Source organism: Harpia harpyja, chromosome 7 (genome assembly GCF_026419915.1).
Source record: "Harpia harpyja isolate bHarHar1 chromosome 7, bHarHar1 primary haplotype, whole genome shotgun sequence".
NCBI classification, from domain to species: Eukaryota; Metazoa; Chordata; class Aves; order Accipitriformes; family Accipitridae; genus Harpia; species Harpia harpyja.
Genome location: NC_068946.1, coordinates 36004027 through 36073437, shown reverse-complemented (window position 1 = coordinate 36073437; position 69411 = coordinate 36004027). Strand labels below are relative to the sequence as shown.

Here is a 69411-nt window from a genome sequence, read left to right as displayed (position 1 = left end):
CCACAATCCTCAGGTAGCTACACATCCCAGCCTGTGAATGACTTAGATGGGTAACAAGATGCCTTAAGCTAAAAGGAAAGACATACTTACAGAATTATTAGTCTTTCCTTATTAGTATTTTCCCTATTAGTCCCCTTGTTGGAAAAGCATTCTGAACTTAAACTTTGTTAGAGAAAACAATGAAACAATTTGTAAGTATTCTGTAATAGGTTTGTGTGAATCCCAACAATATTTTATTTTTCATAGTAATAGCTATGTAGCAATAAATATATAAAATAGGCACTGTGGTAGGGACAAGGTTTAGGAGACACACTCAAAGTACAGCCGCCCCAGAATGATACTGTTATATAACGCTGCTCTGTATGGCTTGGGAAGACAAGGAAGGGCCAGAAGAGAAGCTCTGAGATAAATTAATCAGATGCACACTAAAAATCCCAATCCTGATATTAAACAATTCTTGGATGATTTTTAAGATTTCTTTTGAATACCAAAAGTAATGCCAATGTCTGAAATTATGTCCCTATGCACCCTAAACAACAGTCCTTGAATTTTAAAAGAATTCTGAATCCTGGCAGGACCACTGGCTCCACTGTGGTTATTAACACACTGCAGAAAACTTATCACTTTCTTGTATAATATTTTTCCTCTATGAAAGCAAATGCAGAGCAGGACTTGAAAGCAAAAATCCCGTGGACTGGCAGTAAAAATGCCAATAAGCAGATTGTGAACCTCTGCACAAGGCAATGAGTTCAGTCATCCAAGCAATTTAAACTCAAGCCTATATAGTCACTGCACTGAGTCATGCATCAGACAATTTTTCTGTTCAGAAGTGGATACAAAGTATCAAAGAGTAATGTAGGCTCTTTTCTTCTCTCCCCCCCCCCCCCCAAAAAAAAAAGGGAAACCAGCATATTGGAGAGATTTCAAAAAGGGACATGAAAAATCATTGAAGACTTGGAAAGGAACTAATTTGTGAGAAAAATGTAAAATACCTAGCAGCTTGTAGTCTTGCTAAAGGATGAATGAGAAGATATATAACTGACAGTCGACATGTACTAAACAGATTTAAGCAACAATGATAATATATTTAGAAGCTGTATTACAAGAAGTAAGAAAATACAGCTGAAAAAAATTAAGATTTAAATTGGATACATAACTGTGAGGTGGGAGGTCTTATGGAAAATCAATAAGACTGTGGATAGGCATTGGAACAGGCTGGCCAGGGAAGTGGTGGTGTCACCATCCCTGGAAGTATTCAAAAAACGTGTAGACAAGGCACTTCAGGACATGGCTTAGTGGGCATGGTGGTGTTGGGTTGACGGTTGGACTCGATGATCTTAAAGGTCTTTTCCAACCTAAAGGATTCTATGATTCTATGATATTATTTCATGACCAGGTTAAACAAGCATAAAACCAAAGTGCTGCTGAAAGGATAGGGCCACTATTGCCTCTACCCCCAGTCCCCCCAAAAATATTCATTCTGTGTAAGCAGACCAGAGAGCACCCTTATGTATTCTAATGCAGGCCCTAGCCATACGTCATGCCCTAGATCTACCATTTCCTGTTACCACTGTCCTTTTCTTGCAGAGGCTGGGGACGCTGCTCTGTAAGGGCTCACACAGCACACGCTCTTTCTCTCTTCCCAGCACCTTACTTATCTTGTGGTTATACAGAATGAATATTTCTCTGGTGAGCTAACAAAAGTCAATTGGCCATCATTTTTATTAGTAATCACAAAAGAATGTGTCTTCTTAAGTCAAGAGGTAGGAAGTCTTTGTCCTGCTGTAAGACGGAATACAAAATTTATGATTGCCTTTCTTGACAATAAGAAAACACCAGGCTTAACTGAGAAAGGAGTGTAAGCAGCTACTTAACTTATAAATTAAACTCATTCAGAAACAATATGCTACATCACTGCATATACTGGAAAACAGGTCCTCCATTACAGCAACGGCAGTATAACAAATATACTGTGACTTATGATGAAACTATTCAATGATGAAGAAGGTGAAAGGAGGGAAAATGCTTCACTGAGGCAGGGAAGTGAAACTGCAGTGGCATTTCAATCTTTAAATCTCTTCCCACAGCAAGTTTAATGGAAAGACCTAGAAGAGAGTGAACAAATAATAATCTCACCACCACCATCTAGAAGGTGCACACCACAAACCTTGTCTCTTCCAGTCAGGCAGCCTCAGTAATGAAGCAAATTAAACTAGATGCCTTTGTGCCCAAGGAAACATTCCTCTTAAGGGGTATGATGGCGGGGTTGTTCTGGTTCTAGAGAAAAGCCAGTTACCATTAAACCTTGTTGGAAGCAGCACTATGGTATCACATGGATATGGTAAATTTTGTAATTTCATTTGGCATAAAAAGTCAGGGATAGAGACAAAGTGAAGACAGGTTAGTAGCCCACACATTTAGCTACAAGGATGTGGGTGAGTTCAAGGCTCACAAGAGTAGTCTCCAGGCAAAACAAAAACAAACAAAAATCCCAACCTTTGTTAAAATTTCTTAGTCATGTTGGTATTTCAAGTTGCACACAAAAAGTCAACCTGCTTTTAAATGACATTTTCAGTAAGAAGCATTGTCCTTCTATATGAAAGATCATCTTAACAAGCATTCATACTGAATCAACCTGAGATTTTAGATGTGCATTCCTAAGTTGCAGTTGCAGCGTGAGCAATGTGACTACCTGATGTCTAAATAAAATGAAGGAACAGTTTTCTTCAGATAGACATAAAAGAAAGGGTTTCATTGATTTTACAGTTCTGATTGTCACATTTAACAATCAGAGCAAGCCAATAAAAAGGACAATCTCTTCAATCACTCTACCCTTATTATAAGGTCTAATCCCCCTCTCTGCTGGGACAAGAAATGAAAACAATGCAGTAGAAGGGCTCTACAAACAGTTCAAAGAAAGCTGAGAATACTTAACTTCCTCTTTTTATTGTTGGATTTGTAAGCTTATGTTTCTGGGCACAACATAGATTAAGAAAGAGGTATAAATAAAAATGCAAGTTATATTTTATTTCCCAGTGCTACTCTTTACCACTTACCTATATCTCATCCATAAAAGTGGAAATATTATGGGAAGAGAGAGAGAAAGCTAAATAAAACCCATCAGCAGCAACAACAGAACAAATTAATTATTTGTGTTTTACTCAGCATTGCTTGATGTATGCTTTTCATTGACTCTAAATGTTAGGATTTTAACTCTGTTTCCAGCAGCTCATCACTGTAGGACTATAAAGTCCTACTGAACAAGGATTCTTCAGAGCTGATTTAGCTATGGCTTTTTCTGTTCAGTTATGTGATGTCATGTTCAGTCCTTAGCAGAACTCCTCCAGGTTAAAAATTACTCATATTTTTGTTATCTTCATTGATAATGGTATTTGAAATGTCTTCCTTCCTTCAATTTTTCCTTCTAAAAGCCCTGTTACATGTGCTTGTTACTCTGACCCATAGAACTTGTCATAATTACTCCCTGAAAACTTTTTGCCAAGTTTCTTTCACAAGAGTCAGTAATTTCCTACAACCTACTGACTCTGTGCGCATAACTGAAAACTGAACAGTACAATATGGATGCATCTGAATGCAAATATAACAAGCTGAAAAAGAATATTGTATTTCACTCTGCCTTAACTCTGACTTCAGGTGCTTCATAAAAACAATCTGGAAAGATGATGTCTCCTTTTTTTTTTCCTGCTTACTCAGCAGTACATCTGAGAAAGTATCAAGAAATGCTTCGTTCTGTCTTCAGAGTTTTAGACAGTATTAGCACTATCTCTTTCCTGGAGAAAACCAATTTATTTCTACTACTATTAGTAATGAAATCTCTTCCACTGCCAGGGTGAGAAGTGTAGCCCAAAGACAAGAAGATGACAGAAACAAGCAGTCAAGCTCAGTTCCTGATGCAGAGGAAAAGAGATTTATTTATATGAGATACTAAACGCTGTCATCTCCTTCTGATAGTGCTCTTGCAAATCCAATGGAGATGAAGGACAAAGACAGAGGTTCCTTGCAGAACACCGTGGCAGCAGGTAAAGGCAGCCCACAGTGCTGTTTCAAGTAAACCATAGAAACTGCATTTGTAAGACTGAAAAAGAAGTAAAGCAGTAGACCAAAGCTGTTCCAGGCTACTTTAAAACCTAAAAGCTGTCAGCAAGCCTGAATACTTAAATCTTTTAAATAACAGCTGTTTTTCCAAGTCAGCGTTTGCCAGTCCTGAGGCTACAAACCTGTCCCTTGACTGAAGTATCCTAATTCTTGCCTCTAGTCTCCATGGTAAGGCTTATCTTTGTTAAGCTTATTACTTTGGAAAAGGACTGCAGTTTTCTGACACATCTAGTAGAAGAGCAGATGAGAGTTATCTGAACTTTCTCAGAAGCTTCTCTTTCAGAATGCCCTTTAATATCATACTCTTTAAAGTAAATTTTATTCAGAAAAACCATTGCTAGTACAAAACAACTGGGCTTGCTCTGCAGTTATATGTTGAAAATAATAATTATTTCAAAGGTTTAGAAAACAAGAACACATAATTTACTCAATCTGAAAACTGTGTAAGTTGATGTGCATTTGAATGGAGTAAAAAAGGAAAAGAAAAACATCACAACAGTTCATATAGTCTCCTCAATTCTCTGCACACCCAAAAGAATCACTGCACTTCAGAGAATATATGGATGTGTAAGGAGTGTTTGGAGTTCAGGAGGTTTTAGAGCATGCAACTGTCTGTTTTAACCTCAGAGCATGCTTTCATTTGATCTTGTTCTTAAGTTTTAAAGATTTAAAAAAAAAAATTATCCAAACCTGAAACCTAACAACTCTACAACTGTTCCCAAAGGTCCCACTCCCACAGCTATTTTTCTTCTCTAAAAGAAAGAAGAGAGATTTTCCTTAAGTCTCTTTGTGTGGAGGGTGGGTGTGAGGGGTTTTTGCCTTACTGTTCTTCACAGTAGCAAAATTACATCTTTCTGTAGTATCATTTATAGTTGAGTGTACTAATATCAGACTGTGTTCACATATCAGATATAGGATTTTTATTCATTCTATTTAGTGTAGTATCAGTATTTTCAAAACCATAACAACTTATTTATTATGCTTTCTTATTAAGATGCCTGCTCCCTAATTAATCATCTAGCACCTGTAAATCAGGGTTCAACCATTCTGAATTATGAAGATGTACTGATCACAATGCATAGAAGGTGCAAGAATCTTATATGAACCCTCAAAAATAGATGTTGAAGATGTCTGGAAAATTACGGTGCAACCAGGAGAATGCCAACTTTGACAGAAGTGTTTTTCAGTATAAATGTCATCTCAGGTCCACTCTTATATACTTCCATAATTTGTTAGATCCTCCAGTGTATGAACTAGTGAATCTTTGAGGTACATAAGCAAGAATGTGTCAGAGAAGAGTATTTCTCTCTTAGCTCGCTTCTGTTTGTCTTTCTCCTTTTGCAATCACTTCTAAACAGAGGCGCACAGACATTTACAGCAATATCCTATTCTATGAGGTCCCATAGTAAGTATATCTAACAGCACAGGTTCAGGCGTATATGTCTCACATTTTATTTACTTCCCTATTTTAGTGGTTTTGTAAGGCCTGTTGCTTACACACTGAAATAATAATGTCACAGAAGCTATTTGTGCCTCTTGAGCATAAGACTTCACTGAAAATAAGATACATCTTACTCCAGTGCTCCTGCTGTTTTGTGAAGGAAAAAAAGAGAAAAAAAAAAAAAAGTCTCCCCCTCTCATAGTATTCCCAGTGGGAAATTCCTGTACTTAGGAGAGAGCAAAGGAAGACCCCAATCACTGCTATGGACACTCTCAAGCCTCGTCATTCTCACCTTAAATCCCTACTGGAGAGATGAAAAGATTAATTAGGTGTAAAAGAGAGGAAAAATTAAAAACCTTGTGTGTCTTATTTCAGAAGATACCATTCTGAAGTGATCCATACCAAGATTTTACATTCTTATCATAAGTCAGAAGATATTTCCCTATGTTTAACCGTAGCGGCAGCAAAAGTGGATCAGCTTATGTACCTTTTACATCAGTCAAAACTAAGATATAAATATCTGACTCGAATATAAGCATGGTCAACAATGGATATGCCTTCTTCGTATCATTAATTTTTTGCTTAACATGAGTTTCAGGTACCTTTTGCCATGTGTACTCACTACACTAGTCAGGTTATATACCTTTTTTCTGTGCACTGAGTATCTCAAAGTACTGCTTCAGCCTTTCAGCACTTGCCTTCTTCCTTGACTTTGTCTTTAAGGTCTGTCGTGATACTAATACTTCATTCAGTTCATTTTTCTATTGCTCGGATGTTGCCCTGTGCACCTTGGACTAGCCTGTCTTAGTCTTTGTACACAGCTTTTGTGAGTTGCTTAGGTCAGCTCAGGGCCTGTCCATGCACTTGGTATGATCTCTGCTTCCCTCAGCAAAGTGGGACCTTTCTCACCTCCATTTCATAATAGTATCAAATTTGAAATCACCCAATCATTTTAAAATTGTTTAATACTGTCAAAATGGACATCCAAGGCTATGTATGCCATATGTTCTATCTTCTATGATCATGCACAGATCCAAGGCCTCCAAGGCCCATAATGCTAACATGAGACCCTAGCGAGAGTTGGGTTGGAATAAACCTCGGAACAAACCCACTGATCACCTACACTTCAGTTTGGAGGCTTTTTATTTTAAATATCTGACCTACTGGGTTGAAGAGCTGCTGTCTTGACTGATTCCAGCATGCAGGACTCTGTAACACACTGAAGCTCCCACATGCTGTCGCCCTCTCAAATGCTTTTTCCTGCCTGTATGCACATAGGCCACAAAGCAAGAAAATAATATTTACAACAGTACAAGAAAAGAATGACCCTTTGTACCACATCAAAGTAAAAGAAAGAAAGGTAAATTTAATATTGCCCAGAAAGCAAGTACTGAACTTGACCAGAAGTCCTTCTCGTGATAGTCTCAGAAAGATGGTACACATAACTGAAATATTCTTGTTTCATGATCCCTCAGTATGAAGCTCCTTGCTGGCTTAGATACAGCAGTATAATGCAAAAATCCATCATGCTGAAAAGAGTGTCATATGGCATGTCACCAGTCATTCTTGAGAGACGTAAAGAGCAAGATTAAGGCATCCCAAATATTTGTCTCTACAATGGAGGGTGAGTGATTAAGCACAGTGATCTTTGTTCTGTAGAGTTAGAGGGGTGACCATCCCCTGTCATCAGCTGTGTTTTTAATGGATGCCACTGTCCCTTGAAATCACATAAGGGTTCTTTTAGGTGAATTATAATAATGGAATGATTATTAACATACTGATAACGCATTCTTACCAACAAGCTAGCCAGCTGCAATTTTTCCATTTGAAAATAACTGACCAATTAAAGAGTTATCCAATCTGAGTGAATCACACCATGATCCTGGGAATTTCACCCAGACATTTAATGCATGTTGCCAAGGCTTGCTCTGTTCACACATTCACAAAACGATACTGCTTTCTGGGCTGATTCATATATTCCTGCCAAGATGGGGCCATAACAGTTACATGTGTCTGCAATTCAGAGCTCCCAGAACACTGGCTGAAGTGCAAAGTTATAAAATCCTTACTTCCATTTCACTGGCTCTACCTGTGTAGAAAAAAAGCAGAATCCTATTCTGAAATACATCACCTAACTCAGTAATAATTAAACTCAACCAACAGGTCTTTGGTTAAAACTCAACACTAAACCCTTTCCTTCTGTGCCCTCCCCCTACAATGCATTCCCAAGGACATTTAATAGCTGTCAGCTCTATAGAAATATAGGAGAGATGGTACCCTAACATAGACAGGTTATGTGCATCTCTGGATCACCTTTTAACATATCAATGAGCACTGGATATGGACATGCTTTATTAATTCCAGTTATGTCATCGTAATTACAAACTTCTGACTTCTTTTCCTGATTCTCTCTCTATAGGAGCAAAGAGGTCTACGTAGGATTTCTTTCCAAATTTCCCATTTACAAAGAATAGGTTAACCAGAAAAAGCCACTTCTAGAGGACTGTAGTGTACATCAAATAGCCTCACAATGACTGTGCTTTAAGTAAGAGTTATCAGCAATGATGATAAGCAGATAATGAGCAAGCAAATTTTCATTTTAAAACATAGTTCTAATAAAAAAAATGTTTAAACAGATTTTCTAAAGCAAAAGCTAAAAGCAATAAATTCCTCTATAGTTACAGCAGTTAGACTGTTCAGTTATGAGAGACACTTTGCAAGTATATGTGAGCATTTTACTAGTTCACAAGGACAGAACTGGGAGATTTGGTGAGAATTATGGAGGTGTAGAAATGACATGGATGAGCCTCAGGACAGGGATTTCATGCTCAGCAATATTCACCGTGAGCATTCTGAACCTTCAGTTTAAAACACACCATGAAACAAAGGGCCTAATTCTCTGTTGCCTTGTAGTCATTTTAGCCATGATCAAACTTGAGAGGGGAAAAAAACCTGCATGGCGATTTGGCAATCCCATGTGCCACTAGATAGAAATACAAATAACTGTCAAGGGCAGCATAGAGGACATTCTGCACACAGATTTAACAGCCTTTTATTAAACACTAGACTGAAGCATGGGTCATATATAATCAACTTGCAGCATATTAAGTTTTGTTCCAGTATAAGCTCTGTTACTATTTCAAAGATAAGGGGGGAAAACCAGTATTTTGTAGGCATTTTAAATGACTTTGTTATTTTGTACATTTCATGGCCTGCAGTTTTCAAAGTAAGATTTCATGTCATTTTTATGAGTTACGAAACATATGGCACAAGAGTGGATGCAAGAGGGTACCCTTAGTGTACCCTGTACTTAGCTGAAGAGTCCTTTAAAATTCTGTTGGACAAGGAGGTTTAGCCTGAAAGTGAGAGAAGTCTCCATCATACTACAGAAAGAAAGAAAAACAGGTGTAAATCAAAGAAAACCAAGATTGGCATGCCAGAGCTAGCTGAACACTTCTGCCCAGTTGGCTATAAGAGAGAACCTGAAGTTAGCCAAGTAGTTGAGAGTAACAATGAAAACCAGGTGCTGCCTGTGTTTGGGTATTTTTTTTATCTACTGAATAGTCCACCCCAAAAAGAGCCCCTAAGGACACCAAGTCATTCTGGGAGAGGTTACAGAACAGGTTCTGTCCCTGCTTTTGGCTGGTCTCTTTGGAAAAGGAGTTCTGGGAGACCAGGTTGGTTGAGCTGACTTGCATATGCCCACCCATGGAGATGGTGGCCCAGCAGCCCTGGAATTCAGCTGTGTTTGCCCACAGTGGTGATGGGCAGGTCAGAAGGCAGCGCCTCTTTACTGCAGTCGTCACCTGCCGATGTGCGATCATGACAGATGTGGACCGAGGACTCTCTCAAAGATAATGAAACAACACGTAAATTGGGAATTGACACAGCTGTATATGAGGGCAAAAAAAAAAGGAGGTAGAACTAGAGGACCTACAGAGGTCCCTGCCAACCGTAAGTATTCTGCAACTCTAAACTGGGCCATGAAAAGCATTTGTAAACATTCACTGTTGCTGTTCATATACCTGGTGTCAGAAGCGCTGCGTGTTGCTTAAAGGGATTTTGAAGCAACAGTCAGAATTGAATAAAGGGCTAAAAACTAGGAGTACATTTTAATTTATTTATGGTTTGTAATATAAATGCTGGCATGTCATAACCATCCAATTTTCCTAGCACTTAAGATTAGCTGAAAGAGGACTTTTTAAGTGGAAGTTACATGCCTGTAAGTATTTGTGTCTGACTTTCTGCAAACACATAACAAGGGATGGAAATGCACAGCTTGCCATTAGTGGAAACTGATGCTTCTCAGAATTTTTCATACAATTACCATTCTCTATTAAAAGGTAAAGAGATGTCAGCGTTGCCTTTGTAAGACGCTTGGCTCATGCATCATATTCTAAGGTTTGAGGTTTTTTTTAAACTGAGCAGGAGTATCTTCCTCAATTGCCAAATTACCTGCATTTAACAAGTTTTAAGATTTAAAATTATTCATTATATATGTATTTCCTTCTTTGAATTAATTTGTTCTAGCCAATAAGCAGTATAGATTGGAATGCTAGCACCCATGCTACAGTAATTCCCTTGATGGTAAAAATAGCTAGAAAGGTCAAAAGCATCTAGAGATTATCTAAACAATTTGATTACAGATTAGGGGCAGGGGGAGAGGGGGGATGGGAGGAGAAAAAAGAAAAAGTAACAGCCCTGTAACATAGCAGATGAGAACAGAACGAAGGGGAGAGGCAGATCTTTGAAAATCCTACCTTTTTTTCCTGTTTGATTTATATATAATATGCACTTTTGGTCCACAATGAAACCCTTGAAAAGCAATTATGTTTATTATTTCGAAAACCAGTTGCATTGGAATGTGGTATCATTACGTGGTCTGAATGATACTGAATATACATAGTACTTTGTTATCAGTTTGACTTATGATTTATCAATTGTACTTTTTCTCCAAACCTTTCCTAAGTACTTAAGAACCAACTATTCCTTACTGGAAAGTGCTTTGTTTTCTGCCAAAGAGCACTGAAACAAAAGCTGTTGCCTCCAGCCTTTGCCACTGCTAAGCAGTGTAAGGTGAGCACACGCAGCACAGCCAGAGGTATGGCAGAAAGCATACTTTACTTCCATGCCTCACTAAATAATACATTGGCAAGCCAAGCACATAAGAGATTTGGTGTCTTGTAACTACTATCAGATGTGTGTCTATCAAGCTTCATGTTCGTTAGTCAAATGAGACCAATGAATTAGAGAACATTTAAATTTGTCTTCCTTTAAACAGGCACACAATAAGTGCAGCAGAGTCACAACCGGAAAACTTGACTGAGAAGAACACAGCGGTAAGATAAGCTCAGTACAAATACACAATTTAATGCTTCTATTTTTTTTTAAATAGGCTGTCTAGTGTGGGGCCTGATACTGCTCAGGTAATAAATAAGGGGATAAAAGGAAAAAAAAATAAGCATGTCTTTCCTCAAGTCCCATGAATATGAATAATGCACTTTCCTTTCTTATTAGATGAGAAAACATGTTGATTTTGCTGGTGAGATATGAGAATTAGTGTTCCAGTGTGATTTACCTCAAAATACCGGAACCTTGTTACATTTGCTAGAATAGGGGTCTGCCATAATTTAGAGTTGAAACAACATTTCTTAAAGTGGTATTATTTAGGTATGCATATTTGTATCAGGGTAAAGGTTGGCATGTCAAATAAGAGCCCAATTTAATCTATTTTCTCAAAATATGACTAGGAATTTGGAAATGCTTTACATTTTGTAGTAATCAAGAACTGTTTTAGCTCTTTTCATAAACTTGTCTGAGCTGCTTTTGTTAAGAAGTGTCTGAAATGTAAATGAAGAAATGTTACAGATACTTGAGACTCTGCTTACCTGCAGGAGAAACTGCAAGCTTTTCAAGCAACAGAAGTGTGTGCCTAGCTATCATGTGCACATTTAAAGAGTCCTTACGGGAGAAGAGATTATTTAGTAAAGTGGCCAGTGAATATTGCAGTTGGACTAGATGATTGTTGTAGTTCCCTTCCAACTGAAGTATTTTATTCTATTATTGACTAGATTTAGGGGAGAACTTAGGCAGCTGCTGGTCCTCTTTTTCATCCCCCTGCCTCCCTTCCCAGCATTGCCATAAACTAAAAGGGGTCAGCTGCTTTTTGTTCTGTAGCCTCCTCTGGATCCTGTGGGTTGTTCTTCAGTGGTTTGGAAAATGCATTGGGTTGAATGAAATACAGTCTTCATTTGCAACGTGTTGGTCCTTCTCTCATAATTTATCCCAAGATGGCCTATGGATCCTCATGCCAGGGGGTTCCTGACCGTGCAGATTACGTGGAACCAGATGTCTAGGGTGGGCTGTCAGAAGCAAAAGCTGGATGAAGTAGTATGGGAGATCATTGAAAGGACTTCTCAAATCTTGTCCTCAAAAGATTTTTGTTTTGGGTTTTGGTTTGGTTTGGGTTTTGGTTTGTTTTTGTTTTTTTAAATTGAGAAGGAAATCCTACTCAATATGCAATGGTAAATGGCAGCTGTTTGACAACAGACTGTTTTCTACTGTCAGGAGAGGACTCACCAGTACAATATGCATGATTATATCATCCCACGGTGATACAGCTAAATGAACATAGCAACAGTATTCACAAATAGTTCTACAAATAAACTGTATCGGTTTACTATTTTTACAATTTCTATTTACTTGTTTGCTAGTGAACAAATGAAAAAGTTTACATGTAAGAAACATTTAAGATAGCAAGAATATGATGAAAATGCAGGTAGCCATTTTGGCAAAGGAATACACAGCAGAAATGATACAGTTGTTCTCAACAGCTCTTTTAATTACCTGCATGAATACATTCACCTACCAATTGAATAAATACTCTGCAAACAGTAGAAGAGGGTTTATCTCATTTATAGTGCAAGAAGAAAAATACCATTTCAGTGATCCTACTGTGAAGACAGATTTATCAACAATTTCAGGTTTAAAAAAAACCCCTGAAATTTACTGGATATCTGCAATTCATGAGTCTACAAAATCTACAGGCCTTCCTATAGCTTTTTGCTCAGGAAAAATATACATTTATCAGATTTATTACATGCAATGAAGAATTACCGTAGGCCTCATAAAATCAGTGGGAGAGAGATCCAAAAGATCCCAGAGAAGAAGCACAAAAAAGGTAAACCCTGCAGTTTGATTGCAGTGTTTGAATGCTGTACTATCACTGGCTCATAAAACAAACACATTCATGCAAAAGCTTTATAGGTAGCATTCACAAAGACCTACTTTTGAAGGATATATAGCATTTTAGGTAGTTCCTTCACAAAAATTCCACCATCAATTTCTGCCAGAATGACTGCTCACTAGCTAACCTAATTTGTTTGGTACTGCAATCTTCCTCTCTCCAACATATCCTTTTTTTGGCCACAGCAACACCCTTGAGTCTCCCAAACCAAGGAAAATGAGAGGGCAATGCTCCCTGCAGAGTTTTAACCTGGCTGAAACCTTTATCCTGTCACATTGATAATTTTTTTTTTAAATATGTTGTTCCTTATTATGGGCTGTTATTTGACCATTATGAGCAGGGGTTTGGTGCAATGGGACTGAAAACATGAATGTAACAGATTAAGTTTTGTCTTGCCCCAAGTCCCATACATGGGCGTGCTCCTATTCTGCAGCTCTTGGGAAGAGGATAGTCACAGACCCACAGATGTGAATTTGCCTGCCAATTTCAACAAATTGGCTAGTGTAATAAGTTTATTGTCTCTGTGAGAGAATAAATCAAGATAAGTTGGGGGGGGGGGGTGAATAGGCCAGAGGACAAATACAGCCATATTCCTGAGAATTAAAAATAGCGGACACAGAAGAAAGAAAAAAAAGATACTTGATAAAAGCAACAATATCTCTTCTCCCCTTCACTTAAATAAGATAATTTTACAGATGGCCAGTCACCTGTCACAACACCTTTCAGTGCAGCACACACTGATTACCAGGCACTCGTTCATTAGCCCCACTTTGTTTGAAAGTCTCCTTAATTGTGTGCTTGCTGCTTCTCCATTCATGATAGACAGCAATTCTGCTGGCAAGCTTAAGAATAAAATATCTGAACGCCACTCTTAATTCACTTTTAATTAACATATTGCTGCTGTATGAACACAGTGAACCCTTTCACTGACTCTTACCGGATCTCACTTTCCACTGGGAAGTGGCTTCTGTCCCAGCCGCCGGTCTGCTCCCTGGCCTGTCCCACAACCCGCAAGGGCTCTGGAGCCGCCCTGCCGCAGCCTTCGCTGGCACGGTGCCGCCTGCCTCTGACCCCAGGTACGTGTTGCATTGGCAGGGCACGCTGGAGCTGGCAGACTTGCCCCTGCAGAAGGGCTCCGTGGAGCTCCTCAAGCAGAGATGGGAGTCCACCGATGCTACAAGACCTGGCCCGACGCTCTGGTGCTCTCCAGCCCCACGGTCCCTGGTGCCGGATAAGATCAGCTGCAGCAGCACCGTGGAGAAAGTACCAGCAGACAGCAGGAGGGCGGACGTGTTCAAGGAGGAGACCTCAGGCGGCCCTCAGCAGACCGAGCACTTCCCCATCACTGTGGAGGAGCTGCGGAGCCACTTCGAGGCCCTGGGTGGCAAGAAGGTAGGTGCCTGGGATGGGCGGACACCGCGAGGGAATGGAAATGGGCCCCAGAGCGGTTTCCCCAGCCTCACACAGCCCCTTCTCCTGTGCCCCACCGGGGATGGGCAGCGCCGCCCACAGCTCCCGTGGATGTCCTGTGGACAATTTGGATCGGCGTGTTAATACTAAGTGTTCTATAGCTTTCCTTATTCCATAATGTTATTGGTCTGGATCATTTTAATGCTTGCTGAATGGCGCTATCTGCCAACCTGTCAGGTAAGTTGGTGCGCAATTGTGCTTGGCCGGTGCTTTTTAGCGGGGGGAGAAAAACAAGGTATTATGGCCCGAGAGCAGAATTCCCCAATGAAACTATTTACAAACACTCTAAAACTTTCTGAAGCAATTGCTTCTTATTTGTAGAACAGCATTGACTCCCTTTCAACTGAGAAACCTGCTGTCACTTCACCCATTGGTTTTCACTGGCATAACATGACAGGCTGGGACAAATTGCAACCTTTATTTGTCATCAGATTTTTGTCTGAGACATGTCTGTGACTTCTTTGAACTATCTGGACAGAAGCTAGGCTTTTTTGAAGCTTAAAAAATGCTTCAGAGAAGTATAGGATACTGAAAAGGTTATTAGTAAACTTAATTAGGGCAACTTCATTTGTTTTTGTGGCTAAAAAGTCTTTCACCATGCTTTACCTCTTCTGCATGAAAACTAAAATGTCCCTGCAGGTTTTGGTTGCTGATGGAATATTTTATACCTTTCACATTGTAAATTCTCACTTCTTGTTCAGTTACCAGGTTAAAAAAAAAAAAAAACATAAATAAATAAAACCTCCCCTTTTTACCCCATTTCTCAAAGATATACTAAAACTTGATGTCACTGTGTTGTACCACCTTCTAACTACTGCAGGATAACCCTGCCAGTCCATGTAGTCAGTCATTTACCCATTTAATTTTAATGCCCAGAGTGATTTAAACATGGTTTTCTGGTCCAGAAACTAGAGTTCAGAATAATGCATGCTGACCGTGATATAATTCATACACAAAATCCTGCTATTAAAAGATATTAGAAAGCTTTTTTATGTGAACAGTAACATAAAAATTCACGTGATTCATGAAAAATCTTTTCATTGGCTTTAGACATGTAACACAAAAAGTAGCAGGTACCAATAAAATAAAGGTTAAAACTTTATGGGATTATTGAGCACTTTAAAGACCACATAAAATAGTCATAGACTGCTGCAAAGTGGCATACTCAAATGATTTTAAGGCAGAGACCTTTTTGGTTGATCTAACTTAGTCATTTTTTAATAATACCAAAATAAACTTTTTTCCTATGAAGCAGTGCATTCAGTATTGCAGACATGACCATTCTTGTCAGAGCAAATTGGTTCTTTTTTAATCTTATTGATACAAAGAGCTCCTTATTGAATGAGAAAGAATAATTTTTTGGACTTAAGCAGCATTCTTCACTTGACAGGATTGCAGACCTTTATTTAAACAATAATTACCAAGAAAGTAAAAGAACTCCTCACTCCCAGTCTCAGAACTGTTACACCAATTAAATATTACTTTGCTGGGGTTTCTTTGCAAAATTTGCTACTGCTCCATCTGCAAATGCTTTGAATTCATGTGCAGCTTAGAATCTGACCATTAGTATTATTATTTCACTGATATACTTTAGAACAATTATTTCCAAGTATATCTCTCTGCTAGGTGTTCCTCCAAGTGAAAATTTATCATTTCTGATACAAAAGAGGAGCAAAGGCTCAGTAAAAACTGTAGGAGGTAGGGGGGAAAGGGTCAAGGAAGTGTTACTTTCCTTTCTTACAATTTGTTTGCCAAGAACGCTGCATATGAAATGTATTTGAGTAGAGCTCTAGTTAAAATCAATTTTATTCTCTGGCCACCCAGAAGTGAAAGAAGAGGTGTACTCTCTACAGAGCATGCCTTCTTGCTAAGTTACTGAAACTCATGGAGGAATTGCAACTGTTAAGATCAGTATCTTGCAAAGAACATTGAAAAGCAGATGGTGCTTATAAACTGGGAAGTGACAAGGGGTGGAAAATTGTGAGGAACGGGCCCTTTTTTCAGAATTCAAGTGGAAAAGCTTGAATTCTGTTATCCTGTTCAGGTAGCTGTCTTAGGCAATAAGATTTATATTGCCTCTGAGGATTTATTTCCCCAGCATTATAAAACATCTTGAGGTTTCCAAGATACAATCAATGTGAAATGTAGAAAAATGGAATCTGCATCATAGAAGATTTTCACAATGTAAGCATTGCTTCAATATTTTTACTTAAAAAGAAAAAATTTGAAAGTGAGCCTACAAAAAATGTAGGCATTCACACCAAGGGTTTCTGATGCTGAAGAAGTATGGATACTTAAACTCGGGTCATGCACTTACAAATCTGGACAACACAGACCAAAAGCAAGACTGACAGGGTTTAAAAAAAAAAATGTGTGAACTCTACAGGCATAGGAGTTCTGTGATAGGTTAGATTATTTCAATAATATGAAAAGTTGGAGCTAAACTGATGCTGGTGCTAACAACGGCAACAACATCTATGTCCAAGATCTAATGGCACAAAAAATGTGTAGAAATTACTGATTCCTCCACTGGTAACAGTGAATAAGCATGAAAAAAATAAAATCATGTGGCATAAATATGATCCACAGCAATCTCAGGCTTTGCATGTATAAAGCCTGGACTTTGTATCATATTTTAAATTAATATACTGAAGGTATTTAAAGGTCATGTTAAGCATTTGATGTGAATCTGGTTAATGATAAGGACCCTAGATGTTAGAGGTGACAAAGGCATTTATTAATATTAATGAATGTTAAGTATTATAGTAGTTAAACATTACACCATGAGATAAGATACATATCATGAAAAACAATAGCAATTTAGTACGCCTTCAGAAGATACATAGTTCTATCAAGTCATCAGTGATACAAGAAAATACTTATATTGCAAGATAATGCAAGGCTGTGCAAAGGTTTTGGCAAACTAATTGCTTAAGATTCAATCTCTTTCAGCCATAGTACATTTCCATGGGCAGGAGGAGTGAAAGATGGGGAATGAACTGATGCATTTTCCTTGAATTGTTGTAGTGGTTTCACTCAGAAGTGATAGAGGAGGTTAGAACAAAGTTAGAAATGGCTGTATGTAAAACTAAGTTGAAGCCATAGAAATCACAGTGGAATTTTTAAAATTTAAACAAAATGTCTTTTAAGGCTCAGTGCCAGCTAACTATATTACAGTTACCTTATGCATAAGTGAACATGCTCATTAGCCTTATGCTCAGAAAAAGACTGCCAACTGTTGTAACCCTGCTTAAATGGACTATCTCTTGACTAATCAGACTTTCAACACCAGGGGCCATCTTATTACATTATCCATAGGAAAAATAGATTTTATTCTAAGGCAGCAAAATCCTGCTGATTAAAATTTCTAAAACCTCATTTCATTCAGGTTCCATTTCCATTGCAGTGCTGTTATTTGTATATGTACAAAATCAATAGAGAAAAATCAGGGCAATTAAATAATGTTAAACCATGAAGTGACTTCTAAACAATTAGATCAATTATATAAAGAACCCTCTGCTGGTTCAAAAGTGAAAGACATTATTATAGGCAGCTGCAAAGATATTTAGACTTCTGGCATTTTTCTTCCTGGTGGCTATATGATGAACTATGCCCAGTCCTAATTATTTGAATGGAATTAACACTTCATATTGCAATAGGAGAATACAAAAAAGAATAAAAAGAGACAGGGACTAGGTTTAATAATATTGAAGCTGAATCACTTGGTGAAGTCAAATTACTTTTGCCTGAGTTTATCCAAGTAGTACTTGGATGTATATCCTTCTTAGGAGTATTAATAAGTTAATAATTAATTAAGTCTGTTGCTGGAGCCTTTTAATGAAAGCCTATAGTATCAGGCCTGTCCATACCTTTCCATTACATAGAAATAAACTGATGTCGCGTTCTGATAAAATGAAAAGTATTTCCCCCTTTCCTACGGGAAAAAACTTTTTCTTAGGAAGTAATAATGTATTAAAACATCAATTTACTGTACTGACTTATCACTCCCATGAAACAAGTAGTTTAGTTTATTAGCACTCAAAGGCATTGGAATGTTAAAGCAACCAAGGCCTGTGTTTGCTGGAAAGTGATTATGTATGTTTTTCTTAAAATATGTTAAAGCATCCCAACTGAAAAAGTAATTTCATGCTTACTTTTTAGAGAAACCTATTCAAAGATCTCATTAAAACCATTCATTTAAATAATCTGGTATATGTTCATTAAACTGTGTCCTTTGCAGAAAATATATGAACTGCTGCCAGAAAGTAAATGAAGGGAACAGATGTTTAATGTAAAAGGTTAGACCTTCACTAAAATTGTTTAAACAAGCAGCATCTTTTTTTCCCTTAACACTCTAAGAAACGTTTATATTAATTTAGCAAAGCCATGTAATGCAGAAAAGAATGGAAAGGCCACAACAACTGTAGGTCAGTTTTGTACCCTGTTAGCACTTGCATCATTTGTATTTTTATTATGCATGCTTGAAAGCGAATAGTGAGGAGTGCATGGGATGGCCAAATGATTACCCTTGCTGAAAAGCTTGATACTGAAGGGAGTGCTGTATGGTCAGCCTTCTGGATTTTGGCTTCATCTCTTTCTTGGCTCATTCTTTTTGTGACACAATGCATTCCTCCCCTTTGTTTTCATGAACTTTTTTCTAAGGCCAGAAGATTCCACAACAAGGAAAGGCCACATTGCCTATGGGACTTGAATTGTAGATTGTGAAGAACAGGTTTTGGTAAAAATTCACATTCTTTTTTTCCTTAAAGGAAGACTTTTCTTCTGTGCTTTTGCTTTCTCAGTAAACATATCAGCTCTTTACAGGTACCTTACAAATCATCTGAAGAAAAAATCCTCCTCCCACTTTGGTTATTCTTATTTAACTCACCTCTGAACTGGACTGGCTTTTCACAGTTTGGAAGATGTATTGAATTTTTTGCCTTTCTAGAAATTGCACATGTTGACAGAGTTCTCACTGATCTCTACAATGTTTTACGCCAGGGAAAGCAGCTTCTCCAATGGTGGGAATGGAGCCTTCCAAAGCTCCTTTGTTCAGAAGCAGTCCCACAAATTATTGCAGTACGGTGTGTGTATATATATATACACACACACACACTTACATATATATATATAAAGGTCTTCTATAAATTACTGCTGTTCCTTCCTGTTTAATGAGTGAATTGGCAGTGATTCACATTCCATTCCAGTGTACCACCTGCAGTTCTTCAGTTCTTCTGAGCTATTTTCTCTGTGTTATTTACACCATTATACTTTCATTGTATATACACCCAGAAGTAACTATTTTCTGGAGACTGTACCTGCCTTCCTCAAGGTGTTACACAAAACTGGATTTGAAATCAGCACAAATTATTCACACTTGTGACAATTTCAGACATTCTTCACCACGCCCCTGTTAACTAGTTTCTCTAGTGGCCTGTGCCACTAGTTTTCTAGTTACCTAATTATTAAGTAACTATGCTTAGGCCAAATACTTGAATGTTTTCCAAATAATGAGTTATAATATTTTCCTTTAACAGACCCTTGAGAACTCTTTTATTCTTCTGCCCTCAATTCAGCTTTACCATTTTTTGTGCTTTATTTGGAGGTGTGTACAGCCGAGGAAACAATCTGTAATAGGATCTCACCTTAAAAGGGTAGAATCATCCACTTTTCCTCACAGTGAGAGATGCATTTGAGCTGCAGCAACAAGGAAGCTTGCTAGAAAAAAAGTAGGACAGATCAGTCGGAAAATTGAAACTTGTGTGTCACCAGTTCCTTATGAGAAATTAAATCTGGGTTTAATCTCATTTACATATAAAGTAGTGTTGAGTATGCTGCATTTTTATAAGGAACAGGATGGGATGGACTACGGTCATATGCCCTCAACTAAACTTTCCAAAGGAAGTCTCCTTTGTGCCGAGATTTAATAGATACGTTTGTTGCTTCTCAATGTTCTTGTTGCTTACTGCTTATTCAGAATCCACGAAGATTCATCATGTATCATGTGCTGCGGATGAGGGTGGCTTATTTTTAGGATCACTTGTCCTCAACAAATTGCAATGATTTCAGGTGTGGGTCTCATTTTTGTCTGATTATTGTCTGGCTCTATTCCCTACGTTCTTTCTGTCCCACTGTTAAAAAGACTTCTTGCTTGGTTTTTTGGCTGTCGTATTTTTAATTTAAAGAGGCACTTTTCATCTGTTATGATGAGTTGAGTCTTTTGTGGAGTACAGCCAGCTAATCGAAAAAACAATTTTGACAGTGCATCAAACACTACTTCCTTGGATGACTGACTTTCCTAGGAAGGCAGTCTAAGAATCTTAAAGTTATTTCTGGAACAGGGAAGCATTTAAATAGAAGCATTTAAAAAACACAAAGCACATTTTCTCTACAAGATTAAGTCCAAATTTTTTCTTATGCTGTTGAATACAATCATACTTCCATCATTACACGGTAACAGATATCCCTAAAAAGTTGCATATATACACAGCAGTTTAACAGGTATTGTAAAAATCGAGAAAGTGAGAAAAGTGCTTAGCCAAAAAGACATTTTAGTAATAGTGGGCTTCTGACAGTTTCTGAGGTATTTTCAGGACTTCTACCTGTATCACTGCAGATACAACATTGTTTTGCCTTTAGTTCTTTCAGTAAAGACCAGTGAAGCTAAAGAGAAATAAATTGTTTTTTGTGCTAACTAACGTTCTGCAGCTGAGCCTGTAATTTGGAAATGGAATAAACAGAGGAGAATCTCATTTGCTTCAGGAAAACCAAAAGAACTAAAAGCATCAGGTTGGGTTTTTCTTTCAAAGTGCTAATACTGTAATATAAGGCTATTCATAGTACTAGAGTAGAAATGTCTAGGTATGTTTCTATGAAAACGGCACTGATGAAAGAACACTAAGGTGTATGGAAAGAAATAAAATGTCTTATTTTGCTCTTCATAGCACACTGTAAGCTGCAGTGGTTACAAGAAGAAATTAGATTTTGAAAGAACCTGACTAACTTCATTTTTTTAAGCTGTTAATTTTTCTGAACAGATAGGAGATTTGATATTTTTAATATTTCTTTAGGGCCTGATTTAGCAGAAATTACCTTCTTGTAAGTTCAGGATTATAGCAGACTGACTAGTCTTTGGTTCAAGTCTCCAGAAGGCAGAGAAAAGCAGAGAAGCTCTGCCTTCCATATGCGGATGCTATCTCTAATCTGACTGTGTGCTATTAAGCAAGCACACCAAGAGAATGGAGAAGTGAGGAAAATGACCCTTTGGGCTTCTTAGGAAAGGCACACACACACACACACACAAAGTCATGAAAGGGTTGTTCTTTAAAGATATGATCACTTAGAAATGACCCAGAAATTGCGTGTTGTAGAAATAATCTTTAACATTTTAAAATCTGCAGAGATCAATAAAGTTAAAACCTTTTAACTTAGAGAGAAGTTGTATGTGATGTCCATTGAATTTTGTACAGTTTGATCTTGAGGGTGAAGAATTGTGCTTTCTGGGTCATCAGAAAAATTACCTCTTCTCTTTCCAGACACATAAGCCAGTAAATACCTCACTTTATCCAAGTCTATTTTTGTTGTATGGCTTCCAACCTATTAGCCAGCGGCATCAGAGCTTGATAACCTCTGTGGGAAACTGACCATAAAGCACCTGGAAAGGCACAGCTCCTTTCCACAGTCAGTGGCCAGAAAATGACATTTGGAAAAGTATGTTTCATTTATAACGTTCTTTAACTTCATCTCCACATTTAGTTTAATTTTAGTTTGCAATATTTTATAGACAATACTTCTTATCCTAAGTAACTTCTTAAGTATTTGTCACTTGTGGCAGAAAGCAACAAATCTTAAAACATTTTCACTATCATTCTGTCTGCTGGTACTTGGAACAATTTACCAGCCTGTGGTATCTTAATCAATTCTTGAAGCATGAAAGTGATGTGGAAAGATGGGAGGTAAATATGTCCATTACTAGAGTGTCTTGGGAAACAGCACTTGGAGGGAAACATAATATCTGAGTTAAGTGAATTAGTAGGAAATAAGCTTGTGACAAAGTCTGAGAAATCCACAGGTGGTAATATGCAGGGGAGAGCAGATCCATACATTAAACAGGAGTGAAAGAGACATTACTTGCTGTTGCAGAGTACAATGTGTAATGTCAAAGAACAATTTCAGCTTAACAATCAAATAAGAACCTACACCAAAACATACTCATAATTATTGACTATTTCAATAGGCTATTAAATATTCAAAATAAAATCCCTAATATGTCTATTCCTGTTATCTTTCCTCCAACCTGTATAACGTTTCTGAGAAAAAACTGTTAACAAGTCTGTTATTCTCTGACAGTATCCAGTAGAAAGAGAAATGGACTCACCATGTTTTCTGAAGTTGTTGTCATGAGGTTGAAGTAAATGGGTCCAAAATAACCATACTCAGGAGTTTCGTGCTACTGTTCTGAATCTTCATGAAAGCAGAACAGTTCCTGGGTTTTCAAAAAGAAGTACAGCATAGAATACTTTCCATCTTTGTATGTCCAAGGCACAGGTAGTACCACTATATGGGTAGATGCCAACATGGGTCATTACAGCACAGAAGGTACAAACGGCCCGCTAAATACACTTTACCACATCAGCTGTCTTAATAGGAGAGATCCTTCAGGGATTCTTTTCACAGACAAGCTCTCTCGTGTGCTTCTGTTTCTGCTCCTTTAGCTCTGCATCTTCTCCCTTTTGTCAGCTCTTTGTTTTGCTCTGTTGTCTCTTTCAAAAAAAGTTCTGTAAAGATGGGACCCTTTTTTAGATGTTTGCTGCCTAGATTTACAGTTACATGGCATGTTATCTTAAAGCTGAGCAATCTCTAGGCATTTAGCAAATGGGAAAGAAAAAGGAAAAGAAAATACCATTGCTGTACTTTAACACTGTTTCTTTTTTCTCTTCTGTGTCATGGTGTGATGGTATGTGGATGTAGATGTTACTCAGGTTTAAGCAGGTCATGAACTTTGTATACCCAGGAGTGTTCAAGCTATGCATTGCCTTTCTCTGAAGGTGTTTATATAAAGTTCTGTCACAGATAATAAATATCATTGCTGGAGTATGGGTATGAAAATGGTCTAGTAATACTAGTTTTGAGAATCTCCCTAGTTATGCCCACTGTCTCAGAGTCACCATCATTTACCTTAATTTATAGCTCATCTAGAATTCTCTGTAGCTACATCTCTTACATAATACCCTCTTTATAGGCTCATTGTTAATCTTCCATTGTAGAATATCTGTTTCATTTTCTCATATTACTCATTTCCAGTATCTGACCAAAGAAAATGCTATTTCTTAAAAATATGTGGAATGCTGATAATACATAATTTTACTAGCTTTTATAGACAGTAATATTGTGGGGAAAAAACTAATTTAAAAACATGTAATGACTATTAGATACAAAAGCCTTTGCTTAAGATAATTAGTCGAGGCCATATTAGGATTGTATTAAAAACAAAACAAAAAAACCCAAACCAAAAGCAGTGGAGTGAATCTTAATTTAGCACACTGAGAAAAGTTTGCAAGGAATTTTAAATTCAGGAGTGCTGTAGACTTCACCAAAACTTCCCAGCATGTATCTCCCTGGTGATGTGCAGAGCAAATGACTTAGAAGGTTCAGTTGATATGCCCTGCATTATTACTGAATAAATGAAAAATTATGGGCACTTGAACACATATTGCTTACTGTAGTTTTGGAAACAATATCAGAGAGTACATCATATGTTTAAGTTTTTAAAAGTAGTATATGTTTAATGGAAATAAACACATTTAAGACTTTAAAATGCATCAACTAGTTGGAGCTTTTACTAAGGGAGAAATTGTCTTTTGTTAGACTAAGCCCATGCATTTTTCTTTTTGCTCTTGCTTACAACAGAGGGATCTGCCTCAGTTGCTTGAACAACTGAAGGAAAATGCTTCTTCTGTCCTGCTTCTAAAAGTGGTATCAGTGGACTCTGGGAACTGGCATGCTCAGTAATTATCAAAAAAAATTATCAAATCTTAGAAGCCAGGCAATATTTTGGAAGGAAACAAAGCAGAGGGTCAAGGGAGAAAATTGGTGTATGTGAGAATGTGCAGCTAAAATAGAGTGCCTATGAAGAACTAGAAATATTAGTCATTTTCTAAAGTCATTTGCTTCCCCACTCTGCTAGTGCTTTTGTTTCTGCTTTGTTATTTTTGTTTTCTGTTTCACACCACAATATACTTCTAATAATTTCCAGCTATTTAAAATAATTACAACAATCATGAAATAGCAAATGACTGTGGAAAATCACAACAGAAGGAATGTAAATGTCTGCAGCAATACTAGACACAAAATGATCATGTTAGAAAACACCACTTTCAAAATCATTATTTTGCTTTGCTTAAAGGCAGAGACACACACTGAGATACTTTAAGAACGTTAAGAGGTCTAAACTGATACGCCTCTGAATCTAAGTAAATTTCAGCAAGAGAGCACGCAAAGAAAAGTATATATTGTCAGTGAATTTACAAGAAAGAAAGAAACAAACAAAAAAACCCAAGCCCACACTTGCTCTCATGAAACCCCAAATAAATAACATTATTTTTCCAGTCCCATATCTGCAATTAACAGTAGCACTGATAAAATAATGGTTCTTGAATTTCCACTGTAAGGGTGAAAACACTGAGAGTTATAAAATTACATCCCTAAATATACATTGTAAGAGAAAAAAAAGGTAATAAAGAATAAATGTATAAACTTAGAGCTGACACGGAAATTTAGTATACAGCAGCGTTCCTTTTACAATTGCAATGCAAAGAATGTACTAAGTTTATTGTGGAAGCTTTAAATAAAACTTTATTGTGCTAAAACAGAGTAGGATTATTTGCAAAAGTGGTTTGGGTTTTTTTTTTAATGTTGTGGTAAAACTTTTCCATTTACTTTGGAATTATTATATAAATAGAAAGGACAAGTTATCATGTTTGACTGAAATGTTTCATATATGTATGTAAATAAAAAAGTGAAAAAAGCAAGAGGACATAAAAAAGGAAGGCTACTGTTTTTAATTTTTGCTCTGTTTCAAATCTTAATTTGTGCCTCCTATGTGGTGTGATAGCATTTTATGCTGCCACAGGTCATGATTTTGGAAAAAGAACTCTGACATTATTCCTGGTTACTAATCACACTGGTTTAGAAAACAGTTTCCATGACTTGAACCAAATTGTAGCCTGTTAACGCTGGTTACAAAGCTATGCTGCCTGTATCCTCTCCAGTCTTTTGTTGCTGTTCTTTCTAATGTATTTTATATTAAACACAGCTGTCAGATCTGGACTTCTTACTCCACATGGTTTGCTGGTAATGTATTGCCAGTGATTTATATAGACTTCTAATACCAACTTAGTATAAATTCTGTTTGATTTGTATCTGATTTTATTTCAATTTGCTTTAAAAAGCTGTAGTAAGATTTACTTCTAACAAGTTTTTTATTTTGCAGTTTTCATAAATTTTATCTTGATTTAGTTTTTTACAGATATTGTAGCTGGCCTACTTTAAACCATGTTACTCAAGCACTATAGTATCACATGCTTGAAAAAAGCTCATTAAAACGTGTTTGGTCACTGTCAAATTACTTAACTGTGTCTTCAGTTTCCTTATGTGTTTCTAAAACACACAACTATTTTGTCCTCCAAAAACGCCAGTAGAGATGGACCACTGCACAATATTCGTTTAGAAAGAGAAGTTTCTGTAGCTACTGTATGTCCTATGGTTGTCTATTTAATCCATTGTCAAGTTGCTAATTTTGCACAAATATTCATTATCATACTGTGAAAACTGCTATAACATTTCAAATCAACATAATACAATTAGCTGCATATAACTGATATTCCTTCCATAGGACAGCATCTGAACAGCTCAATAATTTAATGTATGCCAAACCCTTTTTAGCTCAAAGGATTAGGCCATTGTTTTTTAAGTAGTAAGGCCAGGGACCCTATATCAATTTTGCAATGGTGATAAACCGCAAATCAGTGGGAGTTTTGGTAATTAAGAGTGAAATCTATAGGCATTTCAAGGCAGAATTTAGCCCCTCAATGTTTTTTCTTAGTGTAGAGCCCCGTTCTCAGATGGTGTCATGGTTTAACACCAGCCGGCAGCTAAGCGCTACACAGCTGCTCGCTCACTCCCCCGCCGTGGGATGGGGGAGAGAACCAGAACAGTAAAAGTGAGAAAACTCATGGGTTGAGATAAAGACAGTTTAATAGGTAAAGCAAAGGCCACACACACAAGCAAAGCAAACCAAGGAATTCATTCACTACTTCCCATGGGCAGGCAGGTGTTCAGCCATCTCCAGGAAAGCAGGGCTCCATCACATGTAACGGTTACTTGGAAAGACAAACGCCATCACTCCAAATGTCCCCCCCTTTCTTCTTCCCCCAGCTTTACATGCTGAGCATGACGTCATACGGTCTGGAATATCCCTTTGGTCAGTTGGGGTCAGCTGTCCCAGCTGGGTCCCCTTCCAGCTCCTTGTGCCCCCCCAGCCTACTCGCTGGTTGGGTGGGGTGAGAAGCAGAAAAGGCCTTGAGTCTGTGTAAGCACTGCTCAGCAATAATGACATCTCGGCATTATCAACACTGTTTCCAGCACAAATCCAAAACATAGCCTCATACCAGCCAGTATGAAGAAAATTAACTCTATCCCAGGCAAAACCAGCATAAATGGCAATTCAGCAAATAGATCTTTTTCCTCAGGTTGACAACAAACTCTTTTCAGGACCTCTGTTCTGTGTATACAGCGGAGTTATTTTATACCCTTCTTCCAAATGAAAATACTGTCTTATTTTAAAACTGTCTGTAACAGCTGAAAAGGATAAGCATGTCTGGAGCTGGTCTGGGAATAAAATGAATGAGCAGCTTCCAGGCAGCCATAGGGGGTTTTTAAAGCCTCTTGAGAAATTCTGTCTTAGTGAAGTGGTGCATTGCAGAGAATCAACTGAGAATCGTGGCTTTGTCGCAACAGTTTGCTTACTGACTTCATAGAGTTTATTCAGCAGGTGTTACTAGCACTCCTCTGTAATAGTCACTTTAGGGGGTTTGTCATCAATCTTAATAATGCCATCAGCATTCCAGCAGATGGTGGACATGATTCCATGCACTCCCTGCTTCTAAATTGCACCAGAATGGATTTCCATCATATTTTTAATTACAAATGAGAAATATATCAGAAACAGACTTTTCTCATGCTAGCATTTCCAAAGGCTTTTTCCAGACAGGCCAGGAATATGTTGCTTCATCTTTTATGTTTTTATATTTCATTGAGATTGAGTGATTCACAGGAGAGATTATCACCTTTTCAGCACTAGAATTAACCTTAAATCATTCCTGTGTACTCTTTGTGAAGCAGTCTCTTGTTTTTGAATTGGAATTTGAGATGCCAGCTTTTTGTAGGCAATAGTAAATGTTAGGAGCCAGTCCAGCAAAGCGCTTAGACATTAAGTATAACTTGAATTGCTATTGAGAACAATTATTTGAACAGCAACCCTCAAGTATTTAAAGTTACAATCACAATAAAATGCATTGATGGATCAAGATTTTATGTGACAATTTTTAAAGCAACAGATTTGATTTCTAAACACTTATCCTACTGCTCCACTTGTTTCCTACCTCATCATCCATTTATGGATTTATTATCTTCCTTTCAACTTACGCTTTTACCCTTTCTCTTTGGGCCTATTCCTTCTACCCCTCTGTCACTTCTTACACATGCATTCTTTTAGTGGAGACCATATATAACATGAAAGTTAGGTGGTAGCTAGCTTTCCTTTAGGTAGCACATGTAACAAAAGTAGTCAAGACATGATGGGATGGGGATGAGTGCATTTTTTGAATATACTTAAAGATGTCCTTTAAAAAAAAGATTAAATACTTTGAACATTAATAGTAGCTTTTGGCAATCTATTTAATATACTGACTGTAAATTCCTCTTCCAATCCAAGGTAGTTCAATATATGTAGAAAAGGTAGTAGTAATTTGGTAAATAGTTTTCCTCTATTTAAAACTTTATGTGTTCTGGCTTACTGACTTTTAGATTAGTGCAGGACTGGATAGCAAGTGGAAAATCCACTATCTAAATGAAGCATACTCACTCAGCAGGCCACTGAAATTGGAATCTTTATCATTGGCATTTCTAAATGTAATGACTGCATGCATATTCCTTGAAATTTGGCACTCCAGTGCTTTATTCTTTTCATCACGTCTAGAGTATGAGATCAGAACATAAAAATAGCTTCTTGCGTCACCTTTTTCTCAGAAGCCCATTCAAAAATAGAGTATCAGAGCCAGTACATAAAACTGAAGTTATCACATAAAAGTTACTTAAATAAGACAGGTTTCAACAAATTATCTCCAACAAAAAATGGAATAAATGCTGTTAAACAGGGTGCTTCACACAACATTCTATGTCCCAGCTGAATACCTGCTCCCACCAACACACATATAGTTACAAAAGCTTGACATGAATTGAACCCTGCATTAATCAGAAAGAAGAAGAACATTCTTCTTCTTTTAGTTTTCATTTGGCAACTTTTGCAAGAGTTGCATATATTAGCCTCTAATTAAGCACTTCTTGGCACTACCTCAGTGCTTTTTCGATAAGTGGCATTTATGTTAATTCTATCCTTATTAAGCAGATGTCTTTGCCATTCACTGTCATTAGGTTATCTGGGTAGATACCCCAATAAAACAGTATGCAAATTAAATTTAACCCGATTAAAAGGAGTTTATGGTAATCATAACACCTTCCAATAACTTTTTCACAGTAGGAAATACCATTTTCTGAGAATAAATCTGAGCTCTAGCACTTCAGCTGGAGCAATAGTGCTAGAAAATCATCATTCAGAAGCCCCACTAAGGCAGGGATGCTGTCTGCAAAATGGGGCTAGGGCAGTTGGAGACTGTTATGCAAGGGGGACTGTGACAGTGAAAGGAAGGAACAGAAGAGAATGCACATGGTCATAGAATTGGTTTGTTTAGAGCAAAAAGTTCTGCACAGTGCTAAGCATGCAGTTCTTCTGTCCCAGACCATCATCACTGTATATCAGAACAGCACCATCCTCACAGACACCATTAAATGGACCATTCACCTGTATAGGGATTCACCATATCAGGGATTTAAGGAATATGGATTGCTCTGGAACATTATGGTAAGAGCTAAAACTAGCTTTGAAAATAAGGAGAACTTAATTAGAAACAGCTAAAAGAGATTTAATGTATTTAAAATTAAGATCCACTACAGTGTAAGTATATTTTGTGGACAAATATATTAGCAGTCCCCCAAAATATCAGTGTAATTATAGAGGAAAACATAGTTATTCTTTTTTGGGTACATTATTACAGGCACCAGTACATAGAAATCAAAAGACAAATTAACAAAGAGATTTGGAACAATAAACACCAGTCTCAAACTACTTAATATGAAGCAACGGTAAATTGCATTCAGTCGCCTATAACAAAATGCTTCACGGGACTAGGATGACAAATTAATATCATGGCATAAAGCTGAAAAGAGTATTCATAGAATTGGTAATTGACATTGTTTACTGAAACCTCCAAATTACAAAAATACCAAATAAAAAACACACTGCAGTCATTACGGGAATAATGCTTACTACAAAACAAAACCTGAGATTTAGACAAATCTGCAAGTGGAAAAATCGAACGCTAAAGACAAATGGTAATATTTTTTATCTAAGCAATTTGTGCTATCCCACATTTCCAGTTCTATTTGACACATGCTTTTCCAAACACAGGAAAATAAGCTGTATGAAAATACTTTCTGCCAGAGTGGCCGACATCTCAGAAATCTGTCCATAAAAGAATTTACATGAAAATCTCCTAAGTAGGGCCAATATTCCTGTAATTGATATTAAAAATGGTCAAAACAGATACATTATCTTTAAAAAAAATTCCTATTAAAATAAATGTCCAAAATACTAACTTATATAAATTTGATAGGTAATGGAATTGCTACTGCAGAGATGAAAATTTGAGAAAACATTATAGAAATATGCTACAAGTTAATAAAAATAATAGAGCTAAGAAAAATACAAATCAAATTTATATTTGTCCCTAGCTTGCAAGAATAAGAATAAGAAACAGTAAATTCTGAAGTTTTTTAGCTGTTACTGGTAACTACAGAAAAATGTAGTAGGAATAAAAAAAAACCCCTAGATGAGTTTGTTCTCAAAGATGCCAACAGTAGTTGAAAATGCAGTATATTTTGAGTTTTCTGTTTTGTTCTAATACTGTGGAAGTTAGAACATCATTAAAGTGATTCTCTGCTGTTGACTACTGAAAGCACACACAATGCTGTGGCAATATGATCCTGAGGCTGTTCTCATTTATGCCAGGTACTGGCTGGTTGCAGAACTGGAGAAGTAGGAGACAGACATGTTCAGGCTGATCTAACAACATGCACAGCTGCATTTTTTTTATTTCTCCTCTCCCTCCCCCATCCTCCGTTTCTCCTCTGCATAGCCATTTCTGCATCACAGATTGTCCATACTGGATTTCACACATAATGGTCAGCTCTTCAGCTGTTTTAAACCAAAATACCACAATTAATACTGGGTTATAATTGTAACTGATAACCAACTCTGAAAAAGGGTACAAAATGAATAGCATTTTGAAGCCACAGCCCTTCCCGCACAAAATACCCTATTCATTTCAGCCACCTGCTGTCTCCTGATACCCTTGACACATAAGTATCTCATTGCTCTCAGCATACCTACGTCCTGGCCAAGCTCTCTATCCTACCTGTGCTGCAACTTCCCACCTGCACTGTCATGCCTGCACTGTAACCCAGCCTGGTCACAGTTTATCTTACTGGCACTGTGCCCGTCATTTCTGAGTGGGACGTACAACCTGAAAGTATCCGACAGACTGGTGAGGAAGGGTACAAGGAAGTGTCATGGAGCAGAAAGACAGCTACCTTCTGCACTCCAGAAATCTTTCTCTTCCTATTACCCTCCAAAATTACTTTCCCTAATAGCCAAGGAAAATATGTTGCTAACTGTAAAAGCAATTAGAGAATAATTCAAATTAGTTTTAAACCAATTATCTCCCGTAAACCTGATGAATAAAAGGCAACAAACCCCACAGTATTGGTCAAGATCCCCTATACCACCTTTAAATCTATCCATGTTTAGGTTTTCCACTGTGTTGATTGTACCTCCTGGCCTATCTGCTAAAATTATCCACTGTATTCAAGATTACCTTTCAAGTTCAATTTCATATAAGCAGTAGCAGCAGTGCTCTTTCAGGGGATGGGGGGGTGCGGAGAGACTGATGTGACAAGATAACTGATGATTGGTGATACCATAGGTATTTTGTCTGAAAAAAGGGGGCTTACAGTACTCATGGTAATAAAACATCTTTAGTCTCTATGGTCTAATCAGTCATTTGTTTCAATACTGACACATCATGCAAAAATCTTTCAGCTAATCTCAAGTAAAAGCTACTGTAAGTCACAGAAGTAGACAGATTGTTATAAAATTATGAGTTTCCACAAGACATAACCTATTGTACATGTACTGGAAGGAATATTCTTGCAAAGAATGACTACAGGTCAAGAAATGAAGTACAACACATATTTAAGATAAAAGCTATGAGCAGCTATGAGAGAAGTGTAGATTTATTAAAGATGGGTGAAGCACAATTGTCCGTGAGTGCTAATGATGTACTCATTTTAAAAGTATATTTCCAATGCTTGTTCACTGTTAGTTTCATAAAATTCAAGGTGAATGTATTAATTGATTATATGTTACTGTGAAAATGGCTTTTACAATTTATTTTATATTATTTTCTTTGTAAGAGTTCTATCTGAGTATTCATTAAATTGCATTGCATTATTTTTTTTTCTTTTTCTTTTTTGAAATAGTTACTGGAAAATACTCTCCAATCTAGGATAATCAATTCAGGGGTCAAATTTTGCTGCTTCTTACACACCATGCATAATATCTAAATCTAAAACCAGTTAGGAGTGACCTCAGTGAGATCATATACAAGGGTGGCATTAAATTGGTATACAGTAATAAAGCTGTCTACAAACAATAAAAAGGAAGTAGTCTAATGAAGGCAGCATATTTTGAAAATGTATGCCATTTAAGCAATTTAGGGCTCTGGCAAATAAGTGTTGCAAAATCTTGCTGAAGAGATTTATGCAGTCACCAGACCAACCACCTATCCACTTTCTTTTTGGATATCACCACCTCTTTTACAGGGACAGCAGAAGCGGACATGCAGTGGACCTTTCATGTTATTCCCTTGCAAAAAGAAAGCATATTTTTGCTACTCCAGCTGTTTCAGTTATTCACTTAATATAAGAGCTGTAGTTGAGATTTTATAGCTGTTGTGTCCAACTCCATAGCATATTGCAGGGAAGGAAGGAGAAGCACCCCAGAATACCAGCTTTGACACAATAAAGTCTTGCTTAGCAATAATTCACTCATTTCGCCTCGAAGGGCTGAGGCCCCAGTGTGATGGTGAGATACTAATGATATTGTGTTAACTATCTGTATGGAACATTGACCCACTATTTTGATAAGCTAAATTCAGTTGATAGGTCACAGCAGAATTGAAAATCAAATTTCTGAAATACAAATGCCCATGTACATCTGGTCTTCAAGCCATCATTTGTTGGTTTTACATATTCTTACATACCAATAAATTAAATTAATAAAATACCCTCTATCAACTTTTCTATGTACAAATAGTGATTAAATGAGCAACTGATGTCTTTATTGTGATCCTTACCACCACCACCACTCTTCTCTTGTGGAAGAAACCACATGCAAGAAATGGCAAAAGAAAACTTCCAAGCATCACTGTCTGTTGAAGCATAAACTGGGCAGCACACATGAATCCACAACCTGCAGTGCTACAGAAATTTACCCTATGGTATTCTGGAGAACATCTGCCCCCTACATACCAACCCCTTCTAATCTGCTGCCTCTTCATATGCTCTCCTCCCCCCAAAACCCACATCTGTTTCCTACCAATAGCTTTTAACACACATCCTCTTGATGTCTTCTAACAGGAAACAGAAAGTGAGAGAAGTTCACTTTCATCAACAGCAAAGAGTCAGCCTGGAGGCCATTCTGTCATTTCTCTGAAAGAGTCTAGCGTGAAACGAGGGAGAGCAATCTTTGAAAAGATGTCATCAGAAAATGGCCACAGCAACAGCTCTGAAGGTTAGCATTACCATGTCAATCTGATGTCTTGCTTTACTCTTAAGGCAGTGGTCTCCAAACCTTTTTGATGGTGCACCCCTATCACTAAAACATTTTTGAGCATGCACTCCCAATGTTTATAGATGTATTTATTTATAAATTGTATACTTGTACTACTCTACTAATACATTATGTATGTTAGGCAACATACACACAAATAGGTATTAAAGAAGGATGATGGATGAAATAAAAAAAAAAAAAACACCACTTTCCTTTAAAAAGTGTTTATTTACAAAAAATATTTTTTTCCTGCACCCCAATGGACTGTCTTGCACAGGCCCTGGGGTGCGCACATCCCACTTTGCTGCTTGATGGTATCAAAGAGTGTGTGTATCTGTGTTATGGTTTGTTTTAACAGAGAAAGAACATGGATGATAAAATTTTCTGACAGAAAATCACATATTGACTTCTGAGTGTCTAGGACTTGACTTCATGTAAAACAACAGATTACCCAAATAAATAGCACAAAAAGACTTGTCCACTCTGCCAATAAAATTAATAAGCCATCTACACAGTATCAACCAATTACTGACTCTGCTCTTTTTTTGATCAGAAAATGTTTAGCCTGTATGTTTAGCAATTCCAGACTCTAGCAGATCAAAGGGAAAAGGAAATTTCAGTGCACAAGACCTTTTCTAGCTAATGCTGCTAAGTTTATTATGCTCATTGTTCAAACTAAATACCTGATCTTTTATCAGGTTTAACTTTCAGCCATTGGTTATCCTTTTTTCCTTTTTTTCCTACCAAATTAAAGAGATTTTTAACACCTGCTCATTTCTTCTTGGAAGGATGATTATACATTATGACCATATCACCCCATATCCTTCTCCTCCATCAACTAGATACAGCTGCAGTTCTCCATGTGGGAGTATTTTTTTGTGGCTCTTCTCTACATCTTATCAAGTTTTTTAGGTATCTTTTTTTATAATATGGTTGTAAGGACCTTTTTTTTTTTTCCTTCTCCTTTTAGAGTGTCCTAGTTCAAAGCCTTTCTTTTTCTTCTCTAACAAGAGAATGTAATCCCGCATTCCATACCCACTTTGCCTCTGAGTCTAAATTGGGCACAGTATGTTTCAGAAGCATTTTTAGGTCCACCAGGAATAACAAAGAATATGAACTATGTAAAAATGCACAGTCAACAATTCATGCCTCTTACAAATGAAGCTTTTTCTAAAAATGTGACAGACCCCTAGGGGATAATGTTTTTCTATGCTCCTGTGAGAGCCATAATATCCCATTTTGCATTCAGACAGTCTTATGAGAAGTAAATTCCCTATAGACTCATTTGAGTGTCTGAAAGCACTGGTGAAAACTCTTAAATTTCTAATAGCTGAAGTTAGGCACTGAAATCTGCAACTCTGCACTTGAATAAATATTCCGGTCCTGAAAAATATAAGATAATGCTGATCCATAGATTATTTCTCCCATCACCATGAGATTTGAGTTTTCTACAACCAAGGACAATATATGTCAACTTGCTTCAACTTTTCAGCAAGAACAATATCCTCAAACCACTAAAGTGCTATGGAACTTTTTGCTAAATGTTTCAGTTATGCCAAAATCTTATTTTCCTAGAAGAGGTATCGAGCAACATTTACAGCAAGTTCTGTGACTGAGTAACAACAACTTCTGTTGTCTCCACCGAGAAACAATGAAGGCAATGCTCATACTGCTCTTCAACCTATTGTGAAAAAATGGAGAAGCCCATAAGGGATAGTTAATGTAGTCATATCATCGGAAAAAATGGCAGAAAGCCAGAATTCTCCAGTCCTACTATGCATGGAAGATTTGTGAAGCTCTTTACTTTATAGAATTGATGTAACATCATTAATAAAAGAATTAAATTCTCTGAAATAGATACTATTGTATGAGTCCCATATGACAAAGGCAAACAGCTTTTTGTTGGCATACCTCACCTTCGTAAACATAAGGCTCTTCTTACAAACTATTTCATCACAAGCACACATTTATCCCTGAAAGACTCAGAAGATATTACACCTTTAAGTTCTCCTGAATGAGCAAAAGCTTAGAGCAAAATGAATGAGCAAAAGCTTAGATCATATAATCTCTCATACCACCACAAAGAGTTTCACATTATACTATAAAACAACTAGCTTCTAAAGAGAGGGCATTTCCTGTTTTAAAGCTAAGAGAATAGTTGCTATTACCTTCACTCCCCAGGTGGCTAATAATATGTATCTATTAAAATGTTTTTTAAAACAGTCCATTAAATTCATTGGCCCCAAATCAGCAAGGAATTAAATCACATGTCTAACTTTAAGCACATGAGTATTCCCATTGCATTTAATGAAACTATTCACATGCTTACGATTAGGTAGAATCCATGAATCCCTTGTTGAATCAGAACAACACCAATAAAGTTTTTAAACTCCTAAACACTCTTGAGAATTAAAGCAATGGCTTATAAATATCATGCTGGTAGTAGTCTGTTACATAATTCAATCTACCTTTAAAAACAAACTGACACTGTTTGGCTATGGTGGACTATCCCTCTGTGTTGCCAAAGCATACTTTCAACCTTTCCCTTGTTTTGGTTAGATTTGGTTTAATGTACAGACTTCTTACTTGAAGAACAGCAATTTTCTCTCTCTTCTGATTTCTGCTTTCTCTGAAAACCTTTTTTTTTCCTTTCAGGTGACTTTCACTGATTCTTACTACTGCTATTATTCTTTCTTGAGCTGTAGCAATTCTTTTGCCTATCATGATTGTATGCAACATGCAAATGTACTGCATGGGATAAGCATAATAAAAAAGAAAATTATCCTCATGTAAGTTATAAGTAGGGTCAGGTAAAAATACTAAGAAACTGAGTATGTTTACACTGAGACCATTCTTCTACGCATGTCTGCATCTATGTCTGATTTTTACTGAAGATCAGAGTTGTTTGTTATATTTGCTTGCTATATCTGGACCTTGAACACCTATGCCAGCCAAACAGTTTTACAGTGAACAGGCAGAAAGGCCAGATGTGCCTTGGAATTCTTCCCTGTTTGGTGGGATACTCCTTCCCTGGCACTCTGTTCTGTGCCAGGTGAACAGATAGCTTTTCGGAAAGTCTCTTTTGTTGCTGCATTTCATAGTGTTAAAGGGAAAGAGTGGGTACTTCAAAAGAAAATGGGGAAATTTTTTATCTGTATCTGTTCTGTTCTCAGCCACTGCCTTAGTAAAACAATACAATAATCAAGTGAACCAACTTAGGTAAGAATAAATGTGATTGACCTGGCACATGTTTTTGTAATGGATATAGAATCATAGAATCATTTAGGTTGGAAAAGACCTTTAAGATCATCAAGTCCATCCGTCAACCCAACACCACTGTGCCCACTAAACCACGTCCTGAAGTGCCACATCTGTGTGTTTTTTGAACACCTCCAGGGACGGTGACTCTACCGCTTCCCTGGGCAGCCTGTTCCAACACCTGACAACCCTTTCAGTAAAGAATTTTTTTCTAATATCCAATCTAAACCTCCCCTGGCACAACTTGAGGCCATTTCCTCTCATCCTATCACTAGTCACTTGATAGAATAGACCACTACCCACCTCACTACAACCTCCTTTCAGGTAGTTGTAGAGAGCGATAAGGTCTCCCCTCACTATCTCTAACAGTATGTATTGCAGTTAGGCTTCCAGAACAAGGAGTTGACTCTTGCAAATGCTATACAGGCCTCAGGCCCTAAAACCAGCCACCAAATTCCACCCTATATGCATGGCGATAAACCAAAATCAGTTGTGCCCCTCTACTTGCTCCAGGAAGGGATTCAGTGGAGCTGGTCTTCACTGGGTGGTGCATTTCAGGACACTGGGAATTTTGTCTTAAAAAATCAACAACAAAAAAATGCCTAGGAGAGGATTTTGAAGATTTTCTTTTCTTTCTAAAGGAAATCTAATTCTGTAAATGGCGTTGGTTTGCACTGATTAGTAGAAAAGGCAAGTGCACTCTAGTATGTCCTTGGTGTTTTATACGCACATTATGAGACAGCCAACACTGTACTAAGAGAAGTTACTCATTTCTTAGCAAAATTATGGCAAGCAAGTTGATTTGCTTAATTTAATAAGTCTTCAAATCATGAGCAAGATGAAAAAGCATAAATGAATTGTAGACAGTAAACCTAAATATGTTATTTAAAAAAAACAGCCCAGCCCTGTGCTGCGAAAAAGTGACAAAGCACACTCAGAATGAAGAAGACAAGCTGTCAGCAGTGCCAGAGTATATAAGAATACAAGTAAACTTCCAATGGCTGGCAGAAAGCACACATCTGAAGCTTCTTTTTTGACTTTCCTTTCTTTTTTGGAAATGGATTTTAAGGTTTTAGTTTGGGTACCTACTGGCTTGAATTAAATACATAGAACAGGAGGATGTATCTATACTGTTTCTTCCCGCCCCCTTCTCTCCTTTTTTAAGTAATTTCCACAACTTTGAGAAATGCCAAGATATATCATGCTTGGGTCGGGGGGACAGGGTAGGTTTTGGTGGGGTTTTTTGAGATAATTTTGTTCAGCTACAGCCTGTTTCTGTACTTTCAGAAAATACAATTGTTTTTAAAAAAGCAATGCAGGTTGCAACAAATTTATTCTGTCCTATTATGCAAGGACAAGGAGAAATACAGATGGATTTAGGGAAAATCAGGGTGCTCTGATATGTGCAGCACAAGCACAAGGATTAAAAAATTAGATTCTGGTGGCTTTACTAAAAATATATCTTCTTGAAGTCTTAAAATTCCCTCCCCTCCCAAAAAGGAAGGGGGTGTACTGGTTACAGAAATCCAATGTCATTCAACCCAATTTTCCATGCACTGTAGAAAAACCTTGGCAGGACAAGAGGAACTTCCAGCCTGTGGGATTATATGAAATCTCTTCTGCCTCTGATCGCAGACAAGAGAGATGCTCAGAACATACTTTTTTCCCCTTTGTCTGAAACAAGAAGGAAGAATAGCTTTATGCTAAATGTAAGGCATTTTTCTGGGTATATGGAATTCTTCTAATACAATCATATGAATGTAGAAAGCAGCAGCCAAAAAAATTCCTAGTGCTAGTAACTCAGTGCTGCTCTTTCAGGAGTACTCTGGACTGTTGTCTCCAGATTCACTGTGGCTGAATTGCAGATGTTTATAGATAAGTCTATAACCTTCACACCTTGGAATAAGGTTAAAATGTTGTTAGTAATTTAGATAATTTTCAATAAGGTTTTAGTAGTACTAAACCAACTAAAACATACTCTAATACAATATCAGTAAACAAATGAAATCTACAATCAATGTGGAACAGACTCTGTTAAGCAAATGAATACTATAATGTATAAAGCTAATTAGAACATATCTAATTATAATAGGTTATTTGTAGTACTTAAAATGACTTTTTACAGTATAAAACAATGCAAATGTAACACTATCAAGAAAAATATACTATGCTTGCTGTTAAAATTGTATGTTGTTTTTTTTTTAAAAAAGCTTTTTGTTATTTCCCCAAGGAATTTCCACCAGTTTCAAAAACTTCATTGAATTAAATTTTTCTGTACTCAGTAAGTTCTAAATTGAAAATAAGATACAGTTGCTAAAAAGTTTATAATACTGCTCCTTTCTACTACTGCTTTTCTTTCAAGATTTGGAAAAAAGGTACCTGTTTCCTTCTTAGAAAATGATGTCTGTTTGTACTTACAGTGGGTTTTCGCAAACCTGTAAGAGGACTACCTAAAGAGAACACTCCCAGGTCTGACAACACACCGCTGGATTTCCAGGAGACTGTCTCTTTGAAAGAAAGAATGGCTATGTACAAGGCTGCTGTGTCTGAGAGAGACAGCAGCGACTCCTTTGCTCGTGTAAGATATCAATGGTTCCTTATCCTCTTAGCTCTGTGCTCTTATTTATTTATTTATTTATTTAAGCTGACTGATGGACCACTATGGGGATCAAAATCTGAAACCTAAATTACCAAATCAACTTAACAAACATATTGATGCATCAGTCTCTACTGAATGAGATTTTTAATGCTATATACCTTTGGTCATTTGGACAATTCCCTTTAATTGATTGGAAGGACTGTTCTTTTTATTCCACTGTTGCATGCACCGCATTTATTAGGACCATAGGCTTGAGACAGATTAGCAAGACAGTTATTCTTTCAGCTCATAATGACAAAACCCAGCAGTTTCTGCATTACTAAAAATATTACCAAATAATAAAATCATATTCAAAAGCACATTAAGTTTAGACCTCTTGCTGTTCAAACTAAAGAATTTGAAATTGCTGCATTTTAAAAGAGCAGCTCTATGAGACAAGGTGTATGAAAAAGTATTGGTTTATAATGAAATTATTAAAAAATGGGCATTATATGAAAAAATACTTACAAAATATTTACTCATCTCTCTACATGTCTATCAATAGGGATTAGGTATTTTACAGCAAAGTTTAATATTAATACCAAGTAGCGCATTTGGCTAACAGAATTTATAATCTATTAAAACAGAGCAAGACCACATCACCACACATTTAATTATCAGTCAGGAATGCCTGAAAATCAGGTCTTCAGATCTCAGCCAGGAAAATCTGCCCCAGTTCTGCAGAAATACTAAGGGGTAAAAAGTGTATTTTTATCATATCTTAAAATCCTACCTAGAAGTTGTAGTTCAACCCCCTTGTATCAGGAAATGGAGGCATTATGCTGGCTTGCTACAATGTTAGAATGACAATGGTCTTTGTTTTTGCTAAACTTTCAGCACATGAGAAGAACACCTTTTTCTTGCTGTAAACTAGGCCACAGTAATTTCTGTAAATCTGAGAGTGTATCTGGCAAAAGAAGGACTATAATTCAGCTCTCACCAACCAGCATCTTTGTCCATATGCAAGAAGAGCTGTAGGATTCCCAGTCTTAAGTGCATTTTGGTCTTGGGAGAAGTGGTCTGCAGCAGCTGAAGGGACCTTCTGGGTGCTTGGATAGCCCAGAACCCACATAGTGAAAACAGCCACCAGCCATAGTCACCAGAGTCCAGGTGTTTTCCAACCACCAAATTCCTGCCTGCTGACTTCCTTATTTCCTAATTGCCTGTGTGTATTTGGAGCAGATTCCTGCAGTTCACCCGGCTGAGAAGGTTCCAATTCCCTACTCCTGCAATTGGAAACATTGCTGAAGTTAGTACTCTCTCTCATAAAGAAAAGAACTGCGTGAAGCCTAACCCAACCTAACTGTGTTGAGTACATTTACACTTTGGAACTCCTCGCAATTTCTTGCTGAAATGGATGGTTGCCTGAAAAAGGAATTGTATATCCATTTCTATTAAAGAGAATTAATACGTTTCCTTAAAGGACCTGTAACAGCATCTACCCCCTCTAAATATCTCCAAATGGCCGGCACGGTGCTCCTGAAATGTTCATACACTAAAATAATTACTTTTCACATTCACGCATCCATGTACATATAGAATCGTGACACCTTCATCACAGGGATAAAAAAAAAAACCTCTGTTTTTTATGATCTGCTTGCTTACTCATCAGGTGTAAGCACTAAACCTAAGTTTACTTAGTAACTTTCATTACAAGGCTATTTCTAATTATTAGGTGGTTTATTTTGTGCATACTAATTAAAAAGCTCAAATGCTGAAAGCTTCGCTCTAGTACCACCTAAGAGGTAACACATAAGGAACAGAACTAGAACAGGGAGCCTGAAGGTGTAAGGGCACTCTTGTGACCTTTGGCACTGTTGTTAGTGAAGAAAGATCATCTCACAAAGGACTGCTTGAAGCTCTCTGTATGTTTTTCAACAATACCTATTGAAAAAATACAGAGAGGGCCAGGTGGCAACTCTGAATGCAACAAAACTCAGACAAGTAGAAGAGGAAGAGCAGAGAAGGATTGTTCTGGAAAGCGATTGCTACTGACAATCAAGTAGATGGGACCTACTCCTTTCGGTGCTAAAGATTCAGGCCAAACATGCACATTTTTCAAATACACATTGGCCTTTAGGTCTCCAAATCACAATGTATGGCTCCTGTGCAGTGGTCTATGAACTTGCCAGAAACAGTATTTATAATTGTCCGAGTCATTCCTGCAAAGACAAAGTATTACATGGCTGAAAATACATGGCTGATCCTTGAAACTACAGAGGAAACCACTGAGTCCTCAGACACTAGTTTAGGCAGAGATGAATATGCAGCTACACCAGCAGGATCTATTTCACAAAGGAGCATTTAGCAGCTAGTGTTAAATAACTTCTAGACTGCAAAATTCCAAAAGAACTTCATAATTTGCAGGTCCTAATTTTTGGTTGACAAGCAAAGGTCCTAAAATGGGCCAATGAGATTAAACAGTTAATGTTAACAGTATGTATATGTTTTGTATTTTGGTGACAACACCTGAAAAATAACTGTCTTATTACTGTATCTATTCTGTATGCTAATATTAATTCATGTGTACTGTCAAAATAAGTAGGATTTACAGATGATGTCAGTGGAAGTTGCCTATAAGAGGCTACAGACATAACCAAGTGTTTCCAGATTTTCCATTTGAAATTTATAAGCATTATAGCATACTGTTATTAACTACTTTTAAAAAAATCAACTTGTAGAAGTACATTCTTAGTGCAAATGGAAAACAACTGGCCTTACTTTATCACTCTAGACTTCAGAGAAAACCAAGTTCTGTACTGTGCCTGGTGGCCTGGCAGCAGTGAGGAAACAATTTGAGAAAGTGCAGATGACCTCTTCACAAAAGACCTTTGCTCAGTACCAGCACCAGCACAAATCTGTACAGGTAACTAACATTTTTAATACTAACAAATGAGGTATGCCCCACTAGATAGCTTGAGGAAAAAATATGATTGTTTGCTGTACTGAAGACTTTTCATTATGACTAAGACAATATTTCCCTCATGTTCATACTCATAGAATTTTGAGATATCCTACAGGAATCGTATACTTTTTTTGCAGATGAACACTCAATATAGGCAATACTAGACTTATAGGAAATAGATGAGTAAAGCAGATTACTACCATAGCAGTATTTTATACTGAACCTTGTCTACAAGACTGTAATTCATTATCAGGTATCATGGTGATATTTTGCATTTATTGCACTTGACATGATGTTAAGTCATTCTCTTTCAAAAGTAGTTTCCTGCTTCCATTGAATTAAATCTAATAAACTCCCCTAAACAGATCAAAAATTGCACAGAAGAACCCAGATGCTACATAAAAGTAGAACAAAGCAGCAGCTAAGTGTTATTTTAGATAAAAGGTCTTTACATTTTATTACTTCATTAGCATATACCATGAAAAATTGTTGTAGGAGATAATGATTTTGGACTATGCGAAATCCCCTATAATAAAACACATTGCACAATCTGTCCTGTGCACTCTGAAAACCAGTAATGGCACAGTAAATTGCTTTACCATCCTGCACTTCTTGGAGAGATTTTTAAGCAATATTGCTCTCCAACTTTGTAGAACAGGACACAAACAGGTTCATTTTCATGTTAAATAAGTGTCATCATATCTACCAGTTATCTCTCATTTCTTAAACATTAATACCAGTATCAACAATTTGCACAGACAACAAGCAAAACTCCAGTTTGTAGGGGAGAAGACACAGTTTGCTGCAGATGTATTTAAGCATTTCTAACTAAGCAGAAAAATCCCAGAGTTGGACGTAATCATAGCGGAGCATAATCCTTGTTAATAGGAAGTGTTATGCACGTACTTTTCTGATGATGTGGTCCAACTTAGCTGCCATTTATCTGGATGAAGACATGCAGAACTGTGTACAGAAATTATGTGACTTTCTCTTACTCAGAACCAAATAATTTCATTTCTGTGATGTGAAGATGCATTTTCCCTGGCCTAACAGTGATGTCTAGTTCTCCACAAAGCCACTATGATGGTTCCATTTCTTCAACAAAGGTGCGACCTCTAAGCATACTTGTCCATGTATTTGCCCTCTGTGGCTAGTTGAGGAGGCTCTCTCAAATCATCAGCAGAAATAAGTCACGTTCACAAGAAATAGAATCACTCAGACTACATGGAACAATCTTTAAATTTAGGTTAAATAACTTACTGCAAGACCATAAAATCCCATTTCTATCTAACATAACTGCACTCTCATGGAAAATGGGATTATACACTTAGGTAGTTGAAAGATTATTCAAGGTCACTGAATCAATCCTGGGGCAAACCAGAGAAATCATGTAGTTTGAAGACAGATATCCAGATCTGGATAAATGCAAACTATTAATCCAAGCTAAAATAAAGAAGCAATTTGTTTTTTAAACAGTAATCTAAATAGCTGAACACTTTACTACATATTCAATTTTTGCATAAGGAGTGCATGGCTTTTCATTCAAAATACTGACATCAAATATGCAAATAATAACTATTTATCTTTCTGTTTTTCTCAGGCAGCAGCCATCACTCATAGCTTTCTTCATAGTAAGGGAGATTGGTTCCTTGTGAAAGGTGCCATATTACCAGTAGGGTGCACTAAACTCTTGTCCAGAATGGTGAGCAGCAATGAAAACTGATCACAGAATTGCCATGTGCTCACAAACTCAGCCAGAGTTTGTTTAGAGACCTGGTCTTTAATTTGACCACTGGCATCATGAGCACCTTCTATCGTCAGCCACCAAACTGAGAAGAGGTCATGAGCTTCAGTGTTATCGTTCTGCAAATGCTGGCCTAGAGTGGTTTGCTACACCAGCTCAGCTAGCTAGCTGCTCAGACAAAGTCTCACTACCCAGTGTCAGAAACAAGCCATTTCTGGCAAGTGAGCTGAACCTCCTGCATAGGAAGGATGAGTGGAATATATTGAAAGTATCTGATATTCACTCAACCATATAGTATTGTGTGTCAGGAATGACACAGGTATAGCTACACCTCCTTCATTGAGGGTCATTCCAGACAAATTTTCTATGATTGCTAGTGTAGCAATTACCAATTTTCTAGCGATCACAGAGGATAAGATTGAATAATGGGACAATGTTAGTGAATGATGAAGAACTTATCTTTTTATGAAAACCTTCCATATACTGCCCAAAACACCCTAAGTATATACATACAACTAAGCAAGGCTGACAAATCATAGAGATGAAGTGCAGATAAGTGAAGTTCTTAGAAGAAATTTCTGCAAGACTCTCACAGTACTGATGCACAGATGATACCATGATAAGAACATAAATAGGTAAAAAAGCATAGCTTTGAAGAAGAAATTAAGATCCACACCAAGTAAATCATCAGTCATTCTATTGTTACTAATTTCGTAACTGAAACTTTAGGCTCACAATCTACTTCCACTGCTGCCTAGAGGGAACTGCAAGTTTCTACATACTGATCATTTAGAACAGTAAGTTCTAAATCTGCCAATACATAAATGATATTATATTAGCCAACTTCCCGCAGAGCTTATATGATGACCATAATGTACCATTCAACTAAAAGCAATATTCTTCAAGTGTGAGCAAGTAGAAGGCTTTCTTGTGCTTGGACAAACTTTTGGCCCATTTGATCCCCTCGAACAATACATACGTATATAGAATTGTATACACATTTTATGTACATATGCATATAACATAGCATATATATTCCGAGCCTCAAAGCAATTTTATTTTTGAAAGGGAAAGTATGTTTTGTCTGTTATCAGAACAGAAGGAAACTGCAAAAATGTCAACACAAAAAAGCAAACCTTGGTCTAAAATACACAGAACCAGTTACTGAAAATTCAAATCTTGGCACATTTTGCAACAAGAATTCTATCTAACTTATTGCAGCGCAGAGGCACTAAAATTGATGTATGGGCCACTAACATATAAAATGCATGTAGCAATTACAGTTCCTCAGTAACAGAATCTGAATGCCTGCATAAAAATGCACTCCTCTAACAAAACGTATACAGACTTATTCTCAGATCTACATCTTTATTTTTTAAATAGTATTGTTTTAGATTAAAATGACTTATTATCCAGAGACACAACAGGACACTATACCCTCTGTATTAACTACCATACAGATATGCATGGGAAGGCCAGCAGCCTCCATAAAGGGTGACTTGAAACAAACGGAAGAGAATGGAGGGTGATGAAAGTCTGAAATAAAATGACCGTAAGAAACCGTTTGTGAGATAGCAGCATGCCAACAATCATCCAGCTGACAGTGTTTTCTGAAGTTCACTCATGATAGAATAGAATAGAATAGAATAGAATAGAATAAACAAAAAGTAATTGAAGGGTGATTCTTGGGCCATGGGAAAAGCAACCATAATAGTTGTCTTTGCACTCCTGCCACCAAAAATGACTTTGAGCTCTCTGTCTGTCCTCCTGCCCTGCACAGCTGGAGGGGAGCTGTTTCTTCCTGACACCACAATGTGGGAACTGGTTGATCAAATAACCTTGCTTGATTTAATAACGTACAGTACGGCAGGAATTGCGTATTCCACAGAAACAAATAAAGGCATCAAGTTCCCACAAGCATAACTCTTCACTAGTAGTAAATCTAGATCATGATCTTCAGCTGCAGTCCCGCATTGGAGGCATGACTTACCTTGCTTAATAAGATAAGAGCAAACTTATCCCATGCAGACCATCAAATAATTCTGCAGAATATTCTCCAAAACCTATGGGGTGTACAAAACATGCCACAAACTCTAATGGAGTAGACTAAATTAAACCTACCTACAGGACATCCTATTCTATATGCAACAGTTGGTTATTACAGAGGGGGGATCAAACCACAGGTCTTCCTGCTCTCCATTTGTTTGGAATAATAAACAAGCAGCATTTTACCCCCTGTCACTGGAATTTCCATTAGCCATCTTGACAGACACACAAAATAATGAGAACCTCCAAGTCTCTCTTCCTCCCTGCACGCCTAGAGCAAGGCCATGTAATTATATTGTCAAAATCTGGCCCATAACATTTAAGCTGCATTTTAGACAGCCATAGCTGTCGCATTAAACAATTATAATCTTTTGCAGTATGGCAACTACTTCATAAGCAGTACCAAAGTTACAGCAATAAAGCAGTAGTGACATTCAGATTAGATTTGCTTCATGACTACATTAAGCCTAATTATATTCCTTTTTAATGCCCCACACCATTCAAAGGACACATAATGACTATCATGAACATATTTCGTGTCTCATGAATGAGCTTTTCCAGTAATGAGAGCTTGACTTACATATCTAAAACATGCACATTAGAACAGAAAAGCATATCTTAAATGAAAAAAGCATATATATGCATAAATATATTGAAAAGCATATCCATGTAAAATGAAAAGGCATATTATACATACACCTACACAGTCATTAAACAGAGAATAGATGGAAAAAATTTGCACTTCATTTTCTTTGAACTGCCTCTTTTCAACTTGGTATGGGGTTAGCTCTACGTCACCTCATGTTGTGCAGCTCCCTCACAGCTGTTACATGTACAGAACTTGCAAGTGTAAACCATGCTCTGACTTGCTCTCCTCAAGCCTCACCTCACTTTGACAGTTCAAACTTTGCAGTAGATAGGATTAATTTTGATACTGGTAACACACTAAATTGTTTACTGGGCCAGTAACCAGAAAATTTATTCTACCTTTTGTTCTTACGATTTTAATTCATCTTATAGTTGAAACAGATGATATGGCAGCATAGAAGTGGAAGAGAATTCCTAAAGCCCACCAGGGGGATGCATATTGTTTCTCTGCCATAGAACCTGAGCCCTTGCTGCCTACTATATGGTAGAAATTATGAGCCAGGCAGTCGATGCTCCCCATTCAGCAGAAACGTTAGTGGAGATGCAAGCAGTGTACGCATGTTAGTTTGAAGGTGGAATAAATCCCATAAATATACGCTTTGTCATGGGATGACTAAGGGTGAGAGCTAATTTCTTGCCCCACAATTAGCTGGATTTCAAGGAGGTGCCAGGATTTGAGATGCAGGAAGCTTACAGCTCTGTGTTGCGCTATATGTATAGTAGCAATCTCAGAAACACAGTGCTGCCTCCATTCACATTACATTGAACACTTGGGAAGCTCTTGCTGGAAGGACCAGAAGCTCCTTTCATTTTAAAGCTTATTATCAGTAGAAACTAATAGGCAAGCTTCCTTCTCACAAAGGAAGAAGAAAATTTAATTTGACATGAGTGAAATTATTTGTTAGATGTCTCTGTGTGCATGCTAGTGTGCAAGACAGAGGAAGCACAGAACTGCTATCTTAATAATATCAATCCTTAGGATTTATTTCTTCTAATCACTAAATCTCAAAGTACTCCATGGACACAGGTAATGTGATGTAACATGGGTTCTGTGACAGGCTTTAAATAAGAGAACAAATCACCACCAAAATCTGGAGTCAAACTAAACATAGATAACCTCAGAAATTAGTTTACACGAGTATCTTGGACAGTGCTTTAAACTCTCAACTATATGCTCTGTTTATTACACTGCAGTTGTCAGACTTGTAGATACAATGCTAGCCTGTATATTTTATAGGATCTTCTGATTAGCCCATAGGTCATATTTTTCACAACTGCAATTCAGCATGATTTTTGCATTGGAAAAGCTGTATAAAGCATATGCAGGAAGTCAGCATCTCTTATATAGACATATTATTATACTTCCTTTCACAAAGTTGCATTAGCCACATGCCCACTGATAGGTAACAAGTTGATGGCATAGCACGTAAAGCCAGAACCAGTCTTCCTAGTCACCTTCGTCCCCTTCCAGTCTAATTATACATTGTACGTATTCATGCAGCTTTCCATATCTGCTGGTCAAAGTCTGGCTGCAGTAACAGAAATGACTTGACATCTTCTGTGTTATAAAAAAGCCTGTTCCAATTTTTATGGCAACAAATATCAATCATAATAATAACAGTACTCTGCTGTAAAATGACTGTTCTAGTTACACCACTAACATTAGAATTTATTTGTGAAAGCCCTTCAGAGGGAAAAAAAAAAGAAAAATCCAATTTACTATTAGCTGTCAATGTGCAATTATTTTTATTTGTCTTTAGGAAATATCAAGTGGCAGTCAGCATGTGGTATCAAGCAGCACCAGGGAAGCTGAGTGCAATAAAATGACCTCCAAAGAAAGTCAGACGGAAACCTCTCAAACACAAGAGGTAACTGTATCAACTAATAATCATGTCATTGGACAATTATACTGATGCTGATACATATCTATATGCTTTGCTTCTTCCTCCTTTACCACTTGGTACACCAAGATTTGGATGTTCTGCTGATAGCCTCCCTCATTAGGCAGTGCATAACAATTTTTGTAAAGGTGTTTTATTAAATGTTTTTAATTTATTATTGTTTTAACATGGTAATTAATTAAGTTTCCATTCATATTTTTCTTTGATGTAACATTTTAAATACAGTTGCAGAAGTATGGGAAATTCTTAACGTATTGCACTAAATCCTGTAGTAAAGTGAAGGTTTTGTGCACAGGTTTCTCATCACGAGCAAGTTACTCATGAGATAAAAATGCCTTCTACGTTCACTCAGCACACTGATGAAACAGGTAAGAAGTGGCATGAGAATAAAGGCTCACAAAGGAGCAATGGCAGATGTCTTTACTCACACAAATGTACCACTCTTAGCATACAAACATGAAAATGCACATCACTGAATTCTCAGCAAAGCACATTCATTGAATTCAATGGGACTTAAGAAACAAGTTTAGAATTCAGTATGGAGAGATGGCTTTTGCAAAAGGAGGTGGTTTAAAATATGCACTCAGTTGCTTGAAAGAACTGGGGACCCGAAGAATTGTCTGAAAACATAGGCAAACACTAGCCCATCTATATACAAAATTGTGGATGAGAAAGGTTTAATTTATACCTGAACTGGATAGCCTTGCAGAATATGACCACAGTGTTAAAACACTGATGCTGCTGCAGTTTAGTACTGGTAGTAGAATTCACGCATTATATTCTCCAACAGACCCCAGTCAACCTTTAGCCCTGCCACACCACTCAGGTATGGCAAAACAGTAGGTGATAATGTGTCCCTCAACAACTATTCTGTCATTCTCTCCATGGATTTCTGTTCATGATCAAGTAAGTCTCTAAACTTCTGCAAGGCTAACTACAATTTTTCTAATGTAATAATGTTTTATAATTCACTGATACAGCAAATTTCATAAAATGCTGGGTGGAGGAAAAATGATCTTTGTTATTCTTCTTCCCATTGCAGTAATCAATGCAGCTCAGAACAAAGAGCTCCCAAAGACTGTAACACAGATTTTAAAACAGCAGATTGAAAGGACAGCTCAGGAAAAGGCTGTTCACGCTGACAGAGAGACTGCAATACCTGCAAAAGAAGTAAAGGTCTGTGTTTTTAATACGAGGGATCTTTCTTTATGCAAATTGGAAGTGGTGAAGTTAAGACATTGGTCCATCATGCAGTCTGAATTTCTATTTTGACTAATTGTGATTAAAAATGTAACCTACGAAATTGGTGGGAATATATGGACTTTAGGAATTAAGCGCACATAACGTAATATGAAGTACGTTAGAAGGCTCAACAAGTACTTACAGTATGTGACAAACACAATTAAAAGTAGACCTTTATAAAAATTTTCACATTCCTGTCCTCCTCTGCTGAATAGTCTCCTTTTTCCCTGTTTTGAATCTGTAAATATGTATAATTTCTGTCACCACAGATTCTCAGAAGCATAGAAAATGTCACTTTCAGAAGAAATGAAAATAAGCATAAGCTACTGCATAACTTTACATTATGCTTATAATGCAAAGTCTGCATTTGTTGCAGCAAAACCTCCAAGACTGCTCAATCATCATTTTGCATTTTGTATGAATTCCACATTTCTTTTCACATATATTCTACGGTGCAAATAGCACAGCTCTTAGTTCAAAAGATTGGTTTTATGCATTCTGAGCTGATGGATTGTGTCTTTCCAGATCTTATTATAATCCTATTGCTTGGATCCTTGCAGAACTAGCTTTTGTGAAGAATAGAAAAATTGTTTCATGTTACTCTACTTTAAAAAAAAAACAAAACAACCTTTTTTTCCCTAAAGATGGAAAATACGTACCAGGAAATTACATTGCCTTCAACAGTTAGTTCATCTTCTACTGCTACTACTTCAGCAAGCAGACTACAGGAAACTTCTACACCAAGGGAAAAACAGGAAGGAACTGCTACATCTGCAATGGTTTGCTCCAGATCCCATGAATATGGAAGCACAGAAAAGTTTTCCTTGACAGCAACTTCCCAGTCCGCTGAATTGTCCAGCTCTCCAACAAAGCCCACTGTCTCCCCAGATCTGTACTCAAAGCAAAGCAATTTATGTGAACCAAGATGTTTATGCACGTTTCCACTCACAATTAAGAAAACACTTAGAGAAACATTATCTGAATGAAACTTCTAATATTTTATCTGGTGAATCTGAAACACAGAGTATGATGTCAGATGTGCAGCAGGCTAGATATGGCTTTGACGTCATTATTCAGATGTTCACAATACCAGAAAAACAATGCTTAGAGTGGCATGAAATCTGGAGAGGAGAGGTCCTCTCTACAAGATGGGTCTTTGAGAACCAGCCTTTCATTCCAATTAAAGATGACCCTCCAGACCTAGACAAAGCTAGAAGCATTGCAGACCAGGAAACCATGGCAGCTGGAAATTTAAATACATAGCCTGGATGTTTCAGACCCAGCCTCTTGATGCACTGCGTGCACGTGCTCCAGTCTCCGCAGGAACTATGGACAAGGCTCTTGCATTTGTTAGAGTAGGTATTTGCGCAGTCATGTGGATGTTTGACATGCGGCCACTAGACTCTACGAATAAAAATTATCACAATGAGGAACAAATATCAGATGAAACTCACATCCAAGAAGGTTCTAGTAGTGCTGTAAAGACTGAGGCACATGCTGGAAGCACAGAACCTGGATAAACTTGGGCAGCTCAACCCAGTGGATGTCCTTAACTTGTTGCAGCTGAGGTCTGAGCTGAAAGAGCTTAAAGGAAGTGTGAAGAGAAGCATAAAATATTTTGAACCTCAGCCATTGTCTGTTACCAGAGACAACTTTGGTCAAAGACTGGAGAATGAAGCTGTCCATAGAGAAGATGCTGAAAAGAGGCATGGCAGAACCGCAGCTGCATTTGAAACCTGTAACCAGCAATGACCTGGTGGAAATTAAAGTGGTACATGGAATCTCGGTGGAGGAAAACACGAGCAGTGCTGCGCGCAAGGCAAAACAGTTGAAACGCAGCCTTGGCACACAGAGGAGTCAGGGGAACTAAGTCCAGCTGAAACACCATCACAAAAATCAAACCAGCAAGATCAAGGTCCTGCACAAGATGCAGCAGGCCCTGTAACACCACAGCAAAGCACACTTTCCGATTCCAAATTTGATGGCAATGATACGCAAGTAGTACAAAAATACTATGTAGGTATTTAAATAGATGTCCATGAAGACCAGAAGGCTGAGAAGCTGAAGACACAGGAATGGTTGTGAAAGCCTCTAGCTACTATCTCTTCCACCATTATGAGCATTAACACTACGAGAGCTATCCTGAAGAATTATATAGAGCAAAATAAAAAGATACTAAAAATAGATGTTAAAATAGCATTACTGCTGTATTTGAGAAATATTAACAAGCTAGAAAATGTGCACAGAATGCACCTGACTTCTCATGCTTAAAATTAATGCAACATCCTCTTAACTGAGGTAAAATGTTGCCTGTATAACATAGCTCTAGAGATAAAATAATGGTCATGTTTTGTGCTCATCTGTTTTTAGTTTATTAAAGCACAAGATGTGACTTAAGACAAAGTGAACTACATTTTGAAGGGTTTCCTGTTTGAGTAAAATTACTAAAACAGTTTACAAATTAACATGCAATTTTAAATTTTTTCTGCTATTTCCTGCTGGGTGATTTTAACAGTTGATACAGCCCTAGTCTGAATTAAGGCAGCAAACCCATTTACCTGATGTCAGTGTCCAGGTTTCACATCACTAAGGAGCAGAGCCACTCAGCGTCCCTCAAAAAGCTAAGCCTGTTATTTGTTTCATATTGAAGTAAACTTTTTAAATATATGAAGTATGTGAATATATATATGAATATTTATATATGAATATGAAGTAAACATTGAAAATAAAACATGCCTTCTTTCTCATGGTGTATGTGTTACTTAAAAATATATTAAAATAGTATTTAGATTGCGAAGTTATGCATTTGAAACTTAGAAAATTTTACATATGCTATTGCATGATGGACATCAATGTTCTCCTTTTGTGCATCTACTTTGGGCACTGAATATGGATGGGATCCTGTAGGAAAACCAGATGTTACCATAGCTTTAGCCATTTGAAATACACGAACGGAATGCTGATGCTTGAATGGCAATGAAAATGGCAGAACAAAGCTGAACACTCCTGTACCTGCATAACTCCTAAACAGAAAGCTCTGCTTTCGGCTTCCCAACTCTGTGCACTAAGAGGAGAAGGGTGCTACCTCTGTTCATGCTAGGAGCAGAATTAAACATGAGTGTCTTGTGAGCCTGTAAAATGAGGCACAGTCTGGTGGTGGTCCAACAAAATACTTAATGTGGTGGGTTGGCTGCCATCTAAGTCCACACCCAGTCGCTCACTCGCTCACTCACTCCCCCACAGTGGGATGGGAGGAAGAATCAGAAGAGCAAAAAGCAAGAAAACCTGTGGGCAGAGGTAGAGACAGTTTAACAGGTGAAGCAAAGCTGGGGCGCAAGCAAAGCAAAGTAAGGAATTGATTCACTACTGCCCATCAGCAGGCAGATGTTTAACCACTTCCTGGAAAGCAAGGCCTCAACATGCACAACTGTTACTTAGGAAGACAGATGCCATAGCTCTGAATGTCCCCTCTTCCTCCTCCTTTCCCTCAGCTTTTATTGATGAGTGTGATGTCACATGGTATGGAATATCCCTCTGGTCAGTTGGGATCAGCTGTCTTGGTTGTGTCCTCTCTCGACTTCTCGCACATCCCCAGCCTACTCGCTTGGGGTGGGAAGCGGGGTCAGAGTGGGAGGGAGAAAAGGCCTTGACACTGTGCAAGTACTGTTCAGCAATAGCTAAAACATTGGTGTGTTATCAACACTTTAGCCACAAATCCAAAACGTAGCACCATATGAGCTGCTGTGAAGAAAAAAACATCCTAGATGGTCTTGGTATACTTAAGCATGTTACCAGTACCAGTAGAATACTGAATTCTCTATATGGTTAAGCCTCTGGATTTCATTTTGGATCTCTTCTGTCTGGTAAATATTTATGATTTCAAATAGTAAGCCAGTCTTTCCCTCACTGATTTTGTAGGACCATTCGTGTGTGGTGGGTTGACCTGCCAGACCCCCACCCAGCCACTCTCTCATTCGCCCTCCTCAACAAGGCAGGGAGAGAAAATAGGATGAAAAAGCTCATGGGACAAAATAAAGACAGGGAGACCACTTACCAATTACTTTCACGGGCAAAATAGACTTGACTTGGGTAAAATTAATTTAATTTATTACCAATTAAAATAAATTTAGATGGCGAGAAACAAACACTAAAACACCTCCCCTCCTGCCCCCTTTTTCCCAGGCTCAACTTTACCCCTTTACTCCTGATTCTTCTACCTCCTCCCCCTGCCCCCAGCAGCACAGAGGGGATAGGGAATGGTGAATGGGGGGGCTGGGGTCAGTCCATACCAGTTCCTCTCTGCTGCTCCTTCCTCCTCGCACTTTTCTCCTGCTCCAGCGTGGGCCCTCCACAGGCTGTAGTTCCTTCTGGGAATACCCACCTGCTCCAGTGTGGTGTCCTCCATGGGCTGCAGTGTGGGTATCTCCTCTGGCGTGGTCCTCTCCACAGGCTGCAGGGAAATACCTGCTCCGCTCATCTCCTCAACAGGCTGCAGGGGAATCTTTGCTGTGGTGCCTCCTCCCCTCCATCTTCTCTGACCTTGGTGTTCACGGGGTTGTTCTCACACTTTTTCCCCTCAGTCCTCACTGCACGTGCACCATTTTGCCCCTTCCTGAATACCTTTTCCCGGAGGCACCACCAGCGTGGCTGAGGGGCTCAGCTGCGCCCTGGGGTGGGTCCGCTGGAGCCAGCTAGAACCGGCTGTGTCCAGCACAGGGCAGCCCCGGCCTCTCCTCACAGAGGCTGCCTCTGCAGCCCCCCAGCTGCCAGAATTTTACCACTGACACCCAATACATCACTAATTTTCAGGAAGATGAATACTGGCTCCACTATTCAGTCCTGGAAGTTACTTTGGGATAAACTTCCCTTAAATTCACTTTTTCTCTTTGTTTTTCTCCTCTCTTGACTGTTGCCTTCTGAGGCACACTATCAACTATCCAACTAAATGAAGTATAAGCAGCCAGTGAGACAGTTTTCCAGGAGACGTCACCTTTTTTTCCCCTCCCAATTACCTTATCCTTTTCTGTATCACAAAGCTCATGCCTTTCCTCTCCTCCCTCTTTGCATTCAGAACACTTGCGTACCTAAGAATATTACGCTCATTCCTTATGTTTGGCTCACACCGCCAACCGCAAGCAGTCCGTGCCTAGCGAGGCGGGAGGCATGTCCGCAACACCGCACTCCACACCTGCCCAGCCTCTCTCTTTGTCAGCCTGTCTGGAGACTAAGCTGAGGCTACATGTGATGCTTTCTATTCATGACCAACAATTCTTTGGGGGATTTTTTTGCTTGTTTGTTTTTACTGGTGGTTTATTCTTTTTGCAAGTTCTACATTATTTTGAAGATATTTAATTTTCAGCATTTTTCACAGCTGTCATTATGGGCACTAGAGATATGTGGCAACTAAAGCTGTAGTTATAAAATCTACATCACTTTCTGTCTTGATTTGTGAATTGCTATAAAGTCAATACCAGCAGGCAAATCAGAAACAGACAGAATGCTGAAAGGGGCCAAATTTTCGGCTGATGTCAAGGGGCATTACTATTGTCAATGGAGATATTATACAAGCAATTATTTGGTCCACCCTATTTGTCTTTGTCTGCTGGTATGGTTTTCATAGCAATTCAGAAATCAAGACAGAAGAGCAGCATGCATTTTTCCAAGCCCAACAGATTGTCCATTATTTCCTTCTGCCCCTTACTGGTATGAAATAAACCTTCTATTCATGCTTTGTACTTTACAGGGAACTAGTTTCCTTTATCATTAATTATATTTCATAAAAGAAAGGATTTGATACAGTTCACTAATATAATTGTAGCTAACTCAGTCTTAAAAATTAACTGAAGAAAGTATCAGGTCTGAAAATGAAAATTGTAAAAATCACAAATAATTATGTCCATAGCATATCTGGACCATATAAGTGTACAGTCTGCAGGTTACCACAAAAGTGGAACTCCCTGATGTGCTTCTGGCATTATTAAGCAAAACTTCCTCATCAGAATTTCAAACATCTGCCCTTGTTTATTGATCTGTAAATCACATCGTAGACTCAAAGATTATACATACATTATACTCAATCCCACTTATACCAGTAAACCTTTTACTATCCTATCTCATTTCACAAAATAAATAGTTATTACAAATAAATGGGAAATATTGTACCTGGTGTAGTGAAGTGAGTAGTCCTTTCAAATATATGGATTTCTGAAAAGGGAAAGGTGAGTAGTTTTTCACTTTCGAAGCATTACTGTTAGTTGAACAAAAATGAAGCCCTAAAAGTGACAGCTGAGATACCAGTTAATGAATAAAGAAAACTACAGTTTTAACAAATCATACGGACTGTTAAAAATAAATCATAATATGTGGCTTAAACTAACTCGTAACTTTTTAATATGTGGTTCTAGAAACTGCAGATTCAGGAAAATGAAACGTGCAGACTCTGTCAACAGAGGGTTTACCCAATGGAATGCCTGGTTGCCGACCAGCAGAATTTTCATAAATCCTGTTTCCGATGTCACCACTGTGGCAGTCAATTAAGGTAAGAAGTAACTGCATGTTCACTCGTAGAACTCTGCATTTGAATATAAATACAGCTGGTGAAATTATTTTCAACTGGGCTATTCAGCCTGTAGGATGTTTGGTTGACAGGGAGGTAACCTGGCTTTCCCATTTCTTCTCTGCTACTGACATCTCTACTGTGACGTGGAACAAGTCCTTTAAATTCTCTAAAGAACTGCTTCATCACACTAACTTCCAAATTCTCCTGCATATTACTTCCTACTCACTGTTCCAGACCTTCAGGAGAGCTCATGAACCACAAGCAGTAGATACAGAAACTTTGGTGGAATTTAAGACATCTGAATGCAGATCAAATTTTCTCTCACTTTTCCTCATCCATAAAATGAATGATGATGGTTCTCTGCATTAGCAAACCACTTTTGCAACCTTTATATGAAATGAAGTATTTATTGCTCTATCAGACTGCAAAGGCTAACAGTTCTGATTTTAACACCTTTGAGGTTAGTTACACACATCTCCTTTACTTCATTTAGGAGCAGAATCGAAATATAAACGCAAATTTCTATAATTCGCAAAAAGGCCAAAGAAAATTGGCACTGTATTTTCTCCACCTATTTTGTAGAAAAATAGAGGATTGGGTCTTTACTATGATGAAGAAAAAGGTCCCAACAACCCTGAAGTGCTGTAGAACATTCCTGTCTGAAGCCTATGCTGTGCAACAACTGAATAAGTTTACATTCTTTCTTAAATTGCAAAGCATGACTCTTCTCCTTCATTTTGACTTTGATATTGTATGGGAATTTGCAATTAAAGGTTTTAGATACTTTTTTTTGGGGGGGGGGGGAGGTCAGAATTGGCCAATACATTGAATTTGCTCTCTTTTTGCTCTTCCTTTCTTTATATATACTGTCATGTAAGGGTACTTGAAATACCAAGTCAAGTGTAAAATTCACAGTAGGTTTATGATATGTAAAAGTATAAAACAAATTTTCTTCCATTCGGCAGCTTGGGAAATTACGCATCTCTCCATGGAAAAATATATTGTAAACCCCATTTTAAACAACTTTTCAAATCAAAAGGAAATTATGATGAAGGTTTTGGACACAAGCAGCATAAAGAATTATGGAAATTGAAAGATCAATGTAGCCTAGTTGGTAATATTCATGCTGAAGAAACAAATCCCATTAATAGTTTACCTGTTGATCCTAAACCAATTACAGAAATTGATCAAGACTTGTACTCAGGTACTGAAGGTACTCATCCTGATATTTTGGATAATAATCTGAAAAAATCCACAGAAAGAGGTAAATTAAAGATGACATGGCCTCCTTCAACAGACAGTACAACACCTAAGAAAACATTTTCTATTGAAGAAGCAGCTAAAGTAAATAAGCCAAAGTGGCCCCCAGAAGGTTTTGCTCAAGAAGGTTCTAGTTTACATACAAATAAATCTCTGGGCAATAAAAAGGATCCTCAGAAAAAAAATGCTGAGAGAGAGCAAAATAAAAATAACACTGCAAATACACAACAAAATCAACACTCATCCTTTAGCTCTCTGTCTGAAAAAGAAGCTACAAATATCTGTAAAGCAAAAAAAAATGAAGAAGGAAAAAAGGGAAAAGATGAGGAAGCTGGGAACGTGCAAGATAAGCTGAATAAAACAGGAGGATCACAGAAAAGGGAGGAAAGTGGAAAGGATACTAATGAAGGTGATAATGTAATTGTGCATAGTGCTGGGAAGGAGCAAGAGAAAAAAATTAATGAAACCAATGATTCAGAAGTTGTACAGGTTACTAACATTGATGATGTAACAGTACAAAAGAATCACAAAGAATTCTGCTTGAATAACAACAACAATTATGCCACTTTTTCCACATCTAAACATTTGTAGGCAGGAAATAACTCTCTCGGCTATGTCTAACCCAATGACAGCATTAAGTCATGCAATTTGCACTGTATCGCAGCATGCCTTTGCAAAGCTGGAAAATCGGTCTCGAAGTGAAGAAATATTTGAGATACAGTATCACTAGAATAGCTCTCATGATATTTGTGTAACTGTTTCACGGGATGAACAGAACTCAAAAGATTAAGATGCTGTTACCTCTAATAGTCTTGCTCAATTTAATAAAGATGCCACTTGTCAGAAGTCTTGTACTAATAGCACATTAGTTTTAAAGGAGGCAACTAATACAACATTCCCTGTTGATACTGAGTTGGTATGCATTGGAGAAGAATCAAAATATGACAAAAACTTAAATACTATTTTATCTGACACTCTGAAAACATCTTTTCTTAAAAAAGACAACCTGGTTTTAAACTGTGGTCTAATAGACTCTGTAGATATAACTAAAAATTCCAGCAGCCCATATTCAAAAGAACATGGGAATTATGATACAGAACTGAATGGTATTAATGCCTGTCAAGGAAGTGAAATAATCAAAGTGTCAAAGAATGACATAAACACAAGCTTAGATTTACTGAGCTCAAGATATAAAGCTGTTCCATCATTCCAAGGCAAGAAAGTCAAGTTCAAACAGCTCACTGTAGAAGAACAAATTAAAAGAAATAGATTCTATGATGAAAATGAATAAAACAGCTAAATGATCAGCTACATCTGTCACTCATTATAAAGTATGTCATAAATAGGTATTTCTTCAGTCCAGTTATTTTAGTCCTTCTTGAAGAATTTAATATCCAGAGATTAGATATGAAAATTTGTATTATTTACTGTCATTTACTCAGACTTTATTTACTTAATTTATATTTAAGGCAATGAAGATGCATAAAATAGAATTTTTTCAGTCTGTAATTAAACCAGCTTCTCTATGTTCCTGAACATTGCAAGAAATATTTTACTACATAACTGTCCTGCAGAAACATAATTCACTTTTACAGTTTATCATTTGTAACAAATCCAGATGTGAATCACCTGGTGTACACAAAACAAGAAAAAAATATTTCCATAGGTTTTTTCTTATCTATTATTATTATTACTATTATTATTGTAACTGAGCTGTTGCTCCATGACATATTATGTACATTTGTTGTGTTAGCTCATACTGGAAGATCTGGGTTTTGGTTGGTTTTGGGGGAGTTGGGGTTTTTGGTTTTTTGTTTTGTTTTTGGGGTTTGGGGTTTTTTTTGGGGGGGGGTGCAATATCATGCAGTAGTTAGTCTGAAATGGACTCATTATTGAACAGTAACCACAACTGGTTGGTGAATAGTACTGTTTTGCTATATTCCTAGAGCTGCTACTACGGCATTATATTGTATGACAGAAAAAAAAAAAAAAGTGTGTAAATTTTAACACAGGATAAAACCAAACATCCTAGGCAGAATGGGAACAAAGTTTGGGAACACTGGGCAATTAAGACTAGTGGTTGTTTCAGTAACTAATTCAAAGTTATTTTAACTGAAGCAGCTCTCCAGTTTCATATTTAAACCTGTACAAACTTATGCAGATTTAGCACTTTTTTCCTTAACATGTTTATGGATTAACATTTGCTCTCTTAACACTATACCAGTTTGCATGAAACAGCAACATACCATTTAACTATGGACAATGCATAATAAAAAAGCACTTTACAAAAAAGTATTTTGTGAAGTTTTTTTAATATGAATTTATACATATGATTTTCCTTAAACAGTTTGTGAAATTCTTCATGCGATAATTACTTTAAACTAAAGTGTTTGTCAGAGTGAAAGCGAAGTATAATCAAAATACAGTTTTCAAAATAATTTCTGAAGTATCTGACAGAGACAGGTGTTTAGAGTAATTTACAGGAAAGATAGGTTGATCTTAAAACATTTCAGAAATTATCGTGCATAGTCCTAGAACAAAATATCTGCTGCACTACAACTCATTGCCCAAAGCAATAGGATTGTGGGTAAGTGGAATATTCACATGTGACTCTTCTTCTACACCTACACAGAAACAACTATAAAGTATACGCACACGAGAAAAGTTATACATAATATTTCTTCCACAAGAATACTTCAAGAGAGTGAAGCCTCCTCTTTATGCACCATGCTTCACTCCTCTGAAGTATTCTCATGAAATGCAAAAATACTGAAAAGACCCCTTAAAATGAATGTTCTCAGGAGAATAATTAGCCTTCACATAAGGCACTCAGATACCACTGTATTTGATAACTTTGTTAAAAAGCATTAGCCTATAGACAATTGTGAACATTTTAAAATTATTTTGACAAGATCTCTCTCTCTTATTCCTCCCCCTCTCCCCATTTGGTTGTAACTATGATAAATTATTTTTAAAAACCCAAAAGATTAGTAAATAGATCTAAATGACTTTGCTCACTTGAGTAGATAACACAACTAAAAATAACATCAACAAAATTCCTGCTGAGACAACAAAAAAAAAATCTCAGAAAATGCAAGCCTGAAGAAAATAAATGGAATTTGTCTGAAATATTTAGAGCTCTACATGGACTAAACTTATAAATCTCCCCCATTCCCCAAAATTTCTTACTAGGTATAAGATCAGTTTTGACTGTATTAGCTAGGAAAGAGGAATGATCTTGAGGGTGAAATGGTGGGTGTTTGTTTATGTGCACATACATAGGTGTGATCATATGCAAGTTAATAATTCAAGTGAAAAGCTAATATGGTTGCAACATTTGTACCCAAAGTACAGTCCTGTGCCAATTTTCATTCTCCTGCATATTCTGATGAATTTAAACATGTATCCTACAATTTAGAGGAGTGACAGATATCAGTTATGATAATAAAAACTCATTTACACCAAGAAATTAATGCCTCTGAAAATATCCTTACAAAATACAGACCTTTTTGCTTCCCCTAAACAAAATAAAAACACCACCAAAAATGAGTCACAGAAAAAGTGTGTTCCTTTTGGCCACCTAGAGATGATGGAAATAAAGGCTTTGATGAAATAGTAGAAAAAAAGCAGGACTACGGGGAAATTTTTATTCCCAGAGGGAATAATATATAAAGTCAACATACGTAAATGACATACTGTATGGGGCAAATCTCCTTGGATATTCCATCATCAGGATTCTGCTTAGCATGGGACAGACAGAATTGCAGAGCCTTCCTCTAGTGGATTCATTAGCTTTGCATTCTCTTCTGTCAGTGGGTGGCCTTTTTTCTTCCTCCAGTCATGAGGATGAATTTTAAGGAGAAATTAAACGATATTGCATAATTATTTCTTTGAAACACAAGCCAGGTGTCCCATCATACTGTCTTGGAGTTCTTATACAAATTATAAGGATGACACCCTGTAAACCTGTTCTAGAAAACTAATAGCCATGGGTAATAGCATGTAAATTTTCTGAAAAAAAAAAAATTGAAGAAGACTTCTTCAGAACTTCAGCCAAAAGGTTAGAGCAGGAGTAATCAGAGTCAAGATAAGGCTGGAACTCACCAAGACTGTGTGTTTGTCTTACTCCCTTTTCCACAGAAGGCAAAAGAGATTGGAGATGGTGTATGCCTGAGTCACCCTAATGTATACATACAACCACAGAAGTCACACTCTGGAGAGAATGCATATAGCAGCTGAAAGTGAGATTGGGATAAAAGCTGTAGCTAGAAAGTAGCAACCTTACAGATTTTCTTTAAATTAAATGCTAAATGAATAGTAACTCCTTAGCTGCCAAAAAGCCTCATGCATTTTGGCAAAACCATACGGTACTGCAGCCAAGGAGCTGGTCTTTATGGTTTTAAAAGAACTAACATCCATTAGAGCTGTATTTTTGTGAGAGAACGCTGTTATTCTGAGTTTAAGTATCTTTAAGTTAACCTCTAGGCTTTCTAAGTTTTAGTACCCAAGTTTAAATAACTGGTCATCATTTTGTAAAAGTCCCATTCTGTGAGGAGAGGCTTGATGGCTTCTGAGAGGAATCATGGCACCAAAAGCCCTATTCTCTCAGCAGAACTTCCTCTGGCTACTCCTAGGTTTCACCCCTTAGCTCATGAACAGGGTATTTAGCAGTGCCTAGGATGGGATCTTACAGTCATGGAGGGCAGAGCTGATCCATTTCCAGCACAGCTGCAGCCAAGCACTGTTCAATGGCAAAACTGCACTGACAAGTAGCAATGAAATGAAATTTCTCTGCACCATAATTTAGTACAGGAGACTTGCAGTCTGAGAAGTCTATTTTCACTAGGTATTACTGGCTAGTGAAGATGTTCTACTGCTTTTAAAACACAGCAGGGTTCATGTATTCTTCTATACTCAAAAGCACCAATTAGAGAGATTAAAGAGCCTGATTTAATGTCTTGTTAAAGGAGCTTCTGAATTGCTGGGCCAGCACTGGACTTTAGAGGACTTCTAAATTTGCAGTCCCTTTGCAGCTTCATTAACATAATTGGCACGAAGACTTACTTAGAGCTACTTAAATTGTTTTTATAGATGCAGCATATCAACTGATCCCTTTGGAGTCTTTACAGAGTCATGGGCATCCTCAAAACTATAAAGGGACCTAAATAACACTTTTACTATACTGCTGAAGTGGACTCCTCCTAGGTGAAGGGCTTGCTGAAAGCAAATGCTTGATTACTGCAAAAAGTATACTTATCTTGTCTGTCTTTTGTTAAGCATCTATCTCCTTCATACATGTTAATAGGCGTACCTACATTAGTATGTTAAAAAACAGCGCCTAGCATGGACATAAAAACCATGCCAAGGATCTGCCTTATTCTAACGCAGAACATTTCTTGCAATATCCCTCCCATAAATAATTATAGTTCAGGCCTTATTTTCGAAGTGCAGGATAATTATCAGAATTACTTATATAAGATTTGGGTCAATTCAGTCAAGTACACCTCCAACTGTTAGGTATAATTGCAAAAACATTAGCTACCCTGGGTACACTCACAAAAACAGGAAAACATGAAGTCATAAAGAGACGGATTAAAACCTTTGTCTCTTTTCATGCTTTCATCCATTAAGAGGCACCTAAGTTGAATCCTTTGGGTGAACTTTACTGACTTTCACAAGCAGCATTTCACCTTGTATGTGGGTTACATTTGATGATTTTGACATGAAAAGCATTTTTAAATGTTTTAAAGAGAGGAACTGTGTTAAAATGGGCTTAGGAACATAATCGGACTGACCTTACTTTGGGGCTTTCTAAAACATTAAATGACAATTTAACCATGAAAGATCTGAATTTTCAGTATAGTCCTTAAGCAAAAAATAAGGCAGCTGTGTACCACTTCAGGAAAAGAAGTGAAAAATTCAAAGTCTTACCTCTCCGTGGACCTATTTCCTATACCCTCCTCCCCTCTCTTAGGGTAGGGTGTGGGAGAGAGTAAGAGAGAATAAAGTATCCACATGTATTATGAATGTGTTTTTCATTAACTGAGCACATTACAATTTTATTGAAAACAGGCAAGAAAAATCTACTACACATTTGCAGCAGGTGATTTTCAAAATCTCATAATCTGGTTAAATAATAAAAAAACCCCACCTCCTAGAAGAACCTTAAAGGGACATCTACATGACAACAGCTAATTTCAAACCCACTTTAACTTTTGGCTCTTAACCCTGTAACCATCACTATCAGTATCCATTTAAAATTACTTTTAGACTGACGTAATGATGCTGACAAGAAGTAATGTTATATCACAACAGGTACCTATGAAAGAGCCATTCCCTCCTCACAGAAACCGCATATTCCAAACTGAAAAGGCGGCTGTTCTTCCAGTCACCCTTACTGTAGAAAAAAATAGACCAAATAGTTAATTTCATGATAAAGAAAGTCACCTCTCAACAAAAAAGGAAGATGACTTTTCAGTACAAAAGGTGAAATAGTTAAAAACTTACAGGTGAATGGAGGTATAGCTGTACCAAGAGGGGATGGAACGGTAAAGAAAGTACTTCAATATTCTGTTTGGTAAATTAGATTATGTCATCTTAATTGTAATACTGGTGCACATATTATAACAGAAAGAATAACTAATCTATAATAGTCTCTTACCACTTAGAATATGGTTCCAGATTCTGTGATCACCGTTAAGAGCTCTACAGGATATTAGATAAAAAGGAAGAAAGAGAAAGCTATGAATTCAGCATGTATAGCTGGACACGAAAACTAATTTTGCAGTTCCAACCTTAAGAGGTTTTGTACAGCTTTTCATAAAGCAATATTAGAGTGGAAATAGCACGTACACGGTGTCGGATACTGTTTAGAATCCCTTTTTCTTTATTGTCTCCTATAAGCTGCTGTTCTAATTTGTTGGGATGGTACTCTTGTGTTGAAGGCTACAGATTGAGTTGGTGGCTTTGACTGAGGAAACTATTTTGCCAAAGTGGGCAGTGGTTTTTATGTGCCTGGAGAGAAGGTAATGAAAAGTTGCTTTAACAGGCTCTGGCAGTTACCCATGCTGACAGCATGCCATAAAACAGAAACAGCATGGACTCAGCTTCTTGGGCCAGAATGTGAAGCCTAAATCGTTTTCTTCAAAACAAAGTATTATGACAACAACCAAGAATACCTTTATATGTTCCTGGAGGCATCATGATATGAACACCTGGCTAATAATATACGGCAAACTATATTTGAAAATACTAATGCTATAAACTAACATACTGCAGAGTGCTCCAGTATCTTAATTTTTTTTGTTAATGAAAGTGTACGTGCACTATAGACAGCAAGACAGGAAAATGAGGAAAAAAATGAATAGGGATAATATACCTTATTTGAGAAAGCCTGTGTAAGAAAACTCAGCTTTATAAAATTCTTCCGAATAGCTTCCAACAAATTCGGTGAGGCTGGGATTAGGTCTCCAGACATTTATGTTCTGTGATGACATTTCAACACTACTGCAGCACTCCAGAAAACAAACCATTTTCTTTAACCAGCTACAAATTTCAACACCACCTCTGAGAGACAGAGATGACATAGCAATAAAGAGCATTATGTTTCTGTGCTCTGGCTATTTCCATTTGATAAAGTAGATTATTATGGTCAAATGTTGTAGAGGGAAGGTGAAAGGAGCCATGAGGACAATCAGTATTTGCCAGTCCTCTGCCAGCCCCAAAACCGAGGAGAAACATACACTTCTTTACACGGTCACTCTTAAGTTCTGCACCAAGTTATCCAAAGTGAAGGACTTTATCAACGCCATCTCCCAAATACCTAAGATAAATAATACATGAATCAAAACAAATTCCTTAAGTGCATATGGCCACCCTGATCAAAACATATTTTTTAATTTTTATAGTAACCACTGTAAAGACTAACCTGTTAGTTTTTGCCTTCTTAGGGAAAATTTCCTGTGGTAACTTCACATCTGTCCAGTAAACTTCTTTTATCATACTAAGGAACTGCTGTCTCACTAGGGATGTTCAATGTCATCAAACTATTACTGTATCTGGACAAAGGGACATTCAGTAACATGGAGCCTTGTATGCATTTGTTTGTAGCTGAAGTTCAGGTGCTCACATTGCCCCTGTTAAGACACTAACCAGTGTCAGTCTGGAATATGTTCCATCTAGAAACTCGGAAATAGGAAGGCAGAAAATATAATTAACCATGGAGAATTTATTTGTTGACACTAAGAGTATTGTGTCCTGTCTAGAAAAGGCCTTCTGAAATGATAAAACAACCTGTATGTGAATGGAAGAAACCTGCACTCAGTGCCAGAGTGGAATTAACCATGATCCTCTTTAGCAGTTTCAAATTAACGTTCATTGAGAACTTCCTAGGAATGCTTTTTTTCAAATGAAGACTTGGTTAAACAGAAAAGGTGGCTAATGGATGAAACTCTGCACCTCCTGTACCTTTACTGAGTTTGTTCCACTTGTATGTACATGTGTTGCTATATTTACTAAGATCTACTATATTATTCATTATTATGTGACCATAACTTTTAAAAATTAATCATCATTCACAGGGTCATGAAATAAGGTCAAATGGACAACCTTAATTTTACCATTTGCTAACATCTGAGTGCCTGATTTTGAAACTTTAATGTTCCTTTAATGTATTTGCTGAAGACATACATACATATGTGCCAAATACAATTACAATGGTTGAGTTCTGGAAATTCAAAATCTGGATCCACTTGAAAGTTCTGAAAACTGTTAAAGCCCAGCACCAAAATATCATGCTTTGTGGACTGCTGGACTTTTAAGTTTTATAATACTAGGCATAATTCCTCCCCAATTCAAGTCTTGGAAAGATAAAAAAATTCTAGAATTTTCAAGAATTTTCTAGAATGATTCTTCTTTAACACACATTAAATGTTTTGGTGGAGCAGAAAAAAATACACCAATACCTGTCTGGGGTGACTTCTGTAAATGATACACTCCTAACTTGAGTAATATTATCCTGCTAGGCTGTGATGCTAAAATCTATGTTTTATTCTGTCCCACACAGACATGTATGTGTCTTAATTGTAGGAGAAGGTAATACCATTCTAGTAATAATTTTGCATACTTGCCATTTAAAAAACATGCTGTTTTCAATTGCTTATCGTTTTGTCTAATGCTACCTATTTCAGTTGAAGCAGGAAATGACAGACAGACTGATTTCTTTTTAAAGCTTTACCAAAAAGGCTTCCTCCATTTCCAGGAAAAACATCTGGTAAGAGTACAGAATTTTGCCCATGCTAAAAAATACCTTTCAGCTGAATAAACTTAAATCAATCTGGTCCCTCAATTTTGATATGGTTCTATTTTGACTATATTTGCAATATAGTTTTCAATTTCAACATCTCACATTATTTTTTTTATGGTATAGATCATGTCCTGGTGATATATAGCCAGGAGAATGTTTTTATTAGGACTTCCTTCTGATTTGCTGCAGCAGCTAGAAGATACATAGGAGACTGTAATCAATAAGGCCTGAGGTCATATTTTTAATAATTCACTAAATCAAAATATTAAATAATTGTGCAAGTAGCAGGATTCATCCTTTCTATGCTCTGAATAAGGTAAGAGTCCTAAGAAAAACACCATGCAATCACAAAATTAAAGACTGTATGACAGCTTTTGAGTTCAGGCATTCTCACTTTCAAACTTAATGTTCTTTTAATGTAATATATGAATATCATGTGTCTGTATGTATATAAATAGATAGATACTCATGTATACATAAGTAGAACCACAAGCAATCAGCAAATTACTGTAACACCAGCTGTGTATATAGAGAATTAGCAAGCTCAGTGCCACTAAATTGCTTCATAATGTGGTGGCTTCACTTTTTTTCCCCTCATTCTTTCTATCCTTATACTCCATTTTTTCTTTTATCATTCCTCTACTTGCATTACAAGCTTTTTGGGGCTGAGACTATGGGCAACTTTTTCTTCCAGATTATAAGCAAAAGCACATGGCCAAATATTCCTAATGTAGTTCTTCTGTCTTTACTTTGAATAAATTTTGGCAGCAATGTCCTCAAGCTCCTTCCCAGGCAGACATCCCCATCTACATGGATACCACTACAGAAATGTGTGAGTAATTTTTCTTAAGATGCTCTTCCATGAAAATAAGGGTGACAGAACCAGGCCAGTGTGTCAGTCATAAAATAGTACCAGTGATGACAATTCCAACCTTTGCAGTGCTAGTACCAGGGGAAGTGAATCCTGCATTCTGGTAGATGTGTCCTTTGAGAAAATGGAATTTAATGTCAAGTCACATCCCTCTACTGGTCATATCCCCTTGCTGGTAAGAAAATCAGATGACATCTTTACCAGATGACACAGAACCAAGCTCTCTGGTTTATGAATAGCAATTGCCAAATCATCCTGCAAGAGCCTTAAAAAGCAAACTGCATGCAAAATCATAAAATAAGCGAAAACATTAATCATGATTAAACAAAACCACATTGATTTTTGCCAGCTGGATTCAGCCACTGACTGTGATGTGAAGGCTCTTCTCTCTTGGTTAACCCAGCTGAGAGCTGGATTAATTTTTTTTATAATTAATTTCGTAGGTAATAGTGCAAATGTTTATCAAAACAGATGATCCACCACAAAATTAAATATGGGGTGGCAAACAATAAAATCTCTAATATATTGAAAACAAAGATAAAAATACCTAAATTGATTGGACCAATGGAGAAAAAACCCCCACGTTCTTTCTATGTCCTGGTCACTCATGCAAAGCAGAATTGCTTGGATCTGAAAAAATGCTCCACCACCCATCCCTTCCTCAACACAAAAGGCCTATCTTATATCACTGTTCAAGGCAATCACAAAGAAATATATATTTATGGAGTCTTTAAATACTTCTAAGTATACTCATTATGTTCATAGTGACATTGCTATGAAGGACACTATATAAATGGAAGCTGTGCTTGCAACTGATCGCTTCAGATGAACAAACATCTTGAAGGACTCACCCAGCACACAAAGGAAGTTGCCTTGCTTTGTTCATGGGGAGATTAGCTCTCTCCAACTGACATAATATATGGTAGATAAAATAACAAAAGGAAATACTTCTTCATGCAGTGTGAAATAAGATCACAATGCACTTCCAGAAGAGATCATGTGAGCAAACTCTCTGGGGCAAGAGCTTTGTTTCCTTACTTGTCTATGTAGCACCTAGCGCAGAACTGTGATTTGCATCTCACAACACGCATCTACATAATATTAACAAATGGGTTACCAAATGAGGCTGAATAACACTACCAAATTGTAATGCATTTAAAAATAAATAATCAAATATTCCTCCCACAGATCTATAAAGGCAATGCTGCATCTATGCATCAGTTAAATATTCAAACCCTACCAAAAGGGAGGAGTGAAATAATGTTTATCTCTAAAAGGTTATTTTACAGTTTGATGTAAAAGATCTGCTGATAACTGTGCCTCACAGAAGGGCTCAACTAATACAGTTTGCTTTCTAACACTGCCAATACACAGCCGGGACTGATGACCCCACCAGACCGAAGGGATATTCCACGCCACATGACATCGTGCTCAGCAATAAAAGCTAGGTAAAAGGAGCGGCAGGGGGGACACTGGT

The 69411-nt window shown here is 37.3% G+C and overlaps 1 protein-coding gene across 1 annotated transcript; it reads left to right on the top strand.

Annotated features, from left to right (window-relative positions):
- The first annotated feature begins 8990 nt into the window (after nt 1-8990).
- On the top strand, nt 8991-59050 carry XIRP2 (xin actin binding repeat containing 2). The gene is given in 13 exon segments (XM_052792370.1): nt 8991-9097; nt 10839-10896; nt 13899-14195; nt 33366-33519; nt 39237-39394; nt 42189-42320; nt 48558-48665; nt 48994-49066; nt 49741-49874; nt 56345-56478; nt 57465-58332; nt 58334-58479; nt 58561-59050. Coding segments are annotated over 13 exon segments (2859 nt in total).
- Nucleotides 59051-69411: the final 10361 nt, after the last annotated feature.